Genomic DNA, 72,089 nt, shown 5'->3' on the forward strand with positions numbered 1-72,089 from the left:
TATGAGTTCATTAAACGATATGCAAATAACTAGTAAATTGCCAATGCGCACTGAGATTGAAATACTCGAGGCTGGCGTACACACATACATTCCAGACACGACGGTCGCAGGGGCTTTTACTTCGGGAGAGCAACTGCACGCCAGGAGGCCGGTCCCAAGCTATCTATATCGGGCGGTGACCGCCCATGGAGTGCACAGTGTGTGCCCGAGTGAAAAGGGGGAACGACCCCGTGTTCAGCTTACAAGCAAATTCCGCTACATTGTGTGGGAGCGACCAGCCTACGCATTCTTTACACATTTCAGGCAGTTTCAGAGATTTTCACAGGGAGACAGCAAACTCCAAACGCCTATGCTACAGATTCCCGGATTGGTCGCCTTAAACGAAACGTCATTATCTCATTTTAGAAGAGCAATGCTGATTGTCAACGATATGACGCCTTGAGCTGAAGGAATAATGGAAGAGACCGAAAGATATACCCCTTCACGTCTGGCGTGGAGAGGGGCCGTTTTGTTGTCGTTCTTGGAGCGAGAACACCTAACGAGAGCGTGTGCGCTCGTACGTGTACTCAAAGAGCGAGGAACAGGTCTCTCCTCAGTACTTCACTGGGAGAGCACCTCTGTTGAGAACGAATCAAAGGGCGACTCTATATTGAGTCCTTGCGATTAAGCGTTGTTCACTGTGTTGGCCGACACACTTATTGTGCGGTGTGAATGGACAGAGTTATAGTTAAACGCCTGCGAGCGAATTTTGAGTGGCATCACGGTGGACTGGTTATCTGACCGGTGTACCACGCCAATAGTTAGACTAGGGGCGAATAGGAATCCTTGACTTCATCAAGGCATAGGGAGAGTTTGATTGTCGAAGGTCAATCCAAATAGAAAGAGAGTTATCTTATTTGTCAGCAGCGATCGGCACAGACAGCAGTCATCGCAGTTTACGGTATTGTGCACTACAGCTATTGTGAGCCCCATATTTCCTCCACAACAGTACACTTCACTGCATTTCACACGTGACAGCCTCGACTGTACCTAGCAACATTCTAAAGGATAATTATTCAAGTTGAGTAGGAGTGCCTCTCAGCCATTCTGCCAAGTTAACAACCATCTTAAACTTTGTGTGGAAATTTCATTAGCGAATCCTATCCTTGGAAGGTAACTTCACATTCCGAAAAGAACCAGGATATAACTTGTTCAATTCATTGCTATTGCGAGCCCCATATTTCCTCCACAACAGTACACTTCACTGCATTTCACACGTGACAGCCTCGACTGTACCTAGTAACATTCTAAAGGATAATTAATCAAGTTGAGTAGGAGTGCCTCTCAGCCATTCTGCCAAGTTAACTACCATCTTAAAGTTTGTGTAGAAATTTCATTAGCGAATCCTATCCTTGAAAGGTAACTTCACATTCCGAAAAGAACCAGGATATAACTTGTTCAATTGATAACTAAAAGTGTCATTGTGATTTCTCAGAATTTTTGCAAAATAAATAATAACTTTCCTTACTTTCATGTTTTTCTTACACTAACTAGCATTAGTCCAGTACCCAAGTATCCCAATACTTACGTAAGAAATTTTGTGAATTTTTGTGTCATTTCCTTACAGCGGACGGCTCCAAAAGATATTTATTGCTGAAAGTTTTTCAGGCATTTCTCTTTAGAACGTTAGGAGCGTCTGTCTGGCTTCTGTAGTAGTGTGGGGGTGGAAATTGCATCTTGCAAGAGCCATAGGGTAAAGGGTACATCTCAGATTAATCCGTTGCGCAGAATAACAGAATAACACATCAACCCCACACCTCAGAACTTTAACTTAAACCAACTTATGCTAAGAACAACACACACACCCATGCCCGAGGGCTGTTCACAGCACTGTCCCTCGACTACTCGTATTGTTGATGAATGATGGGCGACATGTTGAGCATTTATTATAAAGAAATTGCTAAAAACAATTGTTTTGTTGATTATTGGTTTTATACCACAAAAAGTATCATCTGTTGGTCATTTTGTGCACTTTGTTTTAGTTTCAATAAAACCCCATGCCATTTCAAGCATTTGTGACAATTTTTACCTCTCTACCTACGTTATTCCGTGAAGTACTGAATTTTCAAATGTTAACAGACTTTCGGGTCGCCCTGAATATCACTAAGCAACCATCCTGTAATCCGGCACGCAATACCAGTTTCTGGTCACCCGTCTAACGCCTTCCGGGGACAACAAACATTTGATTTTCAATATTTCATTATTGACTGAATTTTAAAATTTAAAATGCTGCCATCATCTACTCATTAAGAGGTATAATTGCATTTTAAAAGTTTTAACGTAATAAGACAAGCATTACATTTGTGTTTTTCTTGAAGCGGCGCAACTACACGCATGCTCATAAATTAAGGATACTTGCAGAAGTGGTGCCCCACAACGTGGCACTACAGAAAACTGGCGCTAATAGCATAGGCACATAGGGAACACACACGACACAGATCCGTAAGTTCACGGTATTGGTGATAAGTTGAGAAAACCGTCCTGAAACACACGTGCTAAAAAACGCCACAGTTTCCTGCGTATGTACCCCGACATCAATGTGGGATATGATCACCATGCACACGTATACAGGCCGCACAAGGATTGGCATACTCTGGATCAGGTGGTCGAGGAGCTGTTGGGGTATAGCCTCCCATTCTTGCACCAGTGCCTGTCAGAGCTCCTGAAGTGTCGTAGGGGCTTGAAGACATGCAGCGATACGTCGACCGAGAGATCCCACACGTGCTCGATGGGGTTTAGGTCTCGAGAACAGGCAGGTCACTCCATTCGCCTGATATCTTCTGTTTCAAGGTACTCCTCTACGATGGCAGCTCGGTGCGGCCGTGCTTTATCATGCATCAGGAGGAAGGTGGGACCCACTGTACCCCTTAGAAGACGGACATACTGGTGCAAAATGACGTCCCAATACACCTGACCTCTTACAGTTCCTCCGTCAAAGACATGCAGTGGTGTACGTGTACCAATCATAATCGCACGCCACACCATCAAACACGACCTCCATACAGGTCTCTTTCAAGGGTTCACGCCAGATGAAAACCCGGCGAGAATCACTGTTCAGACTATACCTGGACTCGTCCATCAACATGACCTGGGACCACTGTTCCAATGACCATGTACTGTGCTCTTGACACCAGGTGTTACGAGCTCTCCTGTGACCAGGGGTCAGTAGAATGCGCCTTGCAAATCTCTGGGCGAATAAACCATGTCGTCTGTAGACTGTGTGTCTGGAGACAACTGTTCAAGTGGCTATGGTAAGGTCCCGAGCAGGGCTACCTGCAGTACTCCGTGGCCGTCTGCGGGCACTGATGGTGAGATATCAGTCTTCTTCTGGTATTGTACACTGTGGACGTCCCGTACTGTAGCGCCTGGACACGTTTCCTGTCTGCTGGAATCGTTGCCATAGTCTTGAGATCACACTTTGTGGCACACTGTGGGCCCGTGCTACGACGTGCTGTGTTTGACCAGCCTCCAGTTGCCCTAGTATTCTACCCACCATAACGTCATCAATATGTGTTCTTTGAGCCATTTTCAACACATAATCACCATTAGTACGTCTGAAAACGTCTGCACACTTACTCGCTGCACCGTACTGTGACACGCACCAACACACCTCTGCGTATGTGATCTGCTGCCAGCACCACCGTGCGACGACCGCAGGTCAAATGCACCGCATGGTCATACGACGAGGTGATTTAAACCCGCAAACCGCCCACCAGAGCGTTGTTTCACCATGCATCAGCATTATCCTTAATTTATGAACATGAGTGTAACTGCGCGCAAATACACGTGCTTCATACTGTACATTCAGTATTCGAGAATGAGGGCACTTAACGACTTGCAATAAACTTTGTGCATAATTCCAAAGCCTTATGAATTTTTTCTCTCTTGTAGCCCCTGAAAATGATGAAACGAAAAAAGTTTATCGGTTATTACATGTTTGCTGTTCTTGCATTAAAATTTCAGCATCAGCCATGACGTTTTATTACTTCTTTGCTGCTGACTATTTGCAGTACAATTTGCAAACAGTATTCACATACAGTCCTGGTTGTACCTGCAATGTCGCGAAATTATATCGTTGTACGACAGATACATTAGGAGGTAAGACATCATATGCATTTATATGTGTCAAAAACTAGCTTCTGCTTAAAGGTTCAAAAGTACAAACATTGGCACACAACCCTGCAAGCATTTAAGGAGACAATCAGCAAGTAAGTAGTTGCTGTTCCATCGGAAACAATAGGAAGAACTACGGACAACTTTGGGGTAAGGTTTTGTCAGTGCGTCAACAGTGGAGGATTCCATTTACAATACAAAAGTTTTAGAACGAAGTAATGTAGAATGACGTAGTATTTATTGTTTACAAGTGAATCTAATTTCAGAGTATATTTGTTTGTTTGTAACTATCTTTTGAAATGTGGGAGGTCCTCTTGCCGCATCCTGTATGTAATAAATTCAGCAATTTTATTGATAAGTATTAGCAAAGAGTACGTACTGACATGTATTTCACGTGCAGAAGTTTTTGTTACTTAAAGTGTAATTATGAGGTCTACAGAATGATCTGCAAAGAGTGTCCGAAGACGCTCGACCACATGGTCTATTTCACTGGAATGATAGTGTCGAATCGTATCGCTATTTCGCAATTAAATATTTTCAATTTTTTTTGTAAGTTGAAGCGTTGTCCAAGTTTCGTTTAGTGCCCCGGGGTGAAATTTTTTTTAGTAATTACTTTTGCAGCTAACGATGACACCATTCTCTTGATGACTGCATCGTCAGTAAACAATCCGAGAGCGTTGTCGGCACTGCGTATACGAGCTGAAAGCTTGAGCGGTCCAGCGCCACCTGCGTCGTAGGCACCTGGCGCTACTTTTGTTCCTGATGAACTCTCGCTACGTGAAGAGGAGAGGGTGGAGTTGCACGTGTTAATGAAGACGACAGAGGGATTCGAGGAGAAGGCTAAGGTCTTCGTTATTAAAGAGGAGTCGAGGGGTGAAGGGGGGGGGGGGTGAGGTAAGGCTGGGCTGCATCCAGCGCGAGCGACCGATCGATACTTGCCGCGAGAGCTCGACCCGCGCGCCGCCTACGCACACGAACACGAACACGCGCACACGCGCCCTTTCATTGCTGACGTCAGCACGCTTACCAACAATAAAGGGCTTTTCTTCGCCGTCTAAAGCCGCACCGTCGTCTGACAGGAGGACACAGAAACACGTGCTGTCACTGCCTGTGCGCACAACTGCGGTTTCCAGGCTGCCCCAGTTTCCGTTTTTACCGTGTTGTGATGATGATGTTTGGTTAGCGGGCGCTCAACTGCGGGATCATCAATGCCCGTACAGATGCCCAATTTTTACACAGTCCAATTTTTTACACAGTCCAATCTAGCCACGGTCACGAATGATGATGATGAAATGATGAGGACGACACAAACACTCACTCCCTGGGTAGAGAAAATTCTCAACCCGGCCGAGAATCAAGCCCAGGACACCGTGATCCAGAGGCTGCAACGCTAGCCACTAGACCCCGAGCTGCGAATTTTTACCGTGTTAAATAAGCGGAACGTTTTCATCTTTCTCTATATGTCGGTCACAGCACCTAGGTGGGGGGGGGGGGGGAGAGGAGGGGGGGCTGAGCGATGGTGTTCCTTCTAGATTACTTTCATGGTGCCCTTCGGGATCAGTTTACAGAAGTCAAATTCAAATGGTTCAAAGCACTATGGGACTTAACATCTGAGGTCATCAGTCCCCTAGCACTTAGAACTACTTAAACATAACTAACTTGAGGACATCACACACATCCATGCCCGAGGCAGAATTCGAACCTGCGGCCGTAGCAGTCGCGCGGTTCCGGACTGAAGCGCCTAGAACCGCTCGGCCACCACAGCCGCCCTACAGAAGTCACGCTATCAACAATCGCATATTGCTATGGTATCTAGGGGTGGGAAAAACCGACCGGTTAAAACCGATACGGGTATTTTATTTCCGAATAACCAATATTTTTCGGCATGCTTTGGTTTCTCTCAAAACACTTGCTCCTTTTTTTTTTTTTACTAATAACTGTGCAAGAGAACCAAAATCTCAGTTGCCCATAGCAGCAGCGCAAAAAATTTTTATTTTTAAATAAAACTTTTTTTAAAGAAACAATAATTTTTATTCGTAAAATTTCCTTTGTTTGAAACACTAACAAGGTAGACACGGGAAACGTGATCAGTGCTATTCTAATAACAAAGACGACAGAAACCAGGAACAAACATGGGTATAAGAACTGGTATAACATTGCTAAGAAGGTAAGGTACGGTACCTGTTACCACGTGGCGTGGCCTTTTAGATGCTACACGTGCACATGCAATGTGCAAAGACTTGTCCCAACTGGCCTATAAGGCGCTTTCTCGCGGATGTCGTCGGGCATTAGTTGTGTCACAAAACGCCCCATCCCTAGTCTTTTACGAAGTGCGGTCTCAGTGAAGTACAATATCCAATTTGCTTTAGAAGACTGAAAACGGGATGAGCTAAAATAAACTTGCAACATCATATAAGGAGAAAACTAGGCAATTCATTCATGTCGTTGTTGCGGTCTTCAGTCCTGTGCAAGCTTCATCTCCCCGTACCTACTGCAGCCTACATCCTTCTGAATCTGCTTAGTGTATTCATCTCTTGGTCTCCCTCTACGATTTTTACCCTCCGCGCTGCCCTCCAGTACTAAATTGGTGAACCCTTGATGCCTGAGAATATGTCCTACCAACCGACCCCTTCTTCTAATCAAGTTGTGCCACAAATTTCTCTTCACCTCAATTCTATTCAATACCTCCTCATTAGTTATCTGATGTAACCATCTAATCTTCAGCATTCTTATGTAGCACCACATTTTGAATGCTTCTATTCTCTTTTTGTCTAAACTATTTATCGTTCACGTTTCGCTTCCTTACATGGCTACACGCCATACAAATACTTTCAGAGACGACTTCCTGAGACTTAAATCTATACTCGATGTTAACAAATTTCTCTTCTTCAGAAACGCTTTCCTTGCCATTGCCAGTCTACATTTTGTATCCTCTCTCCTTCGACCATCATCAGTTATTTTGAAACTTCCTGGCAGATTAAAACTGTGTGCCGGACCGAGACTCGGGACCTTTGCCTTTCGCGGGCAAGTGCTCTACCAGTTATTTTGCTCCCCAAACAGCAAAACTCATTTACTACTTTAAGTGTCTCATTTCCTAATCTAATTACCTCACCACCACCCGATTTAATTCGACTACTTTCCATTATCCTCATTTTATTTTTGTTGATGTTCATCTTATATCCTCCTTTCAAGACACTGTCCATTCCGTTCAGCTGCTCTTCCAGGTCCTTTGCTGTATCTGACAGAATTACAATGTCATCGGCGAACCTCAAAGTTTTTATTTCTTCTCCCTGGATTTTAATACCTACTTCGAATTTTTCTTTTGTTTCCTTTACTGCGCCGGCCGGTGTGGCCAAGCGGTTAAAGGCGCTTCAGTCTGGAACCGCGCGACCGCTACGGTCGCAGGTTCGAATCCTGCCTCGGGCATGGATGTGTGTGATGTCCTTAGGTTAGTTAGGTTTAAGTAGTTCTAAGTTCTAGGGGACTGATGACCTCAGATGTTAAGTCCCATAGTGCTCAGAGCCATTTTCCTTTACTGCTTGCTCAATATACAGATCGAATAACATGGGGGATAGGCTACAACCCTGTCTGACTCCCTTCCCAACCTTCTAGGCGCGCAGTTAGGAACCGTGCGACTGCTACGGTCGCAGGTTCGAATCCTGCCTCGGGCATGGATGTGTGTGATGTCCTTAGGTTAGTTAGGTTTAAGTAGTTCTAAGTTCTAGGGGACTGATGACCACAGCAGTTGAGTCCCATAGTGCTCAGAGCCATTTGAACCATTTTGAGCCTTCCCAACCACTGCTTCCCTTTCATGCCCCTCGACTCTTATAACTGCCATCTGGTTTCTGTACAAATTGTAAACAGTCTTTCGCTCCCTGTATTTTACTCCTGACACCTTCAAAGTTTGAAAGAGAGTATTCCAGTCAACATTGTGAAAAGCTTTCTCTAAGTCTACAAATGCTAGAAACGTAGTTTTGCATTTCCTTAATCTAGTTTCTAAGATAAGTCGTAGGGTCAATATTGCAGCACGCGTTCCAACATTTCTACGGAATCCTAATTGATCTTCCCCGAGGTCGGCTTCTACCAGTTTCCCATTCGTCTGCGAAGAATTCGTGTTAGTATTTCGCAACCGTGGCTTATTAAACTGATAGTTGGAATTCATTCATAGTTTGCAATTAAAAATAGAAATAATCCAATCCGTTTCCTGTGTCTACATAATATTCCTGTATCTTCTTGGAGGTTTTGAAAATTGACAAATTAACGTGAAAATTATAGTTCTTCAACTCCAGTTCTCGCCCTTAAGCACTGACAATTCGTAGTAGCAAAGTAGTGGTATGATCCTTCGATTATAGCTTGATTTTTCCGCAGAGTTAAAAAAAATGAATCGGTAGGAGAAGACTGGTGATTTCTGTTTTAGTATTCAGCCAGGTATGACTTTTAGGGAAAATCAGAGAACGGTGCACGGACTAAGTATTCTTTTATTTGCCTATTTGATTTAATATTTTGATTCTATGTATCTTGAAACTGAGAGAGTCAAAATTTTTCAGTCGTTGTTCGGTTTCTACATTTATTACAGTAAATAATAGGAATAAAAAACTGAAACTCGTTTATTTCGGAAATCCGTTATTCTCAGCGGTTTTAACAAGCGGGTTAAACTGGCGTTGAACAAAACCGAGACACCCGAAAACCGGCTGTTTCAGCAATAGCCGCCTTCCCTAGTGATATCGTGGATAGATTTCGTTTGCAATTCAGAAGCACAGGCTGAGTAACTTGGACAGGACTTGCAAGATCAAATCAAAAGTATCCGCACACCTATTAGTGGTTATTAATGTTCGCTTTCATCACGTCTTGAACTCTGATGGGGACATTGTCTGTGAGGTGTTTAAATGTCTGTGGAGGAACAGCAGCCCTTGCTTCCTCAAGAGGCAAAAGTAGAAAAGGAGGTGATGTTGGCTACCAATAATTGGAGCGAAATAGACATTCTAACTAATCCCAAGGGTGTCCATTGGGTGGAGTTGGCGACTGTAGGCTGGCCAGTCCATTTCAGGAAAATTATTTTCCACAAAACATTCTCTCTCAGATGCTGATCAGGGTCATTGTCATGATCGTACAAACAAACGTCGTCTCCGAAGAGATACAAAGTCATCTTCTTACAGTGTGAGCTTCACGTTTACTTTTACTTTTCCATTCGCTTGCAATTAACAGTACGGGAGTTCTGCGTATTGCGCTACAACGACCGTTACATCAGAACGCTGTAAGAGGTATGTTGACAATTTTTTGGAGTTGTTTCCAATTGGTTGGTTGGTTGGTTGGTTCATTCGGGCAGGGGACCAAACAGCGAGATCATCGATCCCATCGGATTAGGGAAGGATGGGGAGGGAAGGCGGCCTTGTCCTTTCTAGGGAGCCATTGCGGCATTTACCTGGGGCAATTTAGGAAAATCAAAGAAAACCTAAATCATGATAGTCGGACGCGAGCGTTATTTTCCCGAATGCGACTCTAGTGTGCTAACCACTTCGCCACCCCGCTCGGTTTTCCAATTGGTAGCGCTATAGTTGTTATAAGAGAAAATAATTTTTATATAAATAAACTCGCATTTTTTAAAGCGTTTGTCTATTTTTACTTTTACATTTCCCGCCCAAACGGTCACATGGTCGAGTGACCTTGCAGTGACGCCACAAGCAGTGACACCACAAGTCAGTAAGCTACCTGTCGCACACTGTTAGTCTTAAGACACGTAATTCGTTTCTCGTTGGTGACGAAAGGACAAAACTTTGCTCAGATGCATCAATGCATTTTTAAAATAACTTGGTATCCAAAGCTAAAACTTCCATAATAATGCGAAATCGGCACTGCTTTTATCCTGCACATCTCTAAAGCTTCGAAGTTTTAACCTATCCATATTGCAAAGATTACCAGTCATAAATAGTAAATCTAAATCGCCTTCCACTCGGTTGTTCCCGCTACGCCACGTCAAACGTCAAACTTTATAATGCAGTCGTCGGAGAGGGATTTCCACTACCCAAAAGTGTCACGAAACTTGACCGACAACCAGAAATCTGCGTCCAAATCACAGGATACTTTCAAGAGACGACCATTCATCTCTAAACTTGGAGATGTGAAAACGCCGCCTCACAGCAAACGCAATACATGATTGACTCCAGAGGTTCACAGCAGGAACAGCTACGAGAAGAAGAAACCGTATGTACTCATTTTATAATGGGTTGTGTAGAGTGTTAATCTCTTGTCTGAGCAATTATTTAAGTTCAATGACGAGTAACATAAAACTTATTCTAGTGAAAAGTGATTCCCAATTATTAAGAACCTCAGCACAAGAGAAAGACAGTTAATATACACTCCTGGAAATGGAAAAAAGAACACATTGACACCGGTGTGTCAGACCCACCATACTTGCTCCGGACACTGCGAGAGGGCTGTACAAGCAATGATCACACGCACGGCACAGCGGACACACCAGGAACCGCGGTGTTGGCCGTCGAATGGCGCTAGCTGCGCAGCATTTGTGCACCGCCGTCGTCAGTGTCAGCCAGTTTGCCGTGGCATACGGAGCTCCATCGCAGTCTTTAACACTGGTAACATGCCGCGACAGCGTGGACGTGAACCGTATGTGCAGTTGACGGACTTTGAGCGAGAGCGTATAGTGGGCATGCGGGAGGCCGGGTGGACGTACCGCCGAATTGCTCAACACGTGGGGCGTGAGGTCTCCACAGTACATCGATGTTGTCGCCAGTGGTCGGCGGAAGGTGCACGTGCCCGTCGACCTGGGACCGGACCGCAGCGACGCACGGATGCACGCCAAGACCGTAGGATCCTACGCAGTGCCGTAGGGGACCGCACCGCCACTTCCCAGCAAATTAGGGACACTGTTGCTCCTGGGGTATCGGCGAGGACCATTCGCAACCGTCTCCATGAAGCTGGGCTACGGTCCCGCACACCATTAGGCCGTCTTCCGCTCACGCCCCAACATCGTGCAGCCCGCCTCCAGTGGTGTCGCGACAGGCGTGAATGGAGGGACGAATGGAGACGTGTCGTCTTCAGCGATGAGAGTCGCTTCTGCCTTGGTGCCAATGATGGTCGTATGCGTGTTTGGCGCCGTGCAGGTGAGCGCCACAATCAGGACTGCATACGACCGAGGCACACAGGGCCAACACCCGGCATCATGGTGTGGGGAGCGATCTCCTACACTGGCCGTACACCACTGGTGATCGTCGAGGGGACACTGAATAGTGCACGGTACATCCAAACCGTCATCGAACCCATCGTTCTGCCATTCCTAGACCGGCAAGGGAACTTGCTGTTCCAACAGGACAATGCACGTCCGCATGTATCCCGTGCTCTAGAAGGTGTAAGTCAACTACCCTGGCCAGCAAGATCTCCGGATCTGTCCCCCATTGAGCATGTTTGGGACTGGATGAAGCGTCGTCTCACGCGGTCTGCACGTCCAGCACGAACGCTGGTCCAACTGAGGCGCCAGGTGGAAATGGCATGGCAAGCCGTTCCACAGGACTACATCCAGCATCTCTACGATCGTCTCCATGGGAGAATAGCAGCCTGCATTGCTGCGAAAGGTGGATATACACTGCACTAGTGCCGACATTGTGCATGCTCTGTTGCCTGTGTCTACGTGCCTGTGGTTCTGTCAGTGTGATCATGTGATGTATCTGACCCCAGGAATGTGTCAATAAAGTTTCCCCTTCCTGGGACAATGAATTCACGGTGTTCTTATTTCAATTTCCAGGAGTGTATTTGTGTTGTATGTATTCATAACATGTAATTACGAAAAAATGAGGTGCATCAGAAATCTGCTATTATCATGACAAATTATATGCATTTGCAATAGATTAAATAACAATGTAATTGTCTAAATGGCTGTATAGTTTAAGACACTCATATAGACGGCAACAGAATCGTTTATTTCAGAAACCAGAAAGTGTGCTTTGTGAAACTTTCAGGAAACCGAGGGAAACATTTTGTTCGTGGTAATAACACAGAAAATTTGAAGTAGATATTACCTATAACTAAATTATAATAGCTACTCCTTTACACACAGACACACATTACTTCAGTTAACGTCAATAAAATTTGTTTTTCTGAGGGAAAAAACGTATTTTGAAAGCTAAATAACTAATTTGGACCTTGTATTCTGTTCTGAAAAGAAAAACACCAAGTTATAAAAGACCTTATATGTTCTTTTATTTGCTTTTATTTGAGCCCGAAGGTTAAGTTGAAGTAGCATCAAAGTCGCCTTGGCCCTTGTTTGTTTTGACATTACAGTGTACTTCCTTTACTTCCGTTAATGCCTGCGATTATGCCTCCTGACTGATTTTTGTGTCTAACCTATTAAAAATAATTCCAAGTCTTATTTTTTGCTTCATCGTCAATTTATAAACTGCATTTACGTGAACAGTGTGGCACATAATTTCCTCAGGAACAAATTTCATTTGCAACACTTTTATTTTTGCATTTAGCGCAGCATTTCATTTGTAATTGTCTTCATTAATAACACCATGTTTCCTTTTTGCTTGAGGTTCATCCTCACATCTACTACTAGACACTGTAAACAAACTGTGACGCAGTACACAGTTAGAACTACACTGGTTATTATAACAGCACTCGTTTAACCCGCGCACAGCAACTCAGTCATGACTGCTGAGAAATGACGATAAAAGACACACGTGGTGCAACTGTGAAAACAGAAATAACCAAAGTCTCCAACAGTGTGGCGTTGACAACAGACGTGAAAGTTCATGCCAGGTGATATCACTCGATAGGTTTCTGCTCTAAACTCAGTCTTAGGTTTCTATAATAACCCATAAGACGCAACGGCAGCTGAATTTTTGCGCTCAAATGTGTGTTTACAGAATGAATTATCGATTCCGTAAAAGCAAGTCATTGTGAAAAAATGCTAGTTGACGGGATTCTGAAATAATCGATCCGACCGACCTATCGATGCAGGCACTGGCGCGTCCGTACGCGACCTCCACTCTGCGAGGCAAGCGACACTTCTCGAGCGAGAAGTGTCGGTTATCGCGAAGCGCGGGGTCTGCTATGCTAGGCTGGCCAGAGGTGAGTCCAAGGTCGTGGCGGCGCATTTCCCTTGCAGAGCACATCCGCCGCGCAGCGCCGCGACACAAAACGACTGAGAGAGAACAGGTGCGCTCCTCTCAGTCTGTGTGCTGACACACTGTCGCGACTCCAGCTGGCAAATTTGCACCCGTAACTCCAAGTGGCGGGCACGAACGGACATACTCCAGTGTCCAGTGACTGATTTCGCCGGGATCAGCTTGTAAAACTCTGTATTACTGAACGGTTACACCGGATTCCGAGATCAGTTGCTAGTTGCCTACATAACAGCTTCAAGGGGCAAAACCATTGTTTTTCAGTATTTAACGTAATTAAGAATTTAAAATGCTTTGATAATCTACTGGTTAAGAGGTTGTTGTATCACAAGTTTAAGACGGTAAGAAAAGTGCTACAGTTCGAAAAAGTGTGTTTGTCTTGAGGCAGTGACCCCCTCAGAATTGTTGTTGTTGTGGTCTTCAGTCAAGAGACTGGTTTGATACAGCTCTCCATGCTACTCTATCCCGTGCAAGATTCTTCATCTCCCAGTACCTACTGTAACCTACATCCTTCTGAATCTGTTTAGAGTATTCATCTCTTGGTCTCCCTCTACGATTTATACCCTCCACGCTGCCCTCCAATACTAAATTGGTGATCCCTTATGCCTCAGAACATGTCCTACCAACCGATCCTTTCTTCTAGTCAAGTTGTGCCAGAAACTCCTCTTCTCCCCAATTCTATTCAATACCTCTTCATTAGTTATGTGATCTACCCATCTAATCTTCAGCATTCTTCTGTAGCACCACATTTCGAAAGCTCCTATTCTCTTCTTGTCTAAACTATTTATCGTCCACGTTTCACTTCCATACTTATGCCTCTTTGGAAGTGAGGAAGATTGCGATACGAGGCACAGTTTTCTTGTTGAAGCAGCAGAAGCGCCCACATCAAGAAATTGTTATTGATCCACGCTCCCTTTTGAAGGATGGAATTAAATTGGAGAGCAAAATAATTCCAGGAGAACGAGATGACAATGCATGGGTTCAATATAATCGAAGTACGCGACCACTGACAGCTGAAGAATGGGATAAACCAAGATACGTTCATGATATCTATCATGGCTATTATTCTTGGCCAAAGGAACTGCAAGTATATGCTCCATCTTCAGATCAACCCAGTCTCAGTACATCACATGAAGAATTAAGTGATGGAGAAAAAGTAAAAAACAGCTACACTCCACACAAATACTTTCAGAAACGACTTCCTGACACTTAAATCTATACTCGATGTTAACAAATTTCTCTTCTTCAGAAACGCTTTCCTTGCCATTGCCAGTCTACATTTTATATCCTCTCTACTTCGACCATCATCAGTTACTTTGCTCCCTAAACAGCAAAACTCATTTACTACTTTGAGTGTGTCATTTCCTAATCTAATTCCTGCAGCATCACCCGATTTAATTCGACTACATTCCATTATCCTCGTTTTGCTTTTGTTGATGTTCATATTATATCCTCCTTTCAAGACACTGTCCATTCCGTTCAGCTGCTCGTCCAAGTCCTTTACTGTCTCTGACAGAATTACAATATCATTGGCGAACCTCAAAGTATTTGCTCCTTTCCATGGATTTTAATTCCTACTCCGAATTTTTCTTTTGGTTCCTTTACTGCTTGCCTAATATACAGATTGAATAACATCGGGGAGAGGCTACAACCCTGTCTCACTCCCTTCCCAACCACTGCTTCCCTTTCATGTCCCTCGACTCTTATAACTGCCATCTGGTTTCTGTACAAATTGTAAATAGCCTTTCGCTCCATGTATTTTACCCCTCCCACCTTCAGAATTTGAAAGAGAGTATTCCAGTCAACATTGTGAAAAGCTTTCTCTAAGTCTACAAATGCTAGAAATGTAGGTTTGCATTTCCTTAATCTATTTTCTAAGATAAGTCGTAGGATCAGTATTGCCTCACGTGTTCCAACATTTCTACGGAATCCAAACTGACCTTCCCCGAGGTCAGCTTCGACCAGTTTTTCCATTCGTCTGTAAACAATTCGTGTTACTATTTTGCAGCAGTGGCTTATTAAACTGATCCCAAAAATTATAAAAGGGAAAAAGTTTGTCGCTTATTACGAGGGTCATTCAATAACTAAACCGACAAATTGGTCTGGAGAAAAAATCGTTTATTTTTACAAAACAATACTTTTTCTACGTTTCACCTTGAACATTTTGCTCTTGTTCCAACGGGCTACAAGCTCTATTATTCCGGCTGCAAAGAACTCTTTATCTTGATGTTTGAACCAATTTCCCGCAAACTTCCTCACGTCCTCATTGTCCTGGAACCTCTTCCCATGTAATGCCTTCTTCAGTGGACCACACAAATGGAAACCACTAGGTGCTAAATCAGGACTGTAAGGGGGATGAGGCAGTACTTCGTAGCCCAATTTGTCGACGGTTTCACATGTTAGTTGAGCAATACGAGGACGTGTGTTGTCTTGCTGGAACATCACACCTCCTCCTCCTTAAGTTGCCAATCCTAAGATTGATTTGCAGCAGCTCTCCGTTCAGTGCGATTGTCGGCCAGCCTCTTCAATTCCGTGAAACTTCCGCATCCTAGGTCCTGCATTATCTGGCTTATGTACTTTCTTCTAGGTCTGCCTCTTGCCCTTTTGCCCTCCACAAGGCCTTCCGTTATAGTGTGGAGAAGACTTTCATGTCTCAGAATGTGTCCCATCCATATATCTCTCCTCTTCTTGACCGTCTTCCAAAGAACTGGAACTTCCTCCGCTCTCTGCAGGACTTCTTCATTTGTCATCCTGGCCGTCCATGGAATTTTTAACATCCTTCGCAGACACCACATTTCAAATCCTTCAATCCTTCTTCTTCCGTCCTCTCCAAGTGTCCAGGTTTCGCTGCCGTAGAGAAGCACACTCCCAACAAAGGTCTTTATTAACCGCTTCCTTAACGACAGACTTATCATATTTGATGTGAGGAGTCCTTTCCTTTTATAGAATGCAGTCTTTGCCTGATTTATTCTACTTATTACATCTTTCCTACTACGACCATCTGATGTTATTCTGCTTCCCAAGTAGACAAAGTCTTGTATTTCTTTCAGCTTCTCTCCGTTCAGCCTTATATTCGTAATTGCTTGATTATTTTGTTTGCTTGCAACTAAGATTTTTGTTTTTGACTTATTAATTTTCATGTTGTACCGTGTAGCAAGAGTGTTTTCCATTTCCTCCAACACTACTTGTAATTCTTCCTCATTTTCCGCTAGGACAGCAATGTCATCCGCAAAACGCAGCATATCAACTATTTTTCCCTGGATCCTGATTCCATTAGCTTGTCCTAACTTTTCTCAGACCTCGTCCATTGCTTTCTGTATGTACATATTAAAGAGGACAGGGGAGAGTGCACATCCCTGTCTCACACCCTGTTTAATTTTTGCTTGTTGTTGATGTTCCCCACATCTCACTATTGCCACCTCTTCTTTGTATATGTTCCATATCGTTCTCCTGTCCTTGTATTTAGCTCCAGTTTCCCTCAATATCTGGAATAGTTTTTTCCATTCAACCTTATCAAAGGCCTTTTCGAGGTCAACAAATGCTATGTAGGTGTCCCTTCCTTTTTCCATTCTTTTTTCTATTATGAGCCTTAGGGCCATAATGGCTTCTCGCGTACCTCTCCCTCTTCTAAAGCCAAACTGGTCTTCTGTGAGCATGCATTCCACGTTCCCTTCAATTCTTCTGAGGAGGATGGTCGTCAAAATTTTTGATGCATGTGATGTTAGGCTGAGGGTTCTGTATTGTGCACACGATTTTGCTGGCATTTTCTTTGGTAATGGAACAATAATACACTTTTTGAAGTCCTCAGGCAGCTCTCCAGTACCATATATTTGGCAGATTAATTTATACAGTTTATCTTTTATTTCTGTTCCAGCTGCTTTGATGATTTCTGCAGGCAATGAGTCAATTCCTGGTGCTTTTCCGTGCTTAAGTGCCTGTAGTGCCTGATCAAATTCAGACCTTACTATGCTGTCTCCTAGTTCATCTTTATCTACTTCGTCCTCACTTTCAATCATGTCATCTTGTACGTTAATGGAACAATAATACACTTTCTGAAGTCCTCAGGCAGCTCTCCAGTACCATATATTTGGCAGATTAATTTATACAGTTTATCTTTTATTTCTGTTCCACCTGCTTTGATGATTTCTGCAGGCAATGAGTCAATTCCTGGTGCTTTTCCGTGCTTAAGTGCCTGTAGTGCCTGATCAAATTCAGACCTTACTATGCTGTCTCCTAGTTCATCTTTATCTACTTCGTCCTCACTTTCAATCATGTCATCTTGTACGTTGCCTCCATATAATTTCTCTAGGTATTCCTTCCACGTAAGTGCTATATCTTCATGATTATACACCATCTTATTATCCTCTCTTATTAGGGCATTACATCTAATCCTTTGTCCTCCTGAGAAGAAGCGTTTCACTGTTTTGTATGCTAATTCAAGGTTCCCTTTCTTCAGAAGGTCTCCAACTTCTTTGCATCTGTCTTCAAGGAATCTTTCTTTTACTTGCTTCAACTTCCTGTTGATTTTGTTCCTAAGCACTCGGTATGCCGTTTTCCCTTCTTCCGTTTCATTATTTTTGAGCTTCCTTCTTTCCTCAAACATAAGTATTATTTCATCAGTTATCCACTCCTTCCTCTTTTCAGGTTTTTGTTTTCCAATTATCTCTTCAGCTGCTTTTATTAGGCCATCTCTCATATTTTCCCAATGTTGTTCTACATTCTCTATAGGATGCTGTTGAATTAGATCCTTAGCCCTTTCTTGGAACTCCTTCTGCGTCTCACGGTTTACAAGCTTCCCTATATCCAGTTTTCCATTTCCTATTTTCTTCCTTCTCCCGGGGCCCGGGAGTAGACAACATTCCATTAGAACTACTGATGGCCTTGGGAGAGCCAGTCATGACAAAACTCTACCATCTGGTGAGCAAGATGTATGAGACAGGCGAAATACCCACAGACTTCAAGAAGAATATAATAATTCCAATACCAAAGAAAGCAGGTGTTGACAGATGTGAAAATTACCGAACTATCAGTTTAATAAGTCACAGCTGCAAAATACTAACACGAATTCTTTACAGACGAATGGAAAAACTGGTAGAAGCGGACCTCGGGGAAGATCAGTTTGGATTCCGTAGAAATGTCGGAACACGTGAGGCAATACTAACCTTACGACTTATCTTAGAAGAAAGATTAAGAAAAGGCAAACCTACGTTTCTAGCGTTTGTAGACTTGGAGAAAGCTTTTGACAACGTTAACTGGAATACTCTCTTCCAAATTCTGAAGGTGGCAGGGGTAAAATACAGGGAGCGAAAGGCTATTTACAATTTGTACAGAAACCAGATGGCAGTTATAAGAGTCGAGGGGCATGAAAGGGAAGCAGTGGTTGGGAAAGGAGTGAGACAGGGTTGTAGCCTCTCCCCGATGTTATTCAATCTGTATATTGAGCAAGCAGTAAAGGAAACAAAAGAAAAATTCGGAGTAGGTATTAAAATTCATGGAGAAGAAGTAAAAACTTTGAGGTTCGCCGATGACATTGTAATTCTGTCAGAGACAGCAAAGGACTTGGAAGAGCAGTTGAACGGAATGGACAGTATCTTGAAAGGAGGATATAAGATGAATATCAACAAAAGCAAAACGAGGATAATGGAATGTAGTCAAATTAAATCGGGTGATGCTGAGGGGATTAGATTAGGAAATGAGACACTTAAAGTAGTAAAGGAGTTTTGCTATTTAGGGAGTAAAATAACTGATGATGGTCGAAGTAGAGAGGATATAAAATGTAGACTGGCAATGGCAAGGAAATCGTTTCTGAAGAAGAGAAATTTGTTAACATCGAGTATAGATTTAAATGTCAGGAAGTCGTTTCTGAAAGTATTTGTATGGAGTGTAGCCATGTATGGAAGTGAAACATGGACGATAACCAGTTTGGACAAGAAGAGAATAGAAGCATTCGAAATGTGGTGCTACAGAAGAATGCTTAAGATAAGGTGGGTAGATCACGTAACTAATGAGGAGGTATTGAATAGGATTGGGGAGAAGAGAAGTTTGTGGCACAACTTGACTAGAAGAAAGGATCGGTTGGTAGGACATGTTTTGAGGCATCAAGGGATCACAAATTTAGCCTTGGAGGGCAGCGTGGAGGGTAAAAATCGTAGAGGGAGACCAAGAGATCAATACACTAAGCAGATTCAGGAGGATGTAGGTTGCAGTAGGTACTGGGAGATGAAGAAGCTTGCACAGGATAGAGTAGCATGGAGAGCTGCATCAAACCAGTCTCAGGACTGAAGACCACAACAACAACAACAACATTTTCTTCCTTATGCATTTGAACTTGAGTCGGCATTCCGCAACAACCATGTTGTGATCACTCACGATATCTGTGCTTGCGTATGCTCTAGAGTCTTTTAGTTGATTTCTAAATCTATTTTTGACTAGAATGTAATCGATTTGGTATCGTTCTCTATCCCCTGGTGACTTCCAGGTGTATCTTCTACGGGGGTGATGTTGAAACCACGTGTTCGATATTATCAGTTGATTCCTGTTACAAAATTCTATAAGTCGGTCTCCTCTATCATTCCTTTTACCAAGGCCATAGCGTCCAGCAGCTGGCTGTACCTCTTTATCTCCTACTATTGCGTTCCAGTCTCCCATGATTATTAAATTTGTTTCTCCTTTGATTCCTCTCAAGGCTCCATTTAACTCTTCATATACAGCTTCAACTTCCTCATCCTCCTGGTTTGTGGTAGGCATATAGACCTGTATCACAACCGTCTCTGTAGGTTTGGTATCCAGACTGACAAGTATTATCCTTCCTCCATATTGTATATATCCCTTCACTCTCTGCCCCAATTTTCGACTCATAACTACTCCAACCCCACCTGCTCCAGGTCTATCTTCTATCGTTCCTGTGTGAATTATCCTGTACTCATCACTGCAGAAATCTCCGCAGTTAGGCCATCTCATTTCAGACACTCCTAGTATATCCAACTTCATTTTCTTCATTTCTTGCTTAAGGTTTTCGAGCTTCCCCATCTGCAGTAAGGTGCGGACGTTCCACGTTCCAATTCTACTATAGCTCTTTTTATTTCCTTTCTTCCTATGAACTGTTGAAACGAGATCTCTGGTAGTCCCCTCCCGGAGAACCGAATGAGGGGCTATTACTCCGGATTGCATTTTTACTAGAGCTTGTTTCATATTCATATTATGGCTGCTGATACTTGAGAAATCTAATTAGATCTTTAATGAAGTGGTTTCTCCTTGCCTTCTTCATTCTATGCCGTTGGCCATCATGTGGCTCTTCCGCCTTTAGGGACAGTTTCCCATCCCAAGGACAAGAGAGTGCCCTGCCTCTACCTGCTCATCCGCCCTCCTAGGAGGCCGTTTCGCTTGGTAGAGGGTGTCTCCTTATTCCGGCAGATACTCGGTCGCCATATCCTCGTTAGTGGTAACAGGGTGTACCGTGCAGCAATCCTTGGCTGCAACTCGTGAAGGTGAGGTTGGCATTTGTATGGAGAGGCTGTTTGAGACGCATCACATACCTATACACATCACACCTATCCTCTGAGGTTCACGACGTCTCTCTCTCATGGCTGGCTTCACCTTGTTTACAAGCAAATTCGAGTAGTGTGTGTGTTCAAAGGTGTGTGAAATCTTATGGGACTTAACTGCTAAGGTCATCAGTCTGTAAGCTTACACACTACTTAACCTAAATTATACTAAGGACAAACACACACACCCATGCCCGAGGGAGGACTCGAACCTCCGCCGGGACCAACCGCACAGTCCATGACTGCAGCGCCGTAGACCTCTCGGCTAATCCCGCGCGGCAAATCCGAGTAGTATTGGATGCTCATTGTACGCTGCTCCTCGAGATAATCACAAAAAACTGGACCTTCAGCATCCCGAAACACTGCCAACATTACTTTTCCTGCTGATGCTTGGGTTTTGAATTTTCTCTTGACAGGTGAGTTGGGTGCTTCTACTCCATGCTTTGTCTTATAGTGAACCAAAGTTTCATCACAAGCTAAAATTTTGCTGAAGAATCGCTCACCTTATCATAACGTTCCTTTAGCTCTATGCACAGTCTCAACCTTGTTTCCTTTTGTAGCAGCTTCAACTCATTTGGGACCCATCTTGCGCAGTTTTTCGGTTCTTCACCTTGTTGCAGATAATCTTATGAACTGTACCAGTACTAACTTGAAGCTTATCAACTATCATTCTCACAGTCACAAGGCGGTCAGCGCGAATAATGTCATCAATTCGACTTTCCAGTGAGGGAGTTGATACTGCAACTTGTCGACCAGAACGGTGCTCGTCAGTCACTGAGTCGCGAAATTTTTGAACTGCTCTACCAACATGTAAAAATTGGCACGATTCATACAACCTTCACCATAAACTTTAGACATTCTACAGTATATATTTATTGGTTTCTCGCCTTCAGCAAGTAAAAAATAAATAACAGAACGTTGTTCAACTAATGTGGACGTTTCAAGCGGACTCGTCATCTTGAAATCTATTTTTGAGGTTATAAACAAAACAATGTTGATACATCAGCTGATCAGGACTCAGCCCAGTGACGCCAATTTAAAGGCATAACAGTACCAAACTTGCCCTACTAACAGGTTTTTCCCCAGACCCATTTCTCTCTTTAATTATTGAATAACCCTCGCGCATTTACGACGTTCATGCAGTAACACTTCAACATCGGACATAATGTATTAATTTATCACTTCAATGCTACTAATTATGTTCGCAACACACTATGCACACAGTGTCACTGAATGTACCTGCAAAATTGTATGATTTTACCCCACATAATTCCGGAGGCATGACGTCACAGACATTGAGCTGCATAAAAACTTCCTTTTGTTTAAAATGCGCGGCATAAATTACCCAGACTATATTCATCCAGTGTTTAATAATGAGAGCTACTTCCACACAAACTTCAAGTATAACTTCAAACCTTCTCTAAACTTTTTCTCAGTTACATGCTTACCGTCAAATATTTAACACATTAACAGAGCTGTAAAGTAGACGTTCAGCTCTGTTTTATACATGTGAGTTCGATTCTGTAAGAAATCGGAAGTCTGCTTGTATTTCTTGAAATTATTGTCATTGATTCTACTCAAATACACGCAAGGGGTAACACAGTGGCTTTAGTAAATACAACCTTGTATGGTCGTCAGGTTGTTCACAGGAAAATTATACCGTCTTCTTGTCGTGGCGGCGGTTTCAGCATTGTTTTGCAGTGTTGAGGGAAGTGAGTCTTTACAGAACATTGCCGAAATTGAGTGCCAACCTTTTCTCTACTCTTTTCTTGTACAGTATTTAAAGACCTAAGGAAAGGTACAGTGCCTTAATCCAGCACAAGAGAAACATGGATGCATTATATCTGCCCGACACCCAGTTCCCACAGGAATAGCCCCTTCGCTAGCGCACTTCTTAATGTCTACAGTATTTTTGCATTTGGCCCGTCAAGGCATGCTGGGACTTCATTTAATTTTACACGGTAGACCGATTGTAGTATAGTATGAAGAACACAGTATGCTTACTGTGGGTGTATTCATCTGTACAGGGTTCAACAGTATAGCCCAAGTTTCAGAAAACATTTCTCCCACATCCATACACATAATACAAGAAACCTACAGAGGAACTATGTAATGTTGTTGCTTTAATTTGTTATGAAAGCGGTGCTGATAGACAATAAAAGCGGTTTAAAAGCTGTGAGCTGTCTGGGGAAGTTAACCTTGCATTACTGAGCTAGCTTACCAAATTCCCAACCAGACTAACATTAATTATAATCTTTTAATAGTCATACGACAACCGGTGATATATATATATATATATATATATATATATATATATATATATATATATATAAAAGAGAATTTAAATAAAAAGAAATAAATCAGTTTATATTTGGAAATTTATTTTAACATTGATCATTGAATTTCAGCATATTAAACTTGAATAATAACTAAACTGGTGCCTTACTTAGGATTGTGTAAATGTGAGTTTGTAATCTTACGGAACACATCAAATAGGGAGCCAATATTGGGAGACTACATACAACACTGCATTCATAAAATAACACAAGAAGAACGTTGAAACATATGCAACAGGAAATTAACCACAACCAACCGATTCAATTTTCACCCAAAGACGTAACGTTCGTAGTGCAATCCTGTCCGTCATGAAATTACCACACACTGGTATACTAAATTCATACTAACTCTCTGTGAAATCTTCCCGAAAAGAATAGCTGAGGGCTACTTTAATGCTTGCACCACATGCTTCACGTGGTCAACTTGGTTTACACAAAGAGTGTAACTCCACAATAATTTTGATAATTAAAATAAATTACATCGAAACTCAATTTACAAAAGAAAAACCTCGAACTGGTTACTATCGTCTTACTATTAACCTGATGGGTCAAACAATTGTATAAGCACGTGGTACTGGTCTCACAAAGTACACCCCACGTGGGTTGAACATAAAGAAAAGTTGCTATATTGAAAAATATTGTCAAGACGAGACGTTATAATCTCATTGCATTTTAGATTGATGATGTTAGTTAGAGTTACTGATCAACACGTGGTTCCACTTTACTCATAAAGTAGTGACAAAGCAACTACCGGAAGATATTCTGAACTTCACACTCGACTTACACTGCGTTGCAATTTAAGATAACATTAGATATTTTAGAGCTAAACCTGAAATAAGTGATTAAATTTTCAGTTAGGCTGAACTTAAGAAATCCATTGTCCTATAGACTTAGCATAGCAGACACGCGTTTAGCCGGAGATCTTACCACTTCAGACGCTCGCCACGGACAGACTGACCTGGGCTCCTACCAAGGGTGCTTCCGTATACAAAACGGAAGTGACCAGAGAGGCAGCTTCCTATACCAACATGACAAGGGACGGACAGGACCATACTAAGGATAGAAACCTCTTTGCTTTTAGAAAGCTTAGCTACCTGTTCCGACGTTGGTCCTACTGTTCTCTAACAGAGAGGCTTATCTGCTACCATCCAGCATGCAACTAGAAATACATTTGCTCATTCATCCTCTCACACAGAAGGGAAGGGGGATGACAGTATCTTATCATATACAGTATATAAAAAAGCGGATGTAGGTTCCGTATGAGATTGTGAGACATGAATTACATATAAACTGTGTTTTAAAGTGTAGTAGTGTGACAGATCGTTCTTGTTTATGTGTAAAAGTAACACGTTCCACTGCTCAGTCTCCTCCCAGATAGTCAGAAACACCACAGTAAATTTAGAAGAGGAATTTATGCCGTAAATGACAACAGATTTCAGAAATTAACATGAAAGGAATCCAACAGAGACCTTTCAACTATACAAACATACGGAGGCAATCACAGAATAGAAGAGAAAACGCAGACCACAATTCTATGGATACCTACACAGAATGCCATCACACAGACTGACCAAACAGATCTTTGACTGGGTAATCACTAGAAACAACGAATGGGTGTCAGAGGTAAAAAAGACCTGAACCTACTCAACACCACAGCAGACACAATAAACGACAGAATAAAATTCAGAAACATCATTAAGAAAAGTAAACAACATGAGATACACTGTGACAAAGGAACAGGCGTAAAATGGACCGAAGAACGAAAGCAAGATCACAGCCGGAAGATGAAAGAAACATGGGCAACCAAAAAGGCAATCAAGATGAAACCGGTGACACGAAGCCGACGAGAAACATGGACAGAGGACCGGAGACAGGAACACAGCGAGTGAATGAGGGAAGTTTGGGCAGCAAGGAAGGCAGCAAAAGGTATTGGCCATGTAGTTCAGCTGCGCTCTTTAAGGGCAAAACACCTATAATAATAATAACAGTAAAAATATATATATTCTACATTTCCCCGTAAACCATTTGACGATTTCAACCAAACTTGGCACACATATCATTTACTGTCTGGAGATTATATTAGACTAGATTAAGTTTTCATTCCATAGACCAAAAATAAGATGATTCTCGTGAGCGTGGAACTTGTCAGAAACTGTAACATAAAAAACATAGAACATTTGAATATAATACTCACTTCCCTGATCATGTGTTAGGAGATTATCAAAATGTGTCAATACATTATAGTCAACTGGAACTGCTAATATTTTCAGACTTAATACACTGTCAAAATGAAATTTAATCCTGCATTTTAATAGCCGGCGGCGGTGGAAGAGCGGTTCTAGGCGCTTCGGACCGGAACCGTGCGACTACTACGGTCGCAGCAGGTTCGAATCCTGCCTCGGTCATGGATGTGTGTGATGTCCTTAGGATAGTTAGGCTTAAGTAGTTCTAAGTTCTAGGATACTGATGATCTCAGATGTTAAGTCCCATAGGGCTCAGAGACATTTTTGAACTTTTAATAAATTTATCATTCACAAAATATGTAATTTTGTCTGTTGTGACCAACTGCTGGCAAAACTGAAATGTAACAGACATTTTTACTTAAGCTGGTCTAACAGTCCCTGTTAAGATATTCATCTACAGAGTAGAAGCAGTTGCCTATCAAAAAGTCTTTCAAACTTTGTTATACTGTGCTATATCTCAAACCAAGTTTTTAATGGTTGCTGGCTTTTTATTGAAAATGTGTGTTCCTGAATACTGGATCGCTTTTTGGGCCAAGGTAAATGATTTTAAATCTTTATGTCCTTTGTTCTTATTCCCAATATTGATACTGTGTGTTGTGCTATTGGTTGGAAGTAGAGACATATTATTTGCAACGAATTTCATCAACGAATACATATACCGAGAAGCAACGGTTAGAATACCCAGGTCTTTGAACACGTTTCTGAATGATGTTCTTGAATTTACACCGGAGATGGGTCTTGTTACACACTTTTGCACTCTACAAACATTTGCTCTGTTTGACGAGTTACCCCAGAATATGATCCAATCTGACATAATAGGCAGAACGTAAGCAAAGTGTGCAAGCTTTTTTATATTTATATTTCCTACATCTGACATTATTTGCTTTCCAAAAAGTTTTGTTTGGGCGTTTCAGCAATTTTGTGGTATGCGCTTCCCAACTGAATTTGTTATCGAGTTGTAATCCCAGGAATTTAACAGTGTGAACCTCTTCGTTCTGCATGTCTTCATACGTTATATACATGCTGGAAGGAAATCTCTTACGGGTTCTGAACTGCATACAGTGGGTCTTTTCAAAGTTTAATGATAGTGAATTAGCTTTAAACCGTTCATTAATATCAGTGAGAATTTGATTAGAAGATAAATGTGTTCTTGACTTGCTGTTTACTGCAATGTTTGTATCATTTGCAAAGAAGTTGGGAGGCAAGGGTAGGGATGAGGGTGAACAGCCAGCGTGCGAATACTCTTAATTTAATCAACCAGTGTTTGAGAATGAGAGCACTTAGCGACTTGAAACAAACATAATTTCAAACCTCGAGAAACTTTTTCTCGCTGACAGTCCCCATAAAACGATGAAAGGAAAAAAAAGCTTTACCACTTATTACATTTTCGCCGTTCAGATGACATGACGCCCGCACGTAGTACAGTCTTTTAAAAATGTTATTCCATTTTTTGTTTCTTTTAAATTTTTTTGACTGAAGAGCGGAATATTGTTCCGCCGCTAGCCCATTCTCGCCTCGTTCGGACGAGAGAATGAAATAACAATAAACAAAAAAATGGTGTTTTTCAGTGTTCACCTAACTGGGAATATCGGAAGATCTCACACCAGACTGGTCGAAGCGTCCATTATGTGAAAAGAAACTGGAAGAGGAACATGACACCGCCTAACATCGTAGAAGATTTTACCTTCTATTTCTAGTGAAAACTTGTTTTTTCTCTAAAATTTAGTCTCACGTGAGAGTTTCACAAGAAAGTTTACTAAAAAAAATGGTTCAAATGGCTCTGAGCACTATGGGACTAAACATGTGAGGTCATCAGTCCCCTAGAACTTAGAACTACTTAAACCTAACTAACCTAAGGACATCACACACATCCATGCCCGAGGCAGGATTCGAACCTGCGACCGTAGCGGTCACGCGGATCCAGACTGAAGCGCTTAGAACCGCTCGGCCACACCGGCTGGCGAAGTTTACTAGCTCCTATACTCTTTAATATCTGCACTAATGATAATCATAGCCGATAAGGAGCAAAGGACTTTATTTAAACAAATGATGTCGCCCCAGCAGCTCAGGAGGCTACTTTTGAGGAGAGGCTCTCCCACGATAAACAAACTCTAGGCATTGAAGTTAAAATCTTCTGGGTTGTTAGGCCGCGTCATGTTTCTTCTAAAATGTTCGACGTTTCGACCCCTCTGCTGGGATCTTCCTCAGGATCTTTTGGTGTCCACTACTGCTAGGACACTGTCAGAGACCAGTGTCGCGTCCACTTTTAAAGAGGGAAATTTCTGGCGTTCATGCTGGAGTAGAGATAGTACTGGTTAAAATTCATATGGCTACCATTGGTAGCTAATAAGAATGGCGAGGAACCGCCTTCTCACTCCGTCAGGTTACCGTTCGTTTCTGGGGTCACTGGCCGCATAAGCAGAATTTTAAAGAAATATGAAATTCAGACATCTTTCTTTAGTCAAAACAAAATAAAAGAGTTTTTCCGACGGAAAACGGATGCACCTGACTACCTCCACAATGCAGGCGTCTATCATGTGTCATGTGGCTGCGGCGAAGTGTATACAGGCGGAACGGGAAGAACTGTTAAAGAACGCATTAAGGAACACGAACGGCACTTGCGGCTAAATCAAAGTGCAAAATCGGCAGTAGCGGAACATCATGAGAACTGTGGCTCTAACATCGATTTTAATAACGTACGTGTATTGAGTAAGGAAACAAACATTTATAGAAGGAAGGTCGGAGAAGCGGTTGCAATTTCTAAGAGAGGACGGCTATAGGCTTCCGGCATCGTGGCTCCCCGCCATCAAGGAAGTAAATACGCGGCCGCTGTGTAAACAACGCGCTGCAAGTCACCTCGGCGGACAATAATATTTTGGGTAAACATTCCCCCTCTCTTGCTCTGTCCGTTTCGAATCTAGCCACTGATACGACCAACCAATAGCGGTAGCAGGCGTTCCAACCAATAACCCTTCTCCAGCGTAAGTGTGGAATAGTGCCTTTCTATCCAATGACGATGACCGCCAATGGTATCCACAGGAGATGAGCAACCAACGCCCTTTCTTCTGCATTAGCCTATGACTATGACCCACCAATGGTAGCCATATGAATTATAGCCAATACTATCTATACTCCAGCACGAACGCCAGAAAATTTTCCCTTTATAAGTGGACGCGACACTCGCCTCTGACAGTGTTCTAGCAGTAGTGGACACCAAAAGATCCTGAGGAAGATCCCAGCAGAGGGTTCGAAACGTCGAACATTTTAGAAGAAACATGACGCGGCCTAAAAACCCAGAAGATTTTAACTTCAGTGACAACGGCCACGAAAGCCTGCAGACTTACGTAAACTCTAGGCAGTTACCATCAAGAGTTACCATCAAGTTACCATAAGATGAACATCAACAAAAGCGAAACGAGGGTAACGGAATGTAGTTGAATTAAATCGGACGATGCTGAGGAAATTAGTATAGGAAATCAGGTAGTAGAAGAGGTTTGCTATCTGGGAAGCAAAATAACTGATGACGGTCGAAGTAGAGAGGATATGAAATGTAGATTGGCCATGGCAGAAAAGCGTTTCTGAAGAAGAGAAATTTGTTAACATCGAGTATAGATTTAAGTATTTGAGTGGAGTGTAGCTATGTATGGAAGTGAAACATGGACGATAAATAGTTTAGACCAGAAGAGAATAGAAGCTTTCGAGACGTGCCGCAACGGAAGAATGCTGAAGATTAGATGGGTAGATCACGTAACTAATGAGGGGGTACTGAACAGAATTAGGAAGAAGAGGATTTTGTGGCATAACTTGACTAGAAGAAGGGATCGGTTGGTAGGACACGTTTTGAGGCATCAAGGGATTACCAGTTTAGCACTGGAGGGAAGCGCGGATGGCAAAAGTCGTACCGGGAAACCAAGAGATGAATACACTAAGCAGATTCAGAAGGATGTAGGTTGCAGTAGTTACTCGGAGATGAGGAGGCTCGCACAGGATAGAGTAGCATGGAGAACTGCATCAAACCAGTCTGTGGACCGAAGTCCAAAACAACAGCAACCATCAAGAGACGAAGCCGAATCCATCGAAGACACATGTCTGTGCCTTCCACCTAAAAAACGGACCTGCAGCAAGACATAAACTGCTTGAACATCAAAAGGGAGGTGTCAGTAAGGAACAATAATATCTAAATATTATCTACAATAACTTGGGCGACGTATCCTTACATCTTAAAAAATTCAGCATATCCATTCTTTATTCAGTTTCAGAATATTCTTGCCCTTTCTGGTGAACATCTAGTCACGCAAATCAAGGAAAGATGTCCGTAGAGAATTAAATGCAAGTAACAGTTGTTGATTTCCCACTAAGAATATATTATGCAGGGAGACGTTGGCTTCAAACAAACCTACGTATTCACTACATGTTGGTTGAGATCTACACCTCTTGAAAACCTTTACTGGCTAGCAGGTATTCCACTTCCAGATATCCGCCATGAGTAAGCATCCAGAAACCTAAGGCACTGTACTTGAGGACTCTTACTTCATACGGTTGTCAACCAACAACCAACAACCCAAGTCTAGGAAGAGCTCTCACCACGCGACAGAAAGCCTCACGGAAACAACTTCACAATTCAGAATAAATTCATGCCGTTCCATATTCAGCCACCATGCGGCACGGATGAAGCTTCAGGTGACGAGGAAAGCTGTTCTATATGGAATGGGCTCAAAGGGTTGCGCTCTGGGTTTAATAGAACAAAGATCAACGTGAGAAAGTGGGAAATTGCCTGCGACTCTCCAGTATGCAAATGTGGTGAAGAAGAGATAATGAACCATCTGCCTGTCTGCAAATTGCGGCCCACCGTATGTCCTTCCCGGAACGTGACTGATGCCATCTAGGAGGCATGTGAATTAGCTGCAGTTTGGTCGCATCGTATTTTTGTAATAATTGGCAGATGCCATTAACTGTTAGTAGAAACCTCTCACCCACGATTCTCTAAAGAATCGAACTCCAGTGTATAAAAAAGAGGGTCAAACGTTTGATTACATTACAGATGAGTTACTATGTCATTTGATGATAGGTATGTACGAGAGAAAAGTTCACATAAGGTTTGAAATTATGTTTAAAGTTTCTTGCAAGTTGCTATGTGATGTCATTATGAAACAGTGGATGAATATAGCCGGGATAATACGAGGGGCGTTGGAAAAGTCCGTGCAAAATCCTAGAGATGACACCACCGGCGAGTATCGAGGTCATGTTTAGTTAGTAGCATCTTTGGAAGGAACGCACACCAAGTTTAAGCCATATTGGTCTATTTCTTTGTGTTTGGCATTCGTGTGAGTCAACAAAGTCGAGTGATTGTCAAAAAATGGACAAAAAAGAATTTCCTGTGGTGATTAAACATTACTTTATGAATGGCAAAACGCCTTACGAGACTAAAGAGAAGCTTGATAAACATTATGGCGACTCTGCACCTTCAATTAGAACAGTTTATAAGTGGTTTCTCAACATTTTCGGAGTGGCCATATGGGCACAAGTGATGATGAACGTTCTGGACGACCTGTCGAGGTTACGACTCCAGAAATCATTGATAAAATCCATGATATGGTGATGGATGACAGAAGAGTTAAGGTGCGCGACATTACTAGTGCTGTGGGCATCTCGAATGGACGGGTACATAATATTTTGCATAAACATTTGGATATGTGAAAGCTATCCGCAAGATGGGTTCCGCGGTTGCTCACGCTTGACCAAAAACGGAATCGTGTGAAGTGTTTCAAGGATTGTTTGCAGCTGTTCAGGAAGAATCCGCAGGACTTTAAGAGTCGTTTCGTCACTGTGGATGAAACATGGATACATTACTATACTCCTGAGACTAAACAACAAACTAAACAATGGGTTACCAAGGGAGAATCTGCACCAAAAAAGGCGAAGACCATTCCTTCGCCCGGAAAGGTTATGGGGACTGGCTTTTGGAATTAGCAAGGGATAATCTTCGTCGACTATCTGAAAAAGGGTAAAACTATTACAGGTTTATATTATTCATCGTTACTGTACTGTTTGAAAACCGAGCTGCAAGAAAAACTCCGGCGATTGGACCGCAAAAAAGTCCTTTTTCATCACGAAAATGGATTTGTCGATGTTTCGGTGCGGACTGTTCAATTTGCGTGCAAGAAATGATGTAAAACGAAACACGACGTCAGAATTGTGGTCGGGAAAAAATCCTGACTGAGAGGGAGCGGTGACGCATTTCACGGCTTGTGAATCAAAATTGCTTCCAAACTAGATAGGAATTGCTGCAGGCAGTGAACTGTGGTCCATCCCCACCTGTTAGCTCGAGAACATTGCGGCGGGAACTGCATGCAGTGACCATTTGGAGTCGGTCACCTCACAAGAGGTTGTTGCTCACATAGAAACATATAGCGGACAAAGCAATGTCTACCTGACCAGAAGAATATGTGACCGGTTGTCTAAACACTCCCCCATCCTATCACATCTCGACTGGCCTGCAAAACCCCTTGACTGGAACCCCACAGAAAATCTGTTGGATGTGTTGGAACAGCTGATAAAACACCACCAGCATCCTCACAATTTGGTGGAATTGCGTGATCAAATCCTCAGCGAGAGGCTCAGCCTGGATCCGACATACCTGCAAAACCTTGTAGACTCACTTCCTAACTGAACCCAGGCGGTTATTAAGTCCAGAGATGGAATTACACGGTATTAAATGTTTGTAATGGTTTCCGTAGGGGTGACTAATTTTGTGGCTGGTTAGTTTATCACGTGAACTGTGTTATACATTAATATAATTTTGCAAGTACGTTCAGTGATATATGTGGATACAGTCTGCAAAGTATGTTAAAGTTAGTAGTAAAGAAATAATCAATTAAAACGTCATGTCAAGTGCTGTAGTTTTGTTGTAAGAACAGCGAAAATGTAGTACACAATAAATATTTTTTATTTTCTCACCTTAAGAGGGATGTAAGAAAGAAAGAGTCTTATGAATATTTGAAATTATGTTTAGAGTTTGGTGGGAGCCGTTAAATGCTCTCATTCTCAAATACTGGGTCATTATAGTTTGTGTGTCACACTATACTACATCAAGACACACAAACAGTTTCTAAGTGTACCACTTGTCTTACTCTACTAGAAACTTAACATGGATTATATGTCATAATGAGTAGATTATGACAACATTTTAAATTTTTGAATTTCGTCGAAAAATTATTTGAAATATTGAATATCAAATTTTAGGTTCCCCTGGAAGCAACCTACAACTAGAATTTGTGAACCATGAACCATTAACCGGGTTAACGGGGGGGAGTGGGGGGGGAGGAACTTTCGTGAAAAACACACACTTTTTAAAAGAAGCACCAAACGCACAATGAGATTTTTTACAGTATTTTTCTTGAAATTAACATATTTACTGTTAAGTTTCTTGGGTTATATATATTTAACTTATTTATGGAATTTAAAAAATTTAGTTTCAAAAATAATATATGTACCTTGTTCTCAGAGACTATTCAAAATATTTATACAGGATTTCTTCTTTTTAATCTCTTTGCATACAGTAATCTCCGCACATGAGATTTTTTGAATGTATCAAATAGGAGAATTTTAATAACTTTTTAAGTATAATATAAAATTCATGCAAAATTCCAAGTACTTTGACCCACATCTCAGATTAACATTGAGAATTTCAACATTTACTTTTGAGGCAACATTTAATGGTTTTTAAGAAATAATTGTACAAAATTTCATAATTCTGGTCTTCATAGATTAAGAGAAAAGGGTAAATATACTTTAAGTAACACAATTTGGAGTAAATACAATTTAAAGTGCAACCTAATGTTTATCTTGTCACCTCTTCAGAAGGAGTTACTACATTTGTACTTAAGGCCCTCTTTCCCCTATGGCTCCTCTTCTCGTTTCTTGTTTTCTATCTTCCTTCTTTTTCAGTTCCAGAGAGGCGTTGTACATCTATTTTTCTCATGTCTTGACTGGAATTTCCTCTCTTAAAGCCCATTCTCTTTAATGCCTTATCTTCCCTTGGTTCCCATAATTCAATACAAGAATCGAATACTTGTCGCAATCTCCATCAATAGCACAAGGCAAAACAAGAACTGCTTATATAAACAGAGCAGCAGGTTTGTTAATGTTTCCAAGATACAGAACAGAGTCACAGATGATGCATAGAACCAAAGAGTGTATATCACAGCCTTCTAGATGTATCCCGTGGAAGTTTGTTTGAAAGTAACCCACAGAATCGTCGTCCACCGAGCTAATATAGAAGCGTTGCTCCAAAAAGTGGGCGTGGCGGGCAATTCGCGTGACACATTTAATTATTTTTCAGGCACTTCGGATGTGGTTTCATTGTTATAACTTTGGGGTCTTATTGTCAATTCCTACTAATAAATAATAAATAAATTGAAAATTGACATTTTCGGTCAGTTTCATGAACGTCCCCCCTTTAAGGCCGCTTATACGAGTCACAGAGAAGCGCTTCCCTGCAGCGGGCCGTCTTCACAAGGCGCAGCGCGGCTAGAAAGAAAAACGGCTCCTTTGTCGTCGCTTCGATCTACCGCTGCTGCGGTGTCGCCGTGTTTCGCTTCTGTCAAGAAGTCTGATAAGCAGGATGCCTCTCTGTCACTCCTCTCACTGAATAAGAAAATCAAAAAGTGGCAATTTAAAAGTAAATCCCAGGGACCACTATTTTTAGTGGAAAGGGAACTTAAAGGTTCATTGAAAAGGTAGCCAGTTTTCCCTAATATGTGGTGGCTACAAATGATAAACATACACGTGTCGTGGGTCGCATTATTACAGCAACAAAAACATTTTCTCGATATTGTTGCTGGCCATGCGTGATTCACACCACAGACTCAATTGACATTGGAGCAAATAACAGATCAAATGAAACTATTTGGTTGTACAGACCTATTAAACTTTGAAACCTCTGTGATGTATATATGAACCCTGAAGTAAGGAATAAAAAATTCTAAGTACGGATTCGAAGACGAGCCCGCTTCTCACTAGACAGAGCCACTGCGCCACCCTGGCACATTGGCTCTGCACAACTGCAGGGACTACTCTAGCACGCCTTCCTTCTCAATCAAAATTCCCATTCACGCCTCAACCCACTCGCTCGATATTCCCCCTAAACTCGAACAGCACTGCAGAGTATCTCCAACGTTACACGTCCTGGATGTCTGAGACTTGAAAAGGTCTATGGAACCATATAATTTCATTTGATGAAAGCGGCTTTGCCAGGGTTCCAACCAGCATCCTCCGGTTCGTTCGATGCTAACAAGGGAACCTCCCCATCGCACCCCCCTCAGATTTAGCTATAAGTTGGAACAGTGGATAGGCCTTGAAAAACTGAACACAGATAAATCGAGAAAACACGAAGAAGTTGTGTGGAACTATGAAAAAAATTAGCAAAATATACGAACTGAGTAGTCCACGTGCAACATATACAACTTCAAGGGCGCTGTGGTCCTGTGGTTAGCGTGAGCAGCTATGGGGTGAGAGGTCCTTGGTTCAAGTACTCCCTCGACCGAAAATTTTAATTTTTTGTTTTCAGACAATTATTATCTGTCCGTCTGTCCGACCGATGCGATCACTTTTTTGGGAGTGATAATCACATCCACAAGAAAACCTAAATCGGGCAAGGTAGAAGAATCTTTTTACCCATTCGCCAAGTGTACAAGTTAGGTGGGTCGACAACATATTACTGTCATGTGACGCACATGCCGTCAACAGTATCGTATAGAATATATCAGACGTATTTTCCTGTGGAGGAATCGGTTGACCTATGACCTTGCGATGAAATGTTTTCAGTTCCCATTTGAGAAGCACGTCCTTTCGTCTACTAATCGCACGGTTTTGCGGTGCGGTCGCAAAACACAGACACTAAACTTATTACAGTGAACAGAGACGTCAATGAACGAACGGACAGATCATAACTTTGCGAAAGTAAATTTTTCACTCCGGGGAGGACTTAAACCATGGACCTCTTACTCCGCAGCTGCTCACGCTAACCACAGGACCACGGCGCTCCTGACTGCACATCGCCCTTGAAGTTGTATATGTTGCACGTGGACTACTCAGTGTGTATATTTTGCTATTTTTTTCATAGTTCCACACAACTTCTTCCTGTTTTCTCGATTGATCTGTGTTCAGTTTTTCAAGACCTATCCACTGTTCCAACTTACAGCTAAATCTGAGGGGGGTGCGATGGGGAGGTTCCCTTGTAAGGTGATAATCCATTACAGTTGGAGACCCTCTGAAATGCTGTTCCGAATTTATGGAAATACCAAGTGGGCTGGGGCATGAATGAAAATTTGGATTGAGCAGGAAGACATGCTAGGACAGTGCGAAGCCACAGTGCCAGAGTGGCATAGTGGTTAGCACATCAGCCTACTGAGCAGGTGACCTGGGTTCGAATCCTGGCTATGGTACAAATCCTCATTCGTTGCTTCAGTCTGAATGCATACATCATAAACGTATGGGACTTGAAAAGGTCTCTGGAAGTATATACAACGGCATTTCGAAAAGTAAAGATACAATGGCTCGCAGTCCTTAAATAGAACATTTATTTAGAAAACGCCAGTTACATATTATTAACTGGATTATTTGTTATTTTTCTACATAATCACCACCGTTATCCAAACATTTGTTAAGTCGGTGCACCAGCTTTTGTATCCCACAGTCATAGAACGTTGCCGCCCCTTGTCGGAACCACATTTCAACTTCATCTTTGATCTCTTCATCGTCATGGAATGATTTTCCACCAAGATGTGACTTCAGGTAACGGAAGACACGGAAGTCTGTGGGCGCAATGTCCGGGCTGTATGGCGGATGGTCCAATACGTCCCATTTGAATTGTTTGAGTAGTGCTTTGGTTACGAGCGCTGTGTGAGGCCGAGCGTTGTCACGAAGCAAGCGGACTCCACTTGTCAGCATTCCCCTGCGTTTGTTTTGAATTGCCCTTCGAAGACGTTTGAAAGTCTGGCAATATGCAGCAGCATTAATTGTCGTTCCAGGAGGCATAAATTCCAACAGAAGAATGCCTTGTTTGTCCCAAAAAACAGAAGCCATGATTTTCTTCGCTGAAATCGACGTTTTGCATTTCTTGGCTTTTGGTAAATTCGAATGGCGCCATTGCATTGATTGTTGCTTGGATTCAGGTGTATGGTGATAAACCCATGTCTCGTAACCAGTCACAGTGTGATCAAGGAACTCATCATCTGCTGCAGCATAGCGTGTGAGGAAGTCGAGTGCAAAGCCCATCCTCTTCTTTTTGTGTTCTTCCGTTAACAGTTTTGGAACCCAGCGCGCACACAATTTCCTGTACCCTAACTTGACAGTCATACACGTTCGGTATGATCTGATGCAGTATTTCAATGTGAGACGTCTATTCGCACAAATCGCTTCTTCTGTTCTCCGAAGAAGGGCATCAAAGATCACAGATGGCCGACCTGTTCTTGTTCGTCATGAGCATTGGTCCTACCTTCAGAGAAATGATGACACCATTTCGTTACATTTTGTCGATTCGTAATGTTCCCATAAACAGAAACAATTTCTTTGTGAACATCCGCTGGTCGCTGATCTTTTGCATGAAGAAAACGTATGACGAAGCGTTCTTCGCATTTGGCGGGATTCTAAATCGGCGCAGCCACTTTAAACACGACATACTCCAACCAGAAGCAACGTTCAACTGCCGAACGACCGCGAGGAGAAAGCTAACGGTTCAAGGTTAACACCAGTGTTGCCAACTTGCTCGCCAAAACTCTTCTGTTCCTCTGGTGTACGGTGTATCTTTACTTTCCGAAATACCCTCGTAGTTTCATTTGTTTAAAGCATCTATTCCCGGGTATCGGGCAGGATCCCTCATTTCTTTTGATGCTGAGATGCAGTACCAATACAGCTGGAGAGCTTCTGCAAAGCTGCTTGAGTTTAGGGGAATACAAAGTGGTCTGAGGCTTGAACGGGAATTTAGGCTGAGGAGGGAAGTGTGCTAGGGTAGCCTGTGCACTTGTGTAAAGCCACTGTGCCAGAGTGAAAAATAGTGGTTACTGCATTAGACTTTGCTACAAATTTTCATTCATCGCTTCAGTGTGCATATATACAAAATGGAAGATCGCCAGATTACTCTGTGTTCGAGAACTGATTGCTTCAAAAGAAGGTAATAGAGAATGAAACTGAATTTCTTCAAAACAGGTAGTTGTATGACGGCTGAGATTACTTCCCTCTTGTAATTGTTGGTGATTGAGGTTTCGCTAGCTCGTCTTTCTTATTGCTTTAATATGGAGCCAATTTCTTTTCAAAGTGTTTTCAGGTACAATATCTTTAGGGCTAGAAGATATGTTGAATGTACTTTTGGCATTCTTGCTAAATCTTGCACTGTTGGCAAGGCACATGGGGGAGGGGGTTATGGACAGACGCTGGACGCTGTAGGGAAATGCCGAGTGCAGGAGGGGAAATGCCATTCTAAACTGAAGCCTACACTCAAGTTTTTGTAAATACAACTACATGCCCACACATGCATGGTGACCATTCAAAAAGATGTCACCTCACCTCTCCTTTGGTTAGTATCTAAAAAGAAATCCGTTGAAAATGTAGCGATTCATTTTCGGTTGGCTTGTTAACCATTTGTATCTTTCAGAGAAGCGTCATGAGTGGCGAATTTTGAGTAAAATCTTCACACGTCTCTTGTTACGATATTAAAATTTATTTCTTTTGCCAAAACACAGCGGAGTTTAAGCAATGTCACCTTGCTAACATGTTTTGCAGACGCAATTGCGAGAGAATTCTGAAACAGTGGTTTGTTAAGTTTATTAAGTGAGGAACTGAGGAAAAGTAAAGTCAGTAGCTTATGAAAAAGTATACGCTCGATACAAAACAAACGTATAATGTCTTCACGTATGTTGTTCCAAAACCCACAGTACTTCTCGTTTCACCTGCTATCGATGGCCCTTAAAAATTACATTCTTTCATCAGAAAAGTCTGTAAATGGTGAAATTACATGGTAGATAATGAATTTTTGCATACTAACCATATCAAACTACTCTTCCATTGCGTGTTATCATTTGCCAAAATACGTTTGGTTTCTCAAACCGTTTATGAAATATGAGGAATGATCTGGCTTTATCGCTGGCGCGGCGCGATCGCAAATGAGTGTTCTACATCAGCTCAATTTTCTTGGGGTTTGGTGACAGATAGAGACTTCTATCCAAGTGTAAAGAAAAATTCTATATGTTAACTAAATCTCTTACTCAGTAACTTATTATGTAATACGCACTAAACGCAAAATCATAGCAAACCCTATTTTTCATTGTACACTTTTTCGAATTTCGCGCTGTGTGTTACTTCGATGTATCACAGTAACTATAACCATTAACGAAATGAGGGGCACATCATCATGAACCTGACGCATAAAGCTACAAGTAACGCAAATATAATTTTTTATCGAATATTTTCTGTATAATCGTTTGATGTTTGATTGCAGGGCGTGCACCTCGATCTGTCATCACCGACGGGCCAAAATGAGACAAAAGTTGTTGGCTTCTCCTTCCCAACGAACGAATGAACTCGCCCAGCGCTTTGGATGAAAACTGATCACTGCGCATTCAAGAAGCGGGCAACGTCTCGTGTTAACAGTCTCGTAACGTATTGGGATTCCTGCTCAGTGTTATTTGGAAGTACGATCGTGTGAGTCATACTGTCGGCTAGAGTGAAAGCCGAAACAGAATATTTCATCGATCGATATGCAACACAGAGTTTGAGGAGTCTGCAGCTCGTGGTCCAATGGGTAGCGTTACTACCTCTGGATCACAGGGTCCCGGGTTCGATTCCCAGCCGGGTTGGGGATTTACTCTGCCCGGGGACTGGGTGTCTGTGTTGTCCTCATCATTTCATCATCATCCTAATCATTCGTGACTGTGGCTAGATTGGACTGTGAAAAAAATATTGGACTGTGATAACATTGGGACTATGTCAGGGCGTTGATGGCCGAGCTGTTGAGCGCCCCACAAACCAAACATCATCATCATCAGAGTGTGAAATATTTAAATAAACTGCAGAAAACTGAACTTATTACCAGACGTTGGACGTAAACGTTCTTCAGAGAAGAAGACGTTTGGTAAGCGTCGCTCACATTTCTTCCAGCTAGTAGGCTGTTTAGTTTTTTATGTTGGTAACGCCACGTAGTGCTCTGTATGAAAATCGCTGACTGCGCTGTGTGCAGTCTGTGGCTGGTTGGACTCATTGTTGGAATATTCGCTTGTATAGTGTTGGGCAGTTGGATGTGAACAGTGCGTAGCGTTGGCCAGTTGGAGGTGAGCCGCCAGCAGTGGTGGATGTGGGGAGAGAGGTGCCAGAGTTTTGAGCGGTTGATCTGGACGTCTGTCCGTCAGAAAAAGGAAATCTGAAAAGATGAATGTCATGAACTGATACATATATTATGACTTTTGAACACTATCAATGTAAATACATTGTTTGTTCTCTATCAAAATCATTCATTTGCTAACTATATGCTTATCAGTAGTTAGTGGCTTCTGCAGTTAGAATCTTTCATTCAGCTGGCAGTATTGGCGCTTGCTGTATTGCAGTAGTTCGAGTAACGAAGATTTTTGTGAGGTAAGTGACTCATGAAAGGTATAAGTTATTGTTAGTCATGGCTATTGTTTTGTAGGGATTGTTGAAAGTCAGATTGCGTTGCACTAAAAATATTGTGCGTCAGTTTAGTGATGATCAGAATAAGTAAAGAGAGAGCTGTCTGAGTAAGTTCAGTTTTGCTCAGCTGTTTGAAAATAAAATAACGTAAGAAGTTTTCCAGCACTGTCATTCTTTACATACAATGGGGAAGTTTCATATGTCATTCTTTGCAACCAAAGCGGAAGTTTTAAAATATTTAAATAAGGTACAGAAAATTGAACTTTTCACCAGACGTTAGAGGCAAACATTCGTCAGAAAAGACGACGTTTGGTAAGCGTAGCTCACATTTTTCCCGCTTGTATTGGGTATGCTGTCATGTCATGTTACACATAAGTGCGCACAGTGTCTTCAGATCTGGATCATGAAGAAAACTGTGCCATATCCAGCACGTTATTATAATATCTTGAGCAAATTCTGGAGGTACGAGGGTTGGAACTTAAATAGTGGCAACTACACTCCTGGAAATGGAAAAAAGAACACATTGACACCGGTGTGTCAGACCCACCATACTTGCTCCGGACACTGCGAGAGGGCTGTACAAGCAATGATCACACGCACGGCACAGCGGACACACCAGGAACCGCGGTGTTGGCCGTCGAATGGCGCTAGCTGCGCAGCATTTGTGCACTGCCGCCGTCAGTGTCAGCCAGTTTGCCGTGGCATACGGAGCTCCATCGCAGTCTTTAACACTGGTAGCATGCCGCGACAGCGTGGACGTGAACCGTATGTGCAGTTGACGGACTTTGAGTGAGGGCGTATAGTGGGCATGCGGGAGGCCGGGTGGACGTACCGCCGAATTGCTCAACACGTGGGGCGTGAGGTGTCCACAGTACATCGATGTTGTCGCCAGTGGTCGGCGGAAGGTGCACGTGCCCGTCGACCTGGGACCGGACCGCAGCGACGCACGGATGCACGCCAAGACCGTAGGATCCTACGCAGTGCCGTAGGGGACCGCACCGCCACTTCCCAGCAAATTAGCGACACTGTTGCTCCTGGGGTATCGGCGAGGACCATTCGCAACCGTCTCCATGAAGCTGGGCTACGGTCCCGCACACCGTTAGGCCGTCTTCCGCTCACGCCCCAACATCGTGCAGCCCGCCTCCAGTGGTGTCGCGACCGGCGTGAATGGAGGGACGAATGGAGACGTGTCGTCTTCAGCGATGAGAGTCGCTTCTGCCTTGGTGCCAATGATGGTCGTATGCGTGATTGGCGCCGTGCAGGTGAGCGCCACAATCAGGACTGCATACGACCGAGGCACACAGGGCCAACACCCGCCATCATGGTGTGGGGAGCGATCTCCTACACTGGCCGTACACCACTGGTGATCGTCGAGGGGACATTGAATAGTGTACGGTACATCCAAACCGTCATCGAACCCATCGTTCTACCATTCCTAGACCGGCAAGGGAACTTGCTGTTCCAACAGGACAATGCACGTCCGCATGTATCCCGTGCCACCCAACGTGCTCTAGAAGGTGTAAGTCAACTACCCTGGCCAGCAAGATCTCCGGATCTGTCCCCCATTGAGCATGTTTGGGACTGGATGAAGCGTCGTCTCACGCGGTCTGCACGTCCAGCACGAACGCTGGTCCAACTGAGGCGCCAGGTGGAAATGGCATGGCAAGCCGTTCCACAGGACTACATCCAGCATCTCTACGATCGTCTCCATGGGAGAATAGCAGCCTGCATTGCTGCGAAAGGTGGATATACACTGTACTAGTGCCGACATTGTGCATGCTCTGTTGCCGGTGTCTATGTGCCTGTGGTTCTGTCAGTGTGATCATGTGATGTATCTGACCCCAGGAATGTGTCAATAAAGTTTCCCCTTCCTGGGACAATGAATTCACGGTGTTCTTATTTCAATTTCCAGGAGTGTATTTATTCACAACCAATACAAAAGAGTTACATGTTTGCACCTGTTACTATCCTTCAAAGTAATCACCAGCATTGTGTAGAACCCGTTGCCAGCGATGTGGAAGGCGTAGTATCCCGTTAGCAGAGCCTGTTCTGTTGATGGTGCGAATGCAGCGGTCTACTGCCTGTCGAATCTCTGGAACAGTTCTGAACCGAATGCCACGAAGTGGTTCCTTTATCTTCGTAATCAAATCAAAGTCACAAGGACTTATGTCCGGGGAGTATGGTGGATGGTACAGTACTTCCCAGTCCCATCGACCGAACACAGTAGCCACAGCTTGCGCTGTATGCGCCCGCGCATTTTCATGCAAAATGACGGGTGGGTTGCGCAGAAAGGGTCGCCGCTTCGTCCGCAAAGCTGGTCGCAGGTGGATTGACGGTCTGCCGTGTAACGTAATGCGTTAGGATAACACCATCACAGTCGTACACGAGAATCACCATAACTTTGGACTGCTCCATTCGCACCATCAACAGAACAGAGTTTGCGGGTCTGCTAACGGTGTACTACGCCTTCCACATCGCTGGCAACGGGTTCTACACAACGCTGGTGACTACTTTGAAGGACAGTAACAGGTACAAACATCTCCTTTGTATCGGTTGTGAATAAATAGTTGCCACTATTTAAGTTCCAACCCTCGTAGATTTGGAGGCCGATTAAAATGCTGCATTCTTGGACAAGAATGCCAAAAATACATTCAACATATCTTCTATAGTCCGAAACAAGAACGATAGCGGTACGCGCAGCTCGAGACAACGATGGAGATTACATTGTTGCGGATTCCAAGGTAATGGTTGCGGTAAGCGAGTGCAAGTAGTCTGCGCTTGAAGAAAGCGTGTATATTGCAAATTATCTCTCGCTTGCTTGTGGAGAATTTGTCGGTTACCACCACCACCAGTCGCGACAAATCACAACATATGGAAGAAAAATTCAGTAAGTAACTCGCTAAGATCACATTCAGCGCTCTCAATGGCTACGACATTCAAATCAGAGCGCTGAGAACATTAATGAACGCTCATTGGTTGTCGGAGGATGCGTGACGTAAATGCGCAGAACAAGTCTGTTCTCGACGTTCGTCGTTCGTGGCTCCAACTGTAGTCCTACGTAGGCTGTATCTCAAAACTCTTTGAAAATGAATTGTCTCCGTATTAACGCGGTAATAAAGATGACGTAACGAAATCTTTATCACCAACGATTGTAAGGGAAAGTCACCACAACGTTCGTACCAGTGCCCACTTTGGAGAAGTTTAGTTTCATTGTCAGCTGACTTCTTATGGAGCAATCAATTCTTGAACACAGCTGAATATGGCGATATTCTATGTGCTCCAACGTCAATGAACATGAATCTATGGTGGGAACAACACATGCCAAGCAACCATATCGAGAAAATGTTTTTGTTGCAATAAAGCGAACCAGTCATCTGCCTTTTTAACACGTATAGGTTTACCATTGTAGCCGCCACACATTTAGGTAAACTGGCCGCCTTTTTAGTAAACCTTTAACTGCCCTTCATTAGAAAAAAGAGCGGCGTCCGAGATTTACTTTTGAACTACCACTTGTAGGTTGTCTCATTCAGTAAGACAAGTGAAAGAGAGGAATGCTACTCTTCAGACTCCGTGACGCAACCGAAACAAGGAGGAATTGCAGCAGCGGCGGACCAAAGAGACGACGAAGGTGCCGCTTCTCTTTCCAGCAGAGACGCCCCGGCCAGCGCAGCGCCTTGTGTAGGCCCTGAGTACTGCAGAGAAGCGCTTCTCTGTGGCTCCATCTACAGGCGGTCGTCACCAAAATAGCTCGCTCAAGGTCACATCCGCTGTGTGATGCCTTCAGTCACAAAACGCTGTGATTTGTCCGCGTCACTGTTTTGTTGTGACATACACATACATAAACTAACAGCAAAAACTTGCAGTATTTCGGAATCGACTGTGTGCGGTAAAAACGGTGATATACCATCGACAGAATCTCCAGATGGTGAACACGTGTTCAGATTTTCCAAGAAAAGGATATAAAATAGAACGAAAGACTGCGTACGGTATTTGACAACTAAGAAAAAAGCGAGTGCGTAGAACTGTTCTTCCTTACTACGATAGAGCGCAGGCTAGAAAAATATGAGGTGTTCTCCGTGAAAAAAATTAATTTTTCTGGTCTAGAGACCTCTGATTTCGTCTTCTCTGGCTTTATTTTCGGCTTAGAAAATTACACTACTGGCCATTAAAATTGCTACACCACGAAGATGACGTGCTACAGACGCCAAATTTAACCGACAGGAGGAAGATGCTGTGATATGCAAATGATTAGCTTTTCAGAGCATTCACACAAGGTTGGCGCCGGTTGCGATACCTACATCGTGCTGACATGAGGAAAGTTTCCAACCGATTTCTCATACACAAACAGAAGATGACCGGCGTTGCCTGGTGAAACGCTGTTGTGATGCCTCGTGTAAGGAGGAGAAATTCGTACCATCACGATTCCGACTTTGATAAGGGTCGGATTGTAGCCTATCGCGATTGCGGTTTATCGTATCGCGACATTGCTGCTCGCGTTGGTCGAGATCCAATGACTGTTAGCAGAATATAGAATCAGTGGGTTCAGGAGGGTAATACGGAACGCCGTGCTGGATCCGAACGGCCTCGTATCACTACCACTCGAGATGACAGGCATCTTATCCGCATGGCTGTAACGGATCGTGCAGCCACGTGTCGATCCCTGAGTCAACAGAGGGGGACGTTTGCAAGACAACAACCATCTGCAGGAACAGTTCGTCGACGTTTGCAGCAGCATCGACTATCAGCTCGGAGACCATGGCTGCGGTTAACCGTGACGCTGCATCACAGACAGGAGCGCCTGCGATGGTGTACTCAACGACGAGCCTGGATGCACGAATGGCAAAAGGTCATTTTTTCGGATGAATCCAGGTTTTGTTTACAGCATCATGATGGTCGCATCCGTGTTTGACGACATCGCGGTGAACGCACATTGGAAGCGTCTATTCGTCATCGCCATACTGGGGTATCACCCGGCGTGATGGTATGGGGTGCCATTGGTTGCATGCCTCGGTCACCTCTTGTTCTCATTGACGGCACATTGAACAGTGGACGTTACATTTCAGATGTGTTATGACCCGTGGCTCTACCCTTCATTCGATCCCTGCGAAATCCTACATTTCAGCAGGATAATGCACGACCGCAGGTCCTGTACGGGCCTTTCTGGATACAGAAAATGTCTGACTGCTGCCCTGGCCAGCACGTTCTCCGGATCACTCACCAATTGAAAACGTCTGGTCAATGGTGGCAGAGCAACTGGCTCGTCACAATACGCCAGTCACTACTCTTGATGATCTGTGGTATCGTGTTGAAGCTGCGTGGGCAGCTGTACCTGCACACTCCATCCAAGCTCTGTTTGACTCAATGCTCAGGCGTATCAAGGCCGTTATTGCGGCCAGAGGTGGTTGTTCTGGGTACTGATTTTTCAGGATGAATGCACCCAAATTGCGTGAAAATATAATCACATATCAGTTCTAGTATAATATATTTGGCCAATGAATACCGGTTTATCATCTGCATTTCTTCTTGGTGTAGCAATTTTAATGGCCGGTAGTGTAGTTATTTGTAATGTTTTCGTTCTTCATCAGTGTATATTAACAATGTTTGATATGAAATTACATTAAAGGCACTGAAAAGAGACTAGTTCTTTACAACAAACAATGAAAAAAAGATGAAATATACGGTAAGGGCCTCCCGGCGGATACGCCTGATCGCCTGATGATAAAGTCTTTTGAAGTGACGACACTTCCGCGACTCGCACTTCGTTGAGGATGATATGATGATGAAGACAACACAACACGGAGTCCTTGAGCGGAGAACATCTCCAACCCAGACGGGTATCGAACCCAGGCCCCCCGTCATGCAAGCCGGCACGACGTCCACTCAGCTGCGGTGGTGGACGACAAACAATTAAATGAATATAGTGATAATAATTTCAAGGGAAATAATTCAGATGTTGCATTAAGAACACTGTCATTTTACCTTTGTTATTTAATTAATGAAATCGGATACCAACCACTGGTTAGATACCGTCATATTGTCAAGGCAATGAGTCCTGAAGTCAAGTGAAGCAATTTGCAAAGTATTCTCTCACTTCAGTATCTGCAAAAGCAGCCCGTAAACCAAGTCGAAATATCCCTTGCAGCCGGCCGCTGTGGACGAGCGGTTCTAGGCGCTTCAGTCCGGAACCGCGCGACCGCTTCAGTCGCAGGTTCGAATCCTGCCTCGGGCATGGATGTGTGTGATCTCCTTAGGCTAGTTAGGTTTCAGTAGTTCTAAGTTCTAGGGGACTGATGACCTCAGATGTTAAGTTCCATAGTGCTCAGAGCTATTTGAACCATTTTTATCCCTTGCAGGGGACACTCGTAGCTTTCGTCTTCAACACGTAATTCCATCTTTTCTCCTGAAAAAGTCGTGCAACACCCAACATTATTTTACAGTGTCGCCTGCTAACTCTGTACATGCGATGGACGGTTGCGCCATTCATTGGCCAAAATGCCCGAAGTACATTCCACAAACCTTCGAGCACAGCTTGTACTGTAGCTCCACACACTTTGTTTCGTGGGTAAATTTCTTCCAGAGTAGTCTGTCCTTTCAAGAATCTTCAATTTTTTATTGTGTGGACATCTAGTGGGCTCAGGGGTGAAAGGGAATTTGGCTTGCGGAGGGAAGTGTTCTAGGATAGTCCATGCAGCTGTGCAAAGACCCTCTGCCAGGGTGGCATAGTGGTTATTCCATCTGCCTAGTGAGCAGCAGATCTGGGTTCAAATCCCAGCTTTGGTATAAATTTTTCTTCGTCGCTTCAGGCTGCGTATCTACATGGTAGATGTTTAAGACTTGAAAAGGCCTGTGGAAGTACACTCCTGGAAATGGAAAAAAGAACACATTGACACCGGTGTGTCAGACCCACCATACTTGCTCCGGACACTGCGAGAGGACTGTACAAGCAATGATCACACGCACGGCACAGCGGACACACCAGGAACCGCGGTGTTGGCCGCCGAATGGCGCTAGCTGCGCAGCATTTGTGCACCGCCGCCGTCAGTGTCAGCCAGTTTGCCGTGGCATACGGAGCTCCATCGCAGTCTTTAACACTGGTAGCATGCCGCGACAGCGTGGACGTGAACCGTATGTGCAGTTGACGGACTTTGAGCGAGGGCGTATAGTGGGCATGCGGGAGGCCGGGAGGACGTACCGCCGAATTGCTCAACACGTGGGGCGTGAGGTCTCCGCAGTACATCGATGTTGTCGCCAGTGGTCGGCGGAAGGTGCACGTGACCGTCGACCTGGGACCGGACCGCAGCGACGCACGGATGCACGCCAAGACCGTAGGATCCTACGCAGTGCCGTAGGGGACCGCACCGCCACTTCCCAGCAAATTAGGGACACTGTTGCTCCTGGGGTATCGGCGAGGACCATTCGCAACCGTCTCCATGAAGCTGGGCTACGGTCCCGCACACCGTTAGGCCGTCTTCCGCTCACGCCCCAACATCGTGCAGCCCGCCTCCAGTGGTGTCGCGACAGGCGTGAATGGAGGGACGAATGGAGACGTGTCGTCTTCAGCGATGAGAGTCGCTTCTGCCTTGGTGCCAATGATGGTCGTATGCGTGTTTGGCGCCGTGCAGGTGAGCGCCACAATCAGGACTGCATACGACCGAGGCACACAGGGCCAACACCCGGCATCATGGTGTGGGGAGCGATCTCCTACACTGGCCGTACACCACTGGTGATCGTCGAGGGGACACTGAAGAGTGCACGGTACATCCAAACCGTCATCGAACCCATCGTTCTACCATTCCTAGACCGGCAAGGGAACTTGCTGTTCCAACAGGACAATGCACGTCCGCATGTATCCCGTGCCACCCAACGTGCTCTAGAAGGTGTAAGTCAACTACCCTGGCCAGCAAGATCTGCGGATCTGTCCCCCATTGAGTATGTTTGGGACTAGATGAAGCGTCGTCTCACGCGGTCTGCACGTCCAGCACGAACGCTGGTCCAACTGAGGCGCCAGGTGGAAATGGCATGGCAAGCCGTTCCACAGGACTACATCCAGCATCTCTACGATCGTCTCCATGGGAGAATAGCAGCCTGCATTGCTGCGAAAGGTGGATATACACTGTACTAGTGCCGACATTGTGCATGCTCTGTTGCCTGTGTCTATGTGCCTGTGGTTCTGTCAGTGTGATCATGTGATGTATCTGACCCCAGGAATGTGTCAATAAAGTTTCCCCTTCCTGGGACAATGAATTGACAGTGTTCTTATTTCAATTTCCAGGAGTGTATTTAGTTTCATTGTGCCTATAGTCTGTCCGTAAACTGAAGAGCGAGCGAGCGAGTCCCCACTCTGCCTACAGAGCTACGTCACAAGGCGCTTCTGCAGGCTGTTTCACAACATAGTAACGGCCCTGTCACGGCGCGCTTTTAATCTGTGGCGACGCCCTGTACAGATAGATCCCAGTTGCGTTTATTTTTAGACAAATGCATTAAGACCATAAGGAATACAAAAGACGGCAGCTTCTTCCGAAACGCAACATTATAGAGTAAATAATATTAACATAAGAACGGAAGTCAGGACTGTACAACAAACATAGAACCGAATGCCTGTTCATGTGAATGTATGTTCGTCTATTGCTATTCGTAAAACGAACCCCATATAACGCGAGCAATCTGTAGAATTTGAGGCTTTCTTTACTTTGTGTTTCTACTAAAAGGTAGAAGTTTTCTTTTAGGGGCTGAATTGAAACTTAACAATTCTTACAAGACGATGATTGTTTAAAAAGTACCAGGAATTTATAATTTTGTTTGTTGTATTAATCCGATTTGCACTACTTTTTGTCACTGTCTTCGTAAACATGTCTGCAAAGTATGTGTACAATGTTATGCATATTGGGTATTTACTCTTTTGTCAGCTGTCAAGAAGGTTAATGTGTTTTGGTAGCATCAACGATTATTTGTCCTGCAAGAAAACAGATTACAGAATCTGTATTAAATTTTTTATAAGAATGGAATAAAGTGTATGATAATTTTAGAAATGTTTAATATTACTTTTGGTGAGTCTGTAATGAGTAAACCAAGGGCATACAAGTGGTATAAACATTTCAAAGCGGGCCTTAAAGGACAGCGATTTTACAAGCGTGGATGAGATTAAAAATGCACAGTTAAGAGACGCGTAAACTATTCCGAGGAAACAGTTGCTAAAGTGTTTCGGGAATTGCAAAAAGCACTGCCAGTAGTGTATAGTATGTAATGGGGATTGCTGTAGATTAACAACCAAAGTTCTTACCAAAAAATAAAAATTAATGTGTGAACGCACCTCGTATGTCAAACCTCTTACTTAGATGTACAGAATCGGTGTACATGTTTCGAAGGAAATTTCAGCAGTGTTTAGAGCAGCTAATGCGCACATGTTTTAAGCAATATGTCTTAGAACCAGGTGAGTAGTAACCGAGATAGAGATATAGTGACAGAATACATTCAAATGCTGCTGTTCCACAAGCATCAAAGGTTTTACGTGACTGTGAAACTGTGTATAACGATGGGTTTCCTTCCAAAATTATTAGTTTTCTTTCGTGACGATTCCAGTAAATGAGGCGGCTTATTATCGCGTTCCTTCCTTATGCGTCCTGTTGTGGCGAGGCTGACCCTTGGATAAAATTGCAGCCCTTTGATTTGGATCGGTAGTATTAGCCAACAGATGTGTTTGTGTCGGCTCTTTAATACACGTTGTAATAACATTAGAGACGATCGAACGCTCGTTACTCCGCAGATACCTCCTCTTCTTCGTATTCTGCACATTTTCTTGCAACACTTAGGCTTGCCATAGATACTGCGTGATTGAAGCCTAAGTGTTTCTTTCGATACGTTGACGACACGTTCATCATTTGGCCACACGGACGCGAGAAATTAGACGAGTTATTGGAACACCTCAATGGCATCAACAGTAATATCCAGTTCACCATGGAGGTGGAAAAAGATAATGCATTGAACTTCCTCGGCGTCCTTGTCCACCGTAAACGAAATGGGTGCCTTGGCCACAGCGTCTACAGAAAACCCACCCACACAGACCTGTACCTGCACGCTACCAGCCATCATCATCCAGCACAGGAGCGCACAGTATTGCAAACACTGGTGCATCGTGCAAGAGTAATATCAGACGACGACAACCTGCCCCACGAACTGAGCCACCTACGCAAGGTTTTCAGGAATAACGGCTACAGCACCCATCAAGTGAAAGAAGTGATTTCTGGGAAATATCAGAATAAGACCAGCGACGAAGAACAGGAAAAGAAACTTGCTTTGCTGCCATTCTGTGGCTCTGTAACGCTCAAAATAAGCCGCCTGTTGAAAAGACACAAGATCAAATCGATCTTCAGGCCTCCAACGAAAATCCGTCAATTACTGAGACCAGTTAAAGACGCTGTAGGTCTCAGAACACCTGGAGTATACGAAATGCCTTGTGAGTGTGGCCAGAAATACATCGGACAAACAGTGCGCACTGTGGAACAACGCAGGAAAGAGGTATTATCGCCTACGCTATCCAGATAAATCTGCGTTAGCTGAGCATGCGTTAGAAAACGGTCATCACATAAAATTTGGCGATACCTCTGTCGTGGCTCGCACTAACGGCTTCTGGGACAGTTTAGTACGGGAAGCTATTGAATTAAAAAGTACCACAAATACCCTGAATAGAGACGCCGGCTAACAGTTCAGCGCTGCGTGGGCTCCAGCGATCGCGCGGTTGAAGAGGGCACATCGAACGCCGACTCAAAACATGCCCATATATGGCAATGTGATGGGCACCAGTGACGTCACAGCCGGGAGCTAGCGTATATAAGGGCGCACCAACAGCCCACTGGCAGTCATAACACTTGACAATGGCCAAGGAGTGCTTGGCCGAAAGCTCGTGTAGTTTTAACCAACTGACGGGGTTGGAAACCCGAGAACATTTTATTCAACGGTGCTGATCGTTTGCAGTATTTTTATTAATGCTTGTGATATCCCCTAAGCTATAGTTTCTGGAACGAATAAATAAACATCTACCCCGAAACATTAGAGAATTTATTTGTACGCAGGAATCACGGCTGTAGAAGTGTAGCAGTGTGTGGGTGTGTTGGTCGGTCGGCCGCCGACGTGTTCTTCAGGCAAGAGCGGGACTCCCGGTTTCCTGCTGCTGGTATGCCGTGTGGCGGTCGCCAGGGAGGGGGAGGTGAAGGGGAGGAGGTGGGCGCCGTGGAGGGGAGAGAGCGCGTGACCTCTATCAAGGCTGGCCTCGGCTCGCGTAGTGAATGGCGCGGCGCTGACGGCGGGAGTCGCAGGCCGGCAGGCCGGCAGGCGGGGGCGGACCGGTACCGGAGGCGGCGGCGCTCGATACGGCACGCTCCGCGCTGGGGGCGGCGGCGCGAGAGTCGTCGCGACGCCGCTGGTCTCAATAGCTCTCGCCCTGATAGTCAACACTAGGGAATTTGATGTTGGAGAATATATAATACACTACTGGCCATTAAAACTGCTACACCAAGAAGAAATGCAGATGATAAACGGGTATTCATTGGACAAGTATATTATACTAGAAGTTACAAGTGATTACATTTTCACGCAATTTGGGTACCCAGAACAACCACCTCTGGCCGTAATAACGGCCTTGATACGCCTAGGCATTGAGTCAAACAGAGCTTGGATGGCGTGTACAGGTACAGCTGCCCATGCAGCTTCAACATGATACCACAGTTCATTGTGAAGAGCCAGTTGCTCGGCAACCACTGACCAGACGTTTTCAGTTGGTGAGAGATCTGGAGAATGTGCTGGCCAGGGCAGCAGTCGAAAATTTTCTATATCGAGAATGGCCCGTACATGACCTGCAACATGCGTTCGTGCATTATCCTGCTGAAATGTAGGGTTTCGCAGGGATCGGATGTAGAGGCATGGGTCGTAACACACCTGGAATGTAACGTCCATTGTTCAAAGTCCCGTTCATGCGAACAAGAGGTGGCCGCAAATGGCGCTGAGCACTATGGGACTTAACATCTGAGGTCGTCACTCCCCTAAACTTAGAACTACTTAAACCCACCTAACCAAAGGACAGCACACACATGCATGCCCGAGGCAAGACTCGAACCTGCGACCGTAGCAGCAGCGCAGTTCCGGACTGAAGCGCCTGGAACCGCACGGCCACAACGGCCGGCGAACAAGAGGTGATCGAGACGTGTAACCAATGGCACCCCATACCATCACGCCGGGTGATACGCCAGTATGGCGATGCCGAATACACGCTTCCAATGCGCGTTCACCGCGATGTCGCCAAACACGGATGCAATCATCATGATGCTGTGAACAGAACCTGGATTCATCCGAAAAAATGACATTTTGCCATTCGTGCACCCAGATTCGTCGTTCAGTACACCACTGCAGGCGCTCCTGTCTGTGATGCAGCGTCATGGTTAACCACAGCCATGGTCTCCGAGCTGATAGCCCATGCTATTGCAAACGTCGTCGAACTGTTCGTGCAGATGATTGTTGTCTTGGAAACGTCCCCATCTGTTGACTCATGGCTCGAGACGTGGCTGCACGATCCGTTACAGCCATGCAGATAGGATGCCTGTCATCTCGACTGCTAGTGATACGACGCTGTTGGGATCCAGCATGGCGCTCCATATTACGCTCCTGAACCCACCGATTCCATATTCTGCCAACAGGCATTGGATATCGAACAACGTGAGCAGCAATGTCGCGATACGATAAACCGCAATCGCGATAGGCCACAATCCGACCTTTATCAAAGTCGGAAACGTGATAGTACGCATTTCTCCTCCTTACACGAGGCATCACAACAATGTTTCACCAGGCCTATACCAACCAGAATGATATTTCTTATTTGCATATGCAATTCTACGATCAGTTCTTAATAAGTTAGGATGTGTTATTGCTCTATTCTGATCAATCAGAATCTTAATAATTTTACCATTTCATAATAAACTCAATTCTGAGGTATCCAATTCTATCCTATTAATCAGATTTTATTCTGAATCAGAGTAGTTGTTGTATGTTTATTAACATGAATTGGTAAACGACCAGTTGAAGAGCCTTACATTATAACAGGGCAATTCTTAACAATTATCTACTTTACATACTTCTTAATTAATGTCCATGTTGCAAACACATGAGATAAGCTAATTAAGGAATAATAAGTTAATTAGCTTAGGAAAAGCACATGTTTTGAAAAGATAAAAGTAGATGTTTAACTCTTCTATTAACTTTTCTTAAAAAATTTCAATAAATAAATGAGATAAATAAAATCTTTCAACCAACAAAGAAAATAAAAAAATTCAAAGATAAAGGTAAAAAACTTTTTCAAGCCAAGTATATTAATTTATCATAACGGAACTGTGGTAAAGTACCCCAAACTCAAATAAAGCCAAAGGATATAATAGTAAGCTTAATAAAAAATATAAAAGAATAAAAATCACCACCTAAAAAAATTAAAGCTAATGATATGCTTATAAAATCAATTCTAGTATACTCAGCTAAAAAAAATTAAAGTAAAACCACCTGCACCATATTCAATATTAAAACCTGAAACTAACTCAGATTCACCTTCGGTAAAGTCAAAAGGAGTACGGTTAGTCTCGGCTAAACAAGAAGCAAAACAAGCTAAAGCTAAAGGAAGAGAAATAATAATAAATCAACAATAAAGCTGATAATTTATAAAATCAAACATGTTAAAACTACCAATTAAAATAATTAAAGATAATAAAATCAAAGCCAAACTAACTTCATATGAAATTGTTTGAGCAACAGAACGAAGAGAACCTAATAAAGAATAATTTGAATTAGAAGATCAACTAGCGATTATAACGGTAAAACACCTAATCTAGTGCAACATAAAAAAAACAAAAACCTATAAGAAAAAGAACATATGTATGTTAAGTAAGGGAAAATTACTCAAACAGTCAAAGAAATCATTAAATTAAAAACAGGAGAAAAATAATAAAGTAAATAATTAGATATAATAGGAATTGGCTGCTCCTTACAAATCAACTTAATAGCATCACTAAAGGGCTGTGAGATTCCTACAAATCCTACTTTATTTGGACCCTTACAAATCTGAATATAACCTAAAACCTTACGCTACAATAAAGTTAGAAAAGCAACACTAATTAAAACACAAATACCTAATAAAAGAAAATTTAAAATAAACATAAATAAATCATAACGTATCAATACTATTTGTAGAAAAAATCTACATAAATGAATTCTAAATTCAACACATTAATCTGTCAAAATAGTAAATTAATTAATATTAATCAATATAATAAAAAATATTTTAACCATATGGTCCTTTCGTACTAATATGGATTAATAGTCTTAGCAAAGAAGCCGACCTGGCTCACGCCGGTCTGATCTCAGATCATGTAAGAATTTAAAGCTCGAACAGACATAATCACTGGGCTTCTGCACCCAAAATTTTTCTTAATCCAACATCGAGGTCGCAATCTGCTTTGTCGATATGAACTCTCAAAATCAATTACGCTGTTATCCCTAAGGTAACTTAATCTTATGATCGCAAATTATGGATCAAAGCAACAAACATAAATCAATGATATAATAATGAAGAGTTTATTTATTCTTCATGTCACCCCAACAAAACATCATCATTAAATATAGAAAGACAAACAAAAAACTACATAAAAGTAAGATGTTAAGATCTGTAGGGTCTTCTCATCCTAAAGAAGAATTTAAGCCTTTTGTCTCAAAAGTTAAATTCAAAAATTTATTAAGAGACAGTTGATTTCTCGTCAAGCCATTCATTCCAGCAGCTAATTAAGGGACTAATGATTATGCTACCTTTGCACGGTCAAAATACCGCAGCTCTATAAAAATCCTCTCGGTGAGCAGGCCAGACCTCAAAATATTTTCAAGAGGGCATGTTTTTGATAAGAAGTGGAAATCAATTTTGCCTAGTTCCTTATAATAAGTTTACAACGTAAAAATTTTATACAAATAAATATACTAATTCTATCATCATTACAAAAATTTTAAAATTAAATTAATAATCTTAATAAAAAACCTAAAATATTTATAAAATCAAAATAAAAAATAATGAACTATAACGTAATCTTAAAGATAGCTGGTTTAAAGTTTACTATTATATTTTTAAAAACAAATTATAGGTTATTAACTTCAAAGCTTATCCCTTAAAGAATAAATAAGTTAATATTTATACTTAAAAAATTAAATAAAGACAATTAACTTCAAAAAATTAAATATTTTCTTAAGAAACTAGATATCTTAGGAAAAGATAAACATCTCATTTCTCTAAATAATTTAATAATAATTATGATACATTAACTATAAATTATTTATAAATCAACCCAAATCGAGACAAGTAAAATAAATACTAAAATTTTGATAAACCCTGATACAAAAGGTACAATAAATAGAATCTACTTTAAAATATTTAAAATAATATTTCATAAAACATTTACATCACCAATACACTATAATTTAAAAAATCAATTCTATAAAATATACTAAGACAAAAATCCAACAAAATTATTTATATTAAATAATTAAATAAACAAAAAATAAATATAATAAAACAAATAATCAAGATATCCTGATTTGCACAGAAAAATTTTCAGTGTAAGTGAAACACTTTACTAATAAGTTATATCTTGAACCTCTTCCTAGATACACTTTCCAGTACATCTGCTATGTTACGACTTATCTCATCTAAATTGAAGCTACCTTAAAATAATCAAAATAGAATAATCAATAATGGGAGCGATGGGCGATGTGTACACACCTCAGAGCCAATATCAGTTAAATTAAATAAATTAAATTAGTATCAAATCCACCTTCATTAACAGTATTTCACCATCAAATCCGTTATAAACAAAAATCTATTGTAACCCACCTCCTCTTAACTATAAGCTGCACCTTGACCTGAAATGTTTTATAATTATAAATCTTGAGAGTTATAACTCTAAAAAGATTCTCTGATAACGGAGATATACAAACAAATAAATTAAGTAGAGTAAATCGTGTATTATCAATCACAGGGTAGGTTCCTCTGAATGGAATAAGATACTGGAAAATTCTTTGGGTTTAAAGACCTTAACTAATAGTACCCTGGTAAATATAATTAACATTTAAAATAATAGGGTATCTAATCCTAGTTTATTATTTAAATTTCACAGATTCATAAAAAGAGCTACAAATAAATTTTAACATTTCACCTTACAAATTTATATTTTATATAAACAACTGTTTTAACCAATAATATTCACTTGTATCAATCGTATAACTGCGGCTGCTGGCACGAATCATGCCGATACTAAATCAATCGCTAAATCCAAAATCACTTGATAATTAAATCAAATTACTGCAAAAAGTACATTTTGTTTAACAAAACTTACATATAATACAAAGAAAAAGTGAATAAACAAGCAAGAATAAAACTTTTAAGAGCAAAAAATAAGAAATTTAAAAATTAATCAAATTAAAAAAAATAAAAGATTCAAATATTTAAAGAAAAAAAGAAAAAATCACAAACACTAACAAAAAAATAAAAAAGAAACGCACCCCCGTATGACCACAACTACTTCTCTAATACTATATATAAATAAAGATTAATATGGAACATGTATACCAATAAATGTATTATATTCTTTCTTATTTAATCTTTCTTTTCACTAATAATAAAGAAAGATTAAATAATATAATAAATAGATTATGCTTATCCATTACGGATATTTTAGAACCGTGACTGTATATTGAATGTAAATAAGTTATACACAACTGCAACCAGTCACTTTTTTTCAATAATAATGCTTTATTACATGAACTGGTTTTCGAACCTTTTCAGGTTCATCTTCAGATGGTTTTGGGAGGATCCGGGAAGTTACATCATTACTGTCTGCCTCCATTTTGATCTCCAGAACACTTTCACACAAACTATATTAGTTTACACTTTAACAGTGACACTTTACCAGCATCCAACATGCCCTTTACAACTGTTGCTTGTAACAAAGATCTTGATAGAGAGATATGGCATAAGACTACTTTGTACAGAGATGTAATTTGTTGTTCTTTACATGTGTTAAAGTCGATATAAGACCAAGTATTTTAATCAGAATGGCGATAACATGAGAGCACATGATAAATTTAAAAAAATAAATTACTACAAGAGCAAATTTCAGGTGATCTGATGGCTTGTTTCTACTTGTATATTACAGGCAATTTTTTTAATTTTTTTTAATAGCAATTATCATGTTTGGCATGAACATTAATCCCAAGGAATCAATAATACAGAGTTATTGTATCTGCAGTGAGGTGCAGCTGTCTGTATGACTAGGACCTGTATATTTATATTAATAACAAATCTTTATTTCTGTTGTTACGTTAACATGATCTGGGGTATTATCAAGAGCAGATTCTGTTTATTTTAGCTAAAGGTATATGTGTTCTTTAAATCTTGTTGTGAAGCTTCTAGCAGTTTGTCCAATGTAGAAGCTTGGACTTGAGTTACATAGTGTCCAGTGTCCCCTGGAAGCGATATCTCGGTTTACCGGCTGCTTTTATAGGTAATAGAGATGGTACGTTCGCGAACTAACAGCTCCAAAGGAACGATTCACCAAGATGAACTTAACGAACGAGGAACGAATTCTAAGGAACTTTCATTGTTCACTTCGGTCGCGGCTTTCTACTTACAGTTCCCGGAAACGGGAAATGGTCGGTCTCGTTCCCACAACGACACGTCGGCCGGTCTCGTTCCAGCCTCGGTCCCGTTCTCGTCTGTCTCGGTCTCGGTCTCGCTCGGCCGGACTCGTCCTTCTCGTGGCCACTCGTCGCAGTTCCACTGCATAGTTCAGTATCGAGTTGTTCGTTTCGTTCGCTTCGCACGCCCATTCTAAATCTGTTTCACGCCTTTTTTGAACTCTGAATTTCTGGTCCTTTTCGCATTCGTATTCTATTCAGCGACCAGGACTGATAATTAAAATGTAATACTCTCTTTCAAATTCTAAAGGTGACAGGGGTAAAATACAGGGATCGAAAGACTATTTACAATTTGTACAGAAACCAGATGGTAGTCGAGGGGCATTAAAGGGAAGCAGTGGTTTGGAAGGGAGTGAGACAGGGTTGTTATTCAATCTGTATATTGGGCAAGCAGTAAAGGAAACAAAAGAAAAATTCGGTGTAGCTATTAACTTCCATGGAGAAGAAATAAAAACTTTGAGGTTCGCCGATGACATTGTAATTCTGTCAGACACAGCAAAGGACTTGGAAGAGCAGTTGAACGGAATGGACAGTGTCTTGAAAGGAGGATATAAGATGAACATCAACAAAAGCAAAACGAAGATAATGGAATGTAGTCGAATTAAATTGGGGGATGCTGAGGGAATTAGATTAGGAAATGAGACACTTAAAGTAGTAAATGAGTCTCGCTGTTTGGGAAGCAAAATAACTGATGATGGTCGAAGTAGAGAGGATATAAAATGTAGACTGGCAATGGCAAGGAAAGTGTTCTGAAGAAGAGAAATTTGTTAACATCGAGTATAGATTTAAGCGTCAGGAAGTCGTTTGTAAAAGTATTAGTATGGAGTGTAGCCATGTATGGAAGTGAAACATGGACGACAAATAGTTTAGACAAGAACAGAATAGAAGCTTTCGAAATGTGGTGCTACAGAAGAATGCTGAAGATTGGATGGGTAGATCACGTAATTAATGAGGAGGTATTGAATAGAATTGGGGAGAAGAGGAGTTTGTGGCACTACTTGACTAGAAGAATGGATCGGTTTGTAGGACATGTTCTGAGGCATCAAGGGATCACAAATTTAGCATTGGAGGGCAGCGTGGAGGGTAAAAATCGTAGAGGGAGACCAAGAGATGAATACACTTAGCAGATTCAGAGAGATGTAGGTTGCAGTAAGTACTGGGAGATGAAGAAGCTTGCACAGGACAGAGTAGCATGGAGAGCTGCATCATACTAGTCTCAGGACTGAAGACCACAACAACAAACAACCAGCTTACTTCAATATTTCGATAAACAGTAGAAGAAATAAGTGTAAAAATGCAAGATTATTTGTTAATAGACATGTAAAGGACGTCGGCACGGCAAACACGAGTGGCCATTTCCCGTTTTTTTTTTTTTTATCCAAGGTAAAAGAGTATGTTCATTGTTATGGAAGGCAGACCGACTTACAACCGAATGAAGCCCGCGCTCCGTAATTGTGTGTATGGTGTCACATTTTGTAAAGAGAATATGGTAACTCCTACAATATTATTTCAATGGTACAGGGTGGCGCACGAAAAATCGGCCCCGAGTACTAGAATGCTCATTGTCGCTTACCAGTCATCAGGTATTGCTTCTAAGTTGTTTGCATTAGCTTATTTGTTAATTCTTCAGTGCCTAATTGTTACATGTTCATCTTTCTGCTCGTAGCGGTCGACAAATCGTGCGTAATTGGCGAGCAGTCTGTACTCGGGCCCGCTTTTTCGTGCCCCACCTTATATTATCTCACTGCGATCAGCCACATAACGCTACAGTAGGGTAAACGAGGTGTTTTGCAGAATCACGAAAATTACAAGTGTGCGAGAATACTGTTATGAATGAAAACTCTGTACTCCAGGGGGGAGGCAAGCGCCCCCTCTTGGCGCCTTCCATATTCAGTCACCTATACTACTAATTTCATTGTTTCATAAGAACTATATACCTAGCACAATGAACGGTGAACCGCTAAAAATTAACGATTCCCAAAAAAGAGCGATCAACAATGAACTAGTTCCCAACGATGAGCGACTTTGCCCATCTCTAGCAGGTACTAAAGTGAGAGACTACTTTACAAATTTCACTACTGGCCATTAAAATTGCTACACCAAGAAGAAATGCAGATGATAAACGGGTATTCATTGGACAAACATATTATACGAGAAGTGACATGTGATTACATTTTCACGCAATTTGGGTGAATAGATCCTGAACAACCACCTCTGGTCGTAACAGCGGCCTTCATACGCCTGGGCATTGAGTCAAACAGAGCATGGATGGCGTTCACAGGTACAGCTGCCCATGCAGCTTCAACACGATACCACAGTTCATCAAGACTAGTGACTGGCGAATTGGGATGAGGCAGTTGCTCGGCCACCATTCACCAGCAGTTTTTAATTGGTGAGAGATCTGGAGAATGTGCTGGCCAGGGCAGCAGTCGAACATATTCTGTATCCACAAAGGCCCTTACAAGACCTGCAACATGGGGTCATGCATTATCCTGCTGAAATGTAGGGTTTCGCAGGGATCGAATGACGAGTAGAACCACGGGTCTTAACACATCTGAAATGCAACGTCCACTGTTCAAAGTGCCGTCAACACGAACAAGAGGTGACCGAGACGTGTAACCAACGGCACCCCATACCATCACGCACGGTGATACGCCAGTATGGCGATGACGAATACACGCTTCCAATGTGCGTTCACCGCGATGTCGCCAAACACGGATGCGACCATCATGATACGGTAAACAGAATCTGGATTCATCCGAAAAAATGACGTTTTGCCACTCGTGCACCCAGGTTCGTCGTTGAGTACACCATCGCAGGCGCTCCTGTCTGTGGTGCAGCGTCAAGGGTAACCGCAGCCATGGTCTCCGAGCTGATAGTCCATGTTGCTGCAAACGTCGTCGAACTGTTCGTGCAGATGGTTGTTGTCTTGCAAACGTCCCCATCTGTTGACTCAGGGATCGATACGTGGCTGCACGATCCATTACAGCCATGCGGATAAGATGCCTGTCATTCGACTGTTAGTGATACGAGGCCGTCGGGATCCAACACGGCGTTCCGTATTACCCTCCTGAACCCACCGATTCCATATTCTGCTAACAGACATTGGATCTCGACCAACGCGAGCAGCAATGTCGCGATACGATAAACCGGAATCGCGATAGGCTACAATCCGACCTTTATCAAAGTCGGAAACGTGGTGGTACTCATTTCTCCTTCTTACACGAGGCATCACAACAACGTTTCACCAGGCAACGCCGGTCATCTGCTGTTTGTGTACGAGAAATCGGTTGGAAACGTTTCTCGTATCAGCACGTTGTAGGTGTCGCCACCGGCGCCTACCTTGTGTGAATGCTCTGAAAAGCTAATCATTTGCATATCACAGCATCTTCTTCCTGTCGGTTAAATTTCACGTCTATAGCACGTCATCTTCGTGGTGTAGCAGTTTTAATGGCCAGTAGTGTATGAATTATCTTCCTTGAAATTATTATCGTTGTATTTGTTTAAAAATTTATTGTAAAGAGCTGTGGTCTTTTCAGTTTCTTCAAAAAGTAATTCTGTAGCAACCACTGGTAATATACACTGGTGAGCTAAAACGTTATGACTAACTACTCAGAAGCGTATTGGTCCACTTGTGGAACGCAGTTCAGCAGTGATTCTTCGTGAAATGACGTCCACACAGAAGCCACGCACTTCCCGTAATTGACGGGCGGTTGGTCTGTGGGCACGGAGCTGGCGCCCGATAGCGTCCCAGTCGGGCTTCATCAGATTCATATAACGCAAATTTGATGGCCAATACATCAGTTCACTATCACGCTCCTCAAACCATTACAGCACGATTCTGCCCTTGTGACACGGACAATAATCCTGCTGGAAGATTCCATCGCTGCTGAGGAAGACATCTAGCGTCTGTATCGCCTGGCCACCAAGAGCTGTTGCATAACGATTTGAATCACGGATTCAGTTATATGGCTCCTTGTGTGTATATAACGATTTTACGACTATGACGTGTGGGGCCTGAAGATGGCATCAATGTAATGCCGAAACTGGTAGCACACAACTTCATAAAATAAATTTCTACAGTACATACGGCTGTTGGTAAATTATTGCATCAAGAAATCAAGCGTAAGGGCTTGCAGGTGGTCACTAACAACGTTCGCGTAGTCAACCCTTGTCATGGTGTCTTCGATTATTTCCGCAGGTCCCATGGACGCCCACGTCACTGTCCCCCATAACATACACTACTGGCCATTAAAATTGCTACACCACGAAGATGACGTGCTACAGGCGCGGAATTTAACCGACAGGAAGAAGATGCTGCGATATGCAAATGATTAGCTTTTCAGAGCATTCACACAAGGTTGGCGCCGGTGGCGACACCTACAACGTGCTGACATGAGGAAAGTTTCCAACCGATTTCTCATACACAAACAGCAGCTAACCGGCGTTGCCTGGTGTGACGTTGTTGTGATGCTTCGTGTAAGGAGGAGAAATGCGTACCATCACGTTTCCGACTTTGATAAAGGTCGGATTGTAGCCTATCGCGATTGCGGTTGTTCGTATCGCGACATTGCTGCTCGCGTTGGTCGAGATCCAATGTCTGTTAGCAGAATATGGAATCGGTGGCTTCAAGAGGGTAATACGGAACGGCGTGTTGGATCCCAACGGCCTCGTATCACTAGCAGTCGAATGACAGGCATCTTATCCGCATGGCTGTAATGGATCGTGCAGCCACGTATCGATCCCTGAGTCAACAGATGGGGACGTTTGCAAGACAACAACCATCTGCACGAACAGTTCGACGACGTTTGCAGCAGCATCGGCTATCAGCTCGGAGACCGTGGCTGCGGTTACGCTTGACGCTGCATCACAGACAGGAGCGCCTGCGATGGTGTATTCAACGACGAACCTGGGTGCTCGAATGGCAAAACGTCATTTTTTCGGATGAATCCAGGTTCTGTTTACAGCATCATGATGGTCGCATCCGTGTTTGGCGACATCGCGGTGAACGCACATTGGAAGCGTCTATTCGTCATCGCCATACTGGCGCATTACCCGGCGTGATGGTATGAGGTGCCATTGGTTACACGTCTCGGTCACCTCTTGTTCGCATTGACGGCACTTTGAACAGTGGACGTTACATTTCAGATGTGTTACGACCCGTGGCTCTACCCTTCATTCGATCCCTGCGAAACCCTACATTTCAGCAGGATAATGCACGACCGCATGTTGCAGGTCCTGTACGGGCCTTTCTGAATACAGAAAATGTTCGGCTGCTGCCCTGGCCAGCACATTCTCCTGATCTCTCACCAATTGGAAACGGCTGGTCAATGGTAGCCGAGCAACTGGCTCGTCACAATACGCCAGTCATTACTCTTGATGAACTGTGGTATCGTGTGGAAGCTGCGTGGACAGCTGTACCTGTACATGCCATCCAAGCTCTGTTTGACTCAATGCCCAGAGGTGGTTGTTCTGGCTACTGATTTCTCAGGATTTATGCACCCAAATTGCGTGAAAATGTAATCATATGTCAGTTCTAGTATAATATATTTGTCCAACGAATATCCGTTTATCATATGCATTTCTTCTTGGTCTAGCAATTTGAGTGGCCAATAGTGTATACACTGGTGGCCAAAACATTACGACTGACTACTCAAAAGCGTGTGTTGTCCACTTGTGGAACCTAGTTCAGTAGTGATACTTCCTGACGGGGATTCGACAAGCTTGTGATAGGTTTAAAGAGGCTTCTGGCACCAGACGTCTACACAGAAGCCTCGCACTTCCCGTAATTGACGGGTGGTTGGTCTGTGGGCACGGAGCTGGCGCCCGATAGCGTCCCAGTCGGGCTTCATCAGATTCAGGTAACACGAATTTGATGGCCAAGACATCAATGTGAGTTCACTATCACGCTCCTCAAACCGTTACAGCACGATTCTGCCCTTGTGACATGGACAGTTATCCTGCTCGAAGATTCCATCGCTGCTGAGGAAGACATCAACGTTCATGTAGCCCACACTTGTCATGGTGCCTTCGATTACTACCGCAGGTCCCATGGACGCCCAAGTGGATGCCCCACATCATAAACTGCTCCCACCAGCCTGCATCGTTGGCGCGATGTATGTTTTGAGCAGCTGTTCGCCTGTGTGACGGCGTATCTGGACATGACCGTCGATCTGGTTTAAGAATACGCGGAATTCATCCGACCAGGCGATACGGTTCCATTTGTATGAGATCCAATCTCGATGATCCCTTGCCCACTGTAATTATAACTGGCGATGTTGCTGCGTTAGCTTGGGAACTAGTAGGGGGTCGTCTGTCGGTCGCGGAACACTACGTTCAATGCTGTGTGCTGAACGGCGTGCTCCAAAATACGTGTGCCTCCGCCAGCACTGTACTCTAGCACCAGATCTGCCACAGATAGGCGCCAATCCTGCTTTAGAAGCGGGCAAGCCTCCGATACCTATGTTCTGTAATGGGGTATGGACGGCCAACTTCTTGCCGTCTACTCGCAGTTTCAGTATTCTTGAACCACTTTCCACAGGTTGTCATGTTTTGGCTGATCAGTGTACGCTCATGAAATCCAGCAGATTCGTTGTCATTTTAAACAAGCAAAAAGAGCTGAAAAATTAGGAAAGGAGACGATCAGTATCTCTTTAATCGCTGCGATTGTTTATCTGCAAAGATGTGCACTCGCATCGGAAACAAACAGTCATACTTTTACGACTGAAGTATCGCGCGACTAGAAAGCGCTAGTGGAGGCCGAGTCTTAACATTAACAAACGTCACCCAGTAGTGTTAAAGTTATGTAAGATCAAATTCTGGCCCCATACCGGCCAATCGGATCCGATCGACCGCCATGTCAGCGTGTGGTCAACACACCGCTCTCCCGGTCGTTGTCGTGCTTCTTGACTTTGGAACCGCTGCTAATAGGTCAAGTAGCACCTCATTTGACCGCACGAGTGTGAATACACCCAGTTCTTCCACCAAGAAAAAGTCCTTGTTAGTATCGGAAATCGAACCCAGGCCCCTGATCGTACTCAGCCAGGAGGACAGCCAGTTGTGTTCTGGTGACATTATTTCATTTCTACAGTGTTCTTGTGGAACTACCACAAAATGCAAATGGGTAAACTCTTTCAACTTGCAGGTGAAGATCCTTTCTTGGGACCTGTTCGTTTTTACTCGCATACTGTCATTTTTGTCTAATTTTGTACTGTTTTGTGGGTTTTAAGGAAGTAAAATGGAGAACTAGCAGTACTCTACCCAACAACAAGACCACATCCACGTTCTGACATAAGAGAGAGGGGAGTAGTGGAGTAGTGTGTGTGTGTATGTGAGCGCGCGCGCGCATGTGTGTGTGTGTGTGTGTGTGTGTGTGTGTGTGTGTGTGTGTTTGTGTGGTGGAGGGGAGAGGGCGAGGAGGCAAATTAGTTTGACATTTTACAATAAATGGTACAACATACACTTGCTACTACGTTTTAGAATATCATTTAAAATTACGGCAGACCATTTTTTAAAATAAAATTCATGAAATGTGTCTAATGGAAACGATAAGGTGTGAAAAGTAATGCCTTCAATTTTTTTACCTGGCAACGCTTAAAAGTTTTTAAATAAAACAAATGTTATTCGAATTCTAAATACTTATTCTTTATGTCTTCATATTTATTTCCCAAAACAGTCACCCTGGCAATGAACATATTTTCCTCCAATGACAGACGAGATTTTTGACATCATCACTGCAGAATGTTTGTTGACGGAGTCACACTTACCATCAAACCAAAGTCCTTCTGATGAGAATCGGTTAGGGCCAAGTCGGGACTGTATGGAGGATGACCGATAGCAGTGAAGGTGTTGGATTGTTGCCGACGTCGCGGCGCTCGTGTGAGTTCGGGAATTGTCGTGCCGAAGGAGAGGGTGCTCCATGTGTGGATGAACTCTTCGACTTTGAAATTCGATTACAGTACGCTGTTTCTCACTCACGGAAATAGTTACTTTGCACACCTCCATGTTACACCCTACAGTTCAGTGCGGTAAAGAGCTGCAAATAAGTAGATATGAAGAATAAAGAGTAAACTGTTACTAACGTTTGTTTTATTTAAAAAATTTTAAGAGTTTTCACAAAAAAATTCGAAGTGGTAACTTCTCAGCTCGCCATCGTAATCCTCACACGAATCCAGTCAGATCAAAAATTGGTTTGGGTAAGTCAGTTTTAGAACAAGTGTCCTAAATCTCTTGTTTAGACTGTGCTATAAGTTCTGATCTGGCCCCTGACATCGAAAATAAAATACAAAGATTCCAAACTGCCTGTGGTACCACTAGAAGAACAATGGGCCATAAAGTACAAAAAGAAACTTTCACGAAATTCTATTATGTAATAGCGGTTCCGGTGTTATCCCACAGAAGCGAAAGTTGGGTTACCACAAACAGACAAGAAAACAAAATTCAAATAGCATAGATGAGGTTCCTAAGAAAGACGAAGGGCTACACAAGAAGAGTTAAGATTAAAAACGAAGATATTTGAACAGAATTAAATATTTTCAACATGCTACAAACAATCCTGTTGGAAGAACATCCGCAAATGAGCGTTATACTATAGTTTGAAGTGCATGTCCACCGCGGCGCTCGGGGGCCACAGCACAGTTTCCACGCCTGAGGATGGGCGTATGAGAGCCCGAAAAATGGTTCAAATGGCTCTGAGCACTATGGGACTTAACATCTGTGGTCATCAATACCCTAGAACTTAGAACTACTTAAATCTAACTAACCTAAGGACATCACACACATCCATGCCCGGGGCAGGATTCGAACCTGCGACCGTAGCGGTCTCGCGGTTCCGCACTGAAGCGCCTAGAACGGCACGGCCACACGGGCCGCGAGAGCCCGAAACCGGTCATGATAATAAAAGAAATTTACAACTGAAGCGGTATTTTCAACCTCTAGTATTTTCAATATCAATGAAAAAATTCAAAAATTTCGTGAAGATTGGAAACAACACATCGTGACAATGCCAGGTCACAGAATTTCTCAGAACTTGAAGTACAAGCAGAATGAGAAAAGGGATATTGGAGGGTCTCGAAAAAGATGGGAATCATTTTGTTTGTGAGTTCGGAATAGGCAACAGCCTAATACTTGAAACGAAGATGATGATGATAACGTAATATAAAACGTAGACATTTTAAAAACTGAAATATTTGGAGGCATTTACCCCCTCTTGTATTACGAGAGTTAACCCCAAGTGGCGCCAACAATTATTTGAGGCTGGCAAAACATATAAAGGTACTCTAGGTCAAAGTACTAGCGAAAACAGTTCCAACAGTCAGCAAAAGGTGGGAATAAACGCAGCTGAGACCGTAATTAATAATATAAATCTAAGTGCTGTTGCCGATATTAAGAGCACTGCCCACCGCGAAGTTGAATACCATCTATGTGATCTTGCAGGAACGAACGTGCCTTAAGGCAGCAGTGCACAGACGAATGAATAATCATTCTACAGACAGACTATAAGAGATTCAAATGGAGAAATTCACTGTCATAACCAATTTTGACAAAGGGGAGACGGTAATGGTCGAGCGGCTGGAAACGAACATTTCACAAGTGGACAAGCTGGCCTACTGTTCACATACTACTGTCGCGAGCATCTATGGAATATTGTAGAAGGAAGGTGAAACCATAATTATGCTACAAGGTGTGGGACGTCCACACCGCATCACGGAATGTGAAAGTCAGACACAGGCCCGCTCTATAAAGGAGGGTGGGTGACGACTTGTGGCAGATCTGACGACAGAGTTCAGTGCTGGCAAAGAAATATGTGGTGTGTGGAACATCGATCCGGTGTGGCTCATCAGGAGTCGATCCATACGTGTCTCCATGTCGATGTAATGGCATCGTCAGTTACAACATAAGGCCTATATAAGTAGAACCAGAGGTTGTTAAGGGTCTCAAAAGGAGCATTAACCAACGATTGACTGAAACGGAGATAAGGAACAAGACGGCGAATGGACAGCCGTGACAGATCAAATAATGAAGACAGCAAATGATCAAATAGGCAAAAAAGAAAAAAAAGAACGAAGTCCAGTAGAGATCCTTGTATAACACACAAGATATTATGTAACATGACTAGTACAGATCATTTCAGGATCCTGTACCAGTTTAGTTATATTTATTTCATGTATATGTAAAGCAGGCAGTACTAGCTGTTGGGTGGCGGCTGAAAGGTTCTCACGTAAGCAAGCAGATTCTGGGACATCCCACGATTTGTGCGGAGTAGGGCAGAAGAAGTTTATCTTAAGTTGGGTGGTAGGCCTGGGAAGGTCTGCTCGCTGTGCTCTGGAGTTGCAGTTTCCGGGAATTAATCCTTGATGTGCGACCGCAGGGGTGCCTTAGACCTGACTGCCCACTTGAGGTATCTGTTCAGCGTGGATGTCAACAACAATGCTGCCTCTCCGTTCCCGTGAAACGTGAGAAATTCAGTTCCATCTCAGCGGCATTTCTGTTCCGCCAATCCTGTGTATTGCCCTCCTAGACACTGTGTATGCTTCGTCAACTGATAGTAAAAGATCGTTCAAACTCAGTAGTAATCTAGTCCATTTGCTTGCCACATCTCGTGAACTTTTGTGCCATTCCCCTCTATTTTCATGTTTCGATGCGCATTTACGTTCGTCACATTTACAAGCTTACTGCGACCCCTCCAAAGCGAGCTTGGGCTGAGGACAGAGAACTTGGCATTCTGGTCACTCGTTTCCTGGAAGTCATCGCATACCAAGTTAGTTTGTTTGCCGACTGTCATCCACTTTGGCACAGATAACAGTGGCGACGGTCGTAGCTTGGAAGCAATGAGGCCTTAGTAAGTCGCTGGAGAGAGTTGGCACAACATTTGCACGCACAAGTTACTTATTCAGGAAAGGGGGGGGGGGGCGATGAGCTCTGACGCAACTTTCAGTCACATCCAAGATGTGTTCTATCGGGTTCAGATCTGGAGAGTTGGAGCTCCAGCACATCAACTGGAGGAAGTTTTTTTGGAGCTCAGAAAGTTGTATGACGTCGCGAAAATAACTACACTTCTTGTTAAAGCGCGTATTTCACGCATGCTGTATTTTGATGGATCCTTTACGCCAGGGCTTCACAACATACGTGCTCGCGGAGCAAGCTGTGAGCAGCAAGGCGCGAGCACTGAGCAGCGCGAGCACGCTACCCCCACTACCGGACCAGAGCAGAGAGTGGGGAGAGTCACGTGGGGTACATAACACCTGCCGCCAGTCGATGTAAATCCGCGGCCACCTGCTACGGCAAACCACCTCCATTAGGACCTTGCCTAGTAAGGCGGTGCGGGTCTCCCGCAGCGTTCCCCTACGCTCTGTAAAGAAGCATGGGACTTCATTTCATTGCAGGGATATCACTCACGAATTATTACTGCGACAAATGAAGCAAATAAAGGAGAATGTACACGTGCCACATAATTTTATTAGCTTAGTGTATGCCTCTACCATCTGTAGATACTGAAACTAAGAATTCCACGACAATCCTATATTTTCAACACTTTCTTCAACACTACTTAAAATATCACCTCCGGTTATAGTGTTCTTCATGGCTACTACATCGAGGAGCTCCTCCCTCACCTGAAGATCTCTATTAACACCTCTAATAAATATGGCAAGCTGCGCTGTTCCAGTGATATCAAAACTTTCGTCCAGAGCTAGAGAATACGCCATAAAATCTTTACAGATATTTGCAAGCTGGCTCTGGACGTCGTCTGCCATGTCCTGTATGCGACGCATAATGGTCATGTTAGATAATGGCACAATCCGAAACTGTTCAACTTGAGATGGACACAAATGTTCCGCTGCAACTACCAAACATTCCTTTATTAAATCGCCATCAGTTAAGGGGCGCAGGGATTTTGCTAAAAGCAAAGCAGTATTGTAACCCACTCTGAGAGCTGCCTCAGTTGATTTTTCTTCGTCGTCCAGATCTTCTTCGGATAGCTTCCTTTTAAGTTTAATAACTTCCTGTGCACGATCTGGTCAATCACATTTTCCACGTCCGTAGTCTTTCGCGTGGTACGACATATAATGTCGCTGCAAATTAAATTTCGTAAAAGAATTCAGCGTTTTGTGACATACTAAACATTTTGCAACACGATCTTTTTCTGTAAACAGATACAGTTCCCCCCAATGGGGGTTGAACTGCGAAAGCATGGTTGGGGTTACACAACGGCGACTTGACATGATTCTTAACCAGCGAAGTGACTGTTAAGAGCTGATCGTAGTACTTTAAACGTTACACAGTCGGCGCGAATTCAATAGGCACGCTGCGGCCCTATTCAAACGTGCGCGCGCATTTCCCCTCCCTCCCCTCCCACCCTACTCCGCGACCTTGCAGCTGCTCGCGAGCACGCGCCTGAGCAGACGCGAGTACTCGCGCTCAAAACCGGCCAGTTGTTAAGCCCTGCTTTACGCTGTGGCCGCCCACTTCAGACATGATAGCGCCTACTGTAACGGCATTCCATTTCACGTCCAACCAACATTTGGTGCCTATATCACAGGGCGTATATTCACCAGGGAAACCTATTTCGTCTGTGTTGTCAACACAAATATTTACTGGTGGCCACAACACAACGCAACATCTGGTCTCCACCAACAGCCGCCAGTGACCGCTACCCGTTCGCGGAGCCTCCAGAACAGCTTCACTAGAGGCCGCAGCTAGCCCAGGGACTACTTTGATACGCCAGGCACATGATGGCAAATAGTTCCGGCAGATAAATCAACAAAACGGGCTTTATAGGGCGGCGCACTGCCGGCAAAGGGCAGTTCGACGTATCGCTTGGAAGTATACAGAGCTGCCAGTGCAGAGCAGCCGCGTCCAGACGCCTCTTCTAGCTCGTCGGTCTCTAGCAGATGGATTTGGTATAGTCTAAGAACATCTAGATAAAGTAGAATTGTTTGATTCTGATGCCTCCACGTGAAGAGTCGGGTCATTTCTATTATTGTTTGTTATTTTATGTTTGCGACGATCCACAGTTGGCATTTAGTCTGTTATTCTTTTGGAGATCGTATTATTGTTTCGTTTTGGCGAGTCCAATAAATTGGTTTTAGGACTTGTATTTCCTGCATTTCTATTCTGCTGGCACAGATACTTCAGTGGCGACGAGTTGGTTTACGAGTTTCCCGCGTTTTCTCGTTTTTTATCCCCTATTGATGTACCCTCAGTGCGAATCATAGCGCTGATGGAACGTCTGCAACAAACGAAAGAGCTCATTATTCAGTGCTTACAGGCGATGTCCCCCCCTCCCCCTCCCACCCTGGTGGGGTGCGTATGCGGGGGTCCCAACCCGCTTCTTGGGCTCCGTGCTCCGTCCCCTGCGTTTCCCAAGTTCGACAAGTCCGTTGAGCCTTCAGGGAACTACGTGGCTCGTCGGGAGCAACACTGTATTGCTCGCTATGTCACTGGTGACGTTTAGCGTCTCGCATTTTTTTCTCGCCTATGTGGGCCTGGAAGTTTATCGCCTTCTGCAACAGTTGCATCCTGATACAGAACTTCATGCTCTCTCCTACAAGGCGTTGACTTCTAGCCTATTCGATTATTTTGACTTTCAGGTCCACGTGGTGGCGGCACGTCACAAATTCTTCTGTCGCCAGAAGCTTCGTGTGCAGTCACAGGGAATGGATTGCTAATATGCAAGGTCTCTCCTGACTCGTTTTTTTGCTGTGGCAATCCCCATTGCCAGCAGTCTTATGGTTCGGCACTCATTCGTGATATGGTTGTTGTCCATGCCCCAGATGGTACCTTACGGACTGATCTTCTGAAGATGAAAGATCCCTCTTTAGACACTTGCTACCCATTATCGGCGCTCATGAGCTGACCTTTCGGTCTCCTTCCACACTGCAGTCCCTGGCGCAGGTCTTCGCCGCCCGCCCCTCCCCCACCTGTTCACTTCATTGCAGCCGCCGCAGTTGCGTCGGGGGGGCTCTTGAGGCCTGCGCTCGCCCTTCAGGACCATGGCGCCGCTCCTCACCTGCGCCCTCCTGGTTGCCCTCCTGTAGTCAATGCTTTGTTACACATCAGAAGCAAGATTGCCGCTTCCGGAGGGCGACTTGTCTCGCCTGCGGAAAGCAGGGCCACAAAGTCGACGTCTGTCGGTCCTCATCGTTGATGGCCGTGGACTACACTGCTTTGGACGCACCCGTTGCCGCCAATTTCTTCAGATATATGAAGGTCAACTTTGGTTGTTAAACTGGATGCTATAGTTTG

The 72,089-nt window shown here is 43.3% G+C and overlaps 1 protein-coding gene and 1 non-coding gene across 2 annotated transcripts; one reads left to right on the top strand and one right to left on the bottom strand.

The window, feature by feature from the left end:
• Positions 1 to 17,304: 17,304 nt before the first annotated feature.
• On the bottom strand, positions 17,305 to 18,156 carry LOC126204053 (uncharacterized). The gene has a single exon (XM_049938476.1). It carries the CDS (start codon positions 18,154 to 18,156, stop codon positions 17,305 to 17,307), a length of 852 nt encoding a protein of 283 aa, XP_049794433.1.
• Positions 18,157 to 46,784: 28,628 nt separating this feature from the next.
• Trnat-agu (transfer RNA threonine (anticodon AGU)) lies at positions 46,785 to 46,856 on the top strand. Its single transcript has one exon. It is a non-coding gene; the product is annotated as a tRNA-Thr (tRNA).
• The last annotated feature ends 25,233 nt before the right edge of the window (positions 46,857 to 72,089 follow it).

The sequence above is a fragment of the Schistocerca nitens genome, chromosome 9, assembly GCF_023898315.1.
Source record: "Schistocerca nitens isolate TAMUIC-IGC-003100 chromosome 9, iqSchNite1.1, whole genome shotgun sequence".
Lineage (NCBI taxonomy): Eukaryota > Metazoa > Arthropoda > Insecta > Orthoptera > Acrididae > Schistocerca > Schistocerca nitens.

Bases quoted from the DNA above. Each gene is read 5' to 3' on its own strand.
- LOC126204053 (XM_049938476.1), bottom strand. From the start codon at position 18,156: ATGGAATGTTGTCTACTCCCGGGCCCCGGGAGAAGGAAGAAAATAGGA.